General features: G+C 51.6%; 4 protein-coding genes and 2 long non-coding RNA genes across 8 annotated transcripts in view; 3 read left to right on the top strand and 3 right to left on the bottom strand.

The window, feature by feature from the left end:
• The window catches only part of FCAMR (Fc alpha and mu receptor), a 12,188-nt gene extending 10,920 nt beyond the window's left edge, over nucleotides 1-1,268 (top strand). For both annotated transcript variants that reach the window (XM_069544368.1, XM_069544369.1), the window contains exon 6: nucleotides 572-1,268. In XM_069544368.1, coding sequence (XP_069400469.1) covers nucleotides 572-756 — 185 coding nt within the window. In that variant the 3' untranslated portion in view covers nucleotides 757-1,268. The remainder of the gene's footprint in view (nucleotides 1-571) is intronic.
• The window catches only part of LOC138415811 (uncharacterized), a 13,489-nt gene extending 6,819 nt beyond the window's left edge, over nucleotides 1-6,670 (bottom strand). Inside the window, exon 1 of the long non-coding RNA XR_011247426.1 lies at nucleotides 6,563-6,670. This is a non-coding gene — a long non-coding RNA (uncharacterized lncRNA). The remainder of the gene's footprint in view (nucleotides 1-6,562) is intronic.
• A 4,559-nt stretch (nucleotides 6,671-11,229) lies between these two features.
• Nucleotides 11,230-29,310, top strand: PIGR (polymeric immunoglobulin receptor). Its single transcript, XM_069544528.1, has 11 exons — nucleotides 11,230-11,436; nucleotides 18,457-18,550; nucleotides 19,647-19,991; nucleotides 20,738-21,391; nucleotides 22,551-22,883; nucleotides 23,829-24,152; nucleotides 25,371-25,536; nucleotides 25,915-26,036; nucleotides 26,672-26,803; nucleotides 26,927-26,985; nucleotides 28,016-29,310. The coding sequence occupies exons 2-11, from the start codon at nucleotides 18,508-18,510 to the stop codon at nucleotides 28,112-28,114; spliced, it is 2,277 nt and encodes a 758-aa protein (XP_069400629.1). The 5' UTR covers nucleotides 11,230-11,436; nucleotides 18,457-18,507; the 3' UTR covers nucleotides 28,115-29,310.
• On the bottom strand, nucleotides 16,946-20,641 carry LOC138415973 (uncharacterized). Its single transcript, XR_011247468.1, has 2 exons — nucleotides 20,388-20,641; nucleotides 16,946-18,862 (listed from the first exon to the last, which is right to left on the bottom strand). It is a non-coding gene; the product is annotated as an uncharacterized lncRNA (long non-coding RNA).
• A 9,093-nt stretch (nucleotides 29,311-38,403) lies between the features above and the next one.
• FCMR (Fc mu receptor) lies at nucleotides 38,404-59,154 on the top strand. Of its 2 annotated transcripts, XM_069544525.1 has the most exons (8): nucleotides 38,404-38,623; nucleotides 45,532-45,867; nucleotides 46,623-46,754; nucleotides 47,728-47,950; nucleotides 52,129-52,265; nucleotides 52,591-52,749; nucleotides 53,533-53,591; nucleotides 57,333-59,154. In XM_069544525.1, exons 1-8 carry the CDS (start codon nucleotides 38,587-38,589, stop codon nucleotides 57,507-57,509), a joined length of 1,260 nt encoding a protein of 419 aa, XP_069400626.1. In that variant the 5' UTR covers nucleotides 38,404-38,586; the 3' UTR covers nucleotides 57,510-59,154. The 2 variants fall into 2 exon arrangements, with proteins under 2 accessions (XP_069400626.1, XP_069400628.1); XM_069544527.1 differs by lacking the exon at nucleotides 46,623-46,754 and having other exon boundaries at nucleotides 38,406-38,623.
• A 205-nt stretch (nucleotides 59,155-59,359) lies between these two features.
• On the bottom strand, nucleotides 59,360-68,031 carry IL24 (interleukin 24). The gene is made up of 6 exons (XM_069545101.1): nucleotides 68,026-68,031; nucleotides 63,123-63,293; nucleotides 61,968-62,030; nucleotides 60,969-61,127; nucleotides 60,317-60,388; nucleotides 59,360-59,443 (listed from the first exon to the last, which is right to left on the bottom strand). The coding sequence occupies exons 1-6, from the start codon at nucleotides 68,029-68,031 to the stop codon at nucleotides 59,360-59,362; spliced, it is 555 nt and encodes a 184-aa protein (XP_069401202.1).
• Nucleotides 68,032-69,486: the final 1,455 nt, after the last annotated feature.

Below are 69,486 nucleotides of genomic sequence, written 5' to 3'. Positions count from 1 at the left end.
TCTGACACCCTCAGGACTGGGGCACGTCCGGGACTGCTGGATGCAGAAATGCTAAATGCTAGTCTGGGCCATGCTAGCCAAGCTTGGCCTTGGTTCCTTTCTCTGTCAAATGGGAAAGTCATCTGTTTATTTACGTCCTGGTGATGTCCGAGAGCCTAGGGAGACGTTCTTCAGAGAATGGTGAGACTGTTGCTCAGTGTAGGCCTAGGAACCACGTGAACAATGCTGGCAGCAGACAGGAGTACAGGGCCCAGAGGTACAGCCAAACTATGCCTGCACCCTCTGCAGACCTCTTACAGCACCAGGCCCAGGTTTAAACACATCTAAAGCGACTGCTCCACGGTGGTTAGATGTGGCAAAGAAAGGGTGAGATACTCTGGGAGCAAGCAAAAGGGGCTAAGCTTCCCAGACCCAGGGCCCTGAAGGCCTGGCCCAGTCTCTGCGGATCTAAGGGTCTGATTAGAAACCGTCTGTGTCAAGAAGTCCTTGACGCTTGCAGCGGGTGAGGGTGGTTCTTGGGGAATCAGGCTCAGCGCCCAGGACCCTCACAGTGTGCTCTGTGTCTGTGCAGCTCAGAAGACAGGAAGGTCATCAGGGGTCACCTTGATTCAGATGACACAGTCCCCGGAGCTGGGCCTCCAGCCAGGCCAGCCACCCCAGGTGGGAAGGAAGAGGCTCCAGGTTGACCCTCCTCCTCTCCACACCAGCCTGAGTCTCCCAGCAAGAGACCCGGGACCCCAAGGAATGGAAGGATAAGCCACTCGGTCACTGTGGAAGCGGAACCAGGACTGAATACCGTAGCCCAGCTTCTTCTCTTCCTTCCTCCACGTGAACGAGCTGGGGCAGAGGGAGCTGGGGGAATGGGACTCCGTCTAGGGAGACAAAGGCTGGGCCAAGGAAGGTCGAGCATTTTCCACAGCCATAAGTGACACCGTGACTCAAAGAAGGCTGCAAGACAGAATCAGTTCACTACTGGTGGAGGTCAGTGGACCAGGATAAGGCATGAAATTTCCATTCCTGGAGGTCTGAAAATATGAGAGGCTTCCAATCAGAGTGCAATGTTAACAAAATTTCAACCGTCACTCCTAGCCCTCACAGGTGCCCCCTTTTCTGATGTCTGTCAGCACCCAGCCTACTGCACAGGTTTGACTCATTCCCAGTAGGTTCTAAGCTCTAGGGGCAGTGATTGCGTGTTGCCCTTCTTACTACATCCCTGAAGAACTTCAGCTCAGCAGAGCCCCCAATAAATAACTATACTGAATGGCTGACTGGAGGGGCGTGGTCTCTGTGGCCTCTGGTGACCCTGCCCATGAAGATGCTCTGAAGCGCTTTCAATGTGCGGGGGGGGGGGGGGGGGGGGGGCGGGGGGGGCGGGGGCGGCCCATAGATGACCCCACAGGTCCCTACATGGGGACCAAGAGGAAGAACACTTGTTCCCCGTTCATCCCTCCCCATTTGGCCCCATACTCAGTATGCTGTAGACCTTTTGACCCAGTCAAGATTTTCTGGGATTTTCCTAAGTTCATGAAGGAGAAGGGTATTTTTCAGTAGATTCTCATCTTCTTCATAAAGCTCCTCTTATTCAACTGCTTATAATTCCTGATGCCAAGGACTGTTGATAAAGCTGGAAAGCGGTTATGGTAAGAGGGGTGGATAAGAAGGGAGATGGCCAAGAGGAATTTTATGTGGATTCTGCTTTGCGACCATTTCATCACATGCTTATTGGGGGTTTGCTCTGGTCCCAGGTGTCACGTCTCGTCAAGTGTCACCTCTGCTCTGTCACATTGCCAGATCTGTCAGCAAGCTGTCTGAGCTTCACGTTTGGACAGAGCAGCCCTCAAGCAATGGAAGAGAAGGGACAGAAAGGCTCCAACATCAAGTCAGGAATTGTCAGGGAGATAGTCCCAGAAGGCTCAGCCCTGCCTCCTAAGCAGCCAGCAGTACCACAAATCCTACCTTGCTGCCTCTGCAAAGCTGGGGCTGAACCCAGACGCTGTCCAGAGAGCATAAATATGATACGCTCTTCATGGTTTGGGAGAGAAAGGCTCACTGTTTTGGATAAGCAGTGAAGTTGCCTGCACCTAACCAAATGGATTATAGAACTTCAGCACTAATAGATCCTCAGAGATCAACCAGTCTAAAACCCACTGCCCAGGGTGAGATACCTGAGACCCTGTGGCAGCAAAACAGCTTGCTGAAAGGCTCTCAGTTAACCCAGTTAGGAATAGCAGAATGAGGACTAGAAAAGGGAACTCGTGACCTTGACCTAGTGCTTTCCTCACTTCACCTTTGCTAAACACCAGATCAGAGCAAAACTCATCATCGAGAATCAAAGACACCACACCCCTGGCTCTAGACCATTTTCATGCACATGATCGCAGGGGCCTGCCTCAAACACCTGAAAGAGAGACAGAAGAGTCACCATCATCCCATCCAGCCGATGTGAAAACAGGCCCTTAGGGGTATAGAGTTCAGCCACAGTCCCTCAGCTCACTGCATGCAGGAATGGGAGCAAGTCCAGACTGTATAGGACCACTCCGCAGTGTTTTCCAGAGGCATCCACAAAACACTAGCTTCTGAGGACTGTTACAAGCTATTCTGAGGAAAAGGTTTGGTAGATCAAAGAAATTTGGGAAACATGGCTTAAACCAAAAGCGGGTTTTATGCAGGAGTTTTGGAAGACTTTCAGAGGTTAAAGCGTCTGCCTGTAATGCAGGAGACCTGGGTTCGATCCCTGGGTCGGGAAGATCCCCTGGAGAAGGAAATGGCAACCCACTCCAGTATTCTTGCCTAGAGAATCCCATGGACAGAGGAGCCTGGTGGGCTACAGTCCACGGGGTCGCAAAGAGTCGAACACGACTGAGTGACTTCACACTTAATACACCAAGGTGCATTGTGAATAGCCCTGGTGGGAGGGTCAGGGGACATTGTACGTGTTACCCCAGGTTTTGGACTATCGTGTTTAGCTTGAAGTGACCTCACAGGACTGGGCTCCTCAAATCACTCCTTGTTTGGGGAAGCCTGATGCACTGAATCAGGGGTCACAAACCTTTTCTATAAAGGGCCAGAGAACAAATACTTCAGACTTTGCAGGCTGTAAAACCTCTGTTGCAACTGCTCCACTCTGCCCTGGCAGCCCAGAAGTGGCCAAAAACCATCCTGAAGTGAATAACTTTTGGCTGTGTTCCGACAAAACTATTTACAGAAGCAGGCCACAGGCTGGATCTGGCTCAAGAGCGGTAATTAATTTACAGCCTTAATGCCAATCCCTGCATTAAACCGTAAAACCAACTGAGGCTCTCCACTTCCCACTCTGATATGAAGGATCTGACTCCAACCTCCTCAACAGATTCCCTTGGCCACCCTTGGCTGGCACCTTCCTCCTTCTGAGCCCCTGTAAGCCCCTGTCTGGGATGCAGTGGTTGGGCATTCTGCCTGACCACCTGCCTGGGGGTAGGGAGGGCACCTGCCGGCCAGGGTGTTGTCCAAGGGGTTGGACAGGGGTCAGGAGCAGCTTCCAGAAGTAGGAGAGGCTGCCAAACCAGAGTGTTCCAGGGAAAGCTGAGGTCCACCAGTGGGGAGAGCAAGTACAAGCTCAAAGGGATGGAGCAGAGCCAAGAGCAAAGTCTTTGGAGCTGAACAGAGATAAGATCTGAGTGAAATCTTGGCCAGGAAGGAAGCGGGGGAACCCCTAAGGCTTCAAGCACTCCTTTATGGGCTTAACGCACTCCTTTATGGGCTAACGGATACCTGGAGAGGGGCAGGGGCCTGAATTTAAAGGGCCAGAGGCAAAGGTGGCTAAGAAGGCCATGGCCACTGCTGGAAACTGTCAACACTCCGGTTTTAATCTCTTATCCCCAGCTAGCTTGATACCCACATCTCTGGGATGAGGAGCAGGGGGACTTCCGTCTCTGAAGCTGGAATCAGCCAAGTGTCCATGGGAAATATCCAAGATACAGGGAAGCACTCCCTTTCCTAAGATCAAGCATGTTCTCTGGATTAGGGAGCAACCCTCCCAGTCTCACCTTGCTGCATAACAATGCTGCTGCTGTTCACTGAGTATCTCTACCAAGCAGGCACACTCCTGGATGTTTTCACATTCTACATTCACCTGATGCAACATTTCTATAAAGTAGGCAAGATAATCCCCATTTTACAGATGAGAAGACTGAGGAGACAGAAAGAGGCCGGGAGCCACTGAACACAAGGCAGCCACAAACGAAATCCTTGGTCATGGCACTGCACCGCCATGCTTGGACTTACAGCCTGCTTATTTTGGTCACACGCTTCCCTGTTTAAGATTCTAGAGAAGTCTTTGTTTTCCTCTTTTAGGCCTGTGTGTAAAAAGTCTCATAATCATTTCCAGTAATTTGTTCTCTTCAGTCACTGAGCTGACCTATTCCTGTCCTGGCTAAGTGAAGTGGAAAAGTTCAGAGAGCTGGAACTAAGAGCGAAAACTTCACTGACCAGTCCTGAGGTCCTTACTGGCATATGCAAAAATCGAGCTCAGATCCTAACGCTTGCAGGGGTGTCCATCTGTCACAGGTAACTCAGGACAAGTGCTTGACTTGGCAGCCGACTTCTCATACTCTCCACAAGGGTTTGGGGGGTTTCTTCCTCTCCTCCAGGAGCCAGTGGGGTCTGGGAAGTACAGAATCAGCTCCCGTCAGATACAGAGAGGGAGGTATTTCCACGAAAGGACTTACACCTCGCTTCAGTCAAGTATTATTTTAGACATGTATTATGTGATTATTTTCCATTGGTGCGGATAATCCAGGGCTAAGAGCTTGACAAACGTCTAATGGAGAATGGAGAGCCCGTACTAAAGGAAGTACTCTCTGTGGGTGGTGCTGCTTGCCAAGTCCAGGGCCACCAAGCCCTCCATTTTTCTTGAAGTGACACAGCGTGACTTACAGGCACTGGGCCTACCAGACCAAACAGCTCCCCTCACTGTCATCAAGGGGCTGAGCCATCACCCCACGGCCCACCATCCAAGGGGGCAGCTGAAACCTAGATGGGCAGCAGAGAGGTGCCAGCTGCTGGAATGGACCCGATGCCACACTCCTAGTGGCCCGTAGACATCACGAGTACTGAAGCGCTGAGTCAGGGGGCCGCTGTTTGCCTCCTGGTCCTGTTTGGCTGAAACATTCCCTGATTAGCATGTCGGGTTTTCTTTTCTGCCTCTTCCAGTCTCTGACCAAGTCCCATCCTTTGCCTGTTTGTTGCCTTGATATAGACCTACCAGTTTTGCTCTGAGCATAAAGGTTCAGTTAACAAGGGCCACTTCTTTTCCTAACGTTACAGATTCCTGGTTCCCCAACCCTGAGTATCTTAGAAGGAAGAGAGCCATGATGACGTGACTGAAAGCATTTTCCAAGTTGTCCCATAATTTGACGATGTTGTACTTCAGACAAGAGCTCAGGAAGGGGGCCCTGGGGAGTTTGCTTCTTTTAATCCTGGCATGGGAAGGACAGACTGGTTAGGAAATACAACTCTCCCCGACCCGGGTAGCACAGACAGCTGAAAACCAACTACAGTATACGTCACTGGAAAGAAGCAGATTGTATACCATTGTACAGATGGGAATGTTGAGGCTCGGATGGGCACAGGCTGCAGGGGATCTCAGAGGATGTGTTTTTAATGGCTGCCGCCAGGCAAAGCTTGGGCTAAAGGCCAAACTCAGACCAGGAACAAGGAAACAGCAAGTTTTCAGGAGGACCCCGGTGGCTTATGAGAGGGGCTGGGCCCTGCCACCTGACACTCCACCTATTGACTTTGGATGTATGCTCTGAAAATCTTCCTTCTTCTGCCCCTCCCTGGCCAGGGGATGCAGGCAGTAGAGGGCAAGAGAGTGGTTTGGTAACTTCAGAAAAGACTTGCTCATTTGTTCCTGCCTCACAGAATCAGAGAATAAAAGCTCTCCGGGGTCCCGGAACTGGCCTAGGGGAAACTGAGGGAGCCTGGTGACCGAAGCCGATTTTCCACTTCCAGGATCTTTCACGTTCAGTTTCGACACGTCTAGCCTCCTCCTCGGGCTCAGGCGTGCCCACCGCCGTCTCTGCCATCACATCCCCACCAGTCACAACGACCGAGTACAGACAACCCCCGCTCCCGCCCCACTCCAGAAGGCCTAGAAGAAATGTCATTTTCACTTTCTAATTAGGAATCAATGGAGCTAGGAAAACAGTGAGGGGCTGGACATCTGGGCAGTGACAGGGAGGCAGGTTGTCAGGGAGAAGGTGACTCACTGAGTTCATGGAGATGGAAGAAAAGATCTGAGGCCCCGGTGCACACACGTGGCCAGCCAGTGGCTCTCTGCGACACATCCAGTGACCTGAACCTTGAATTTGGTAGCACCCCTCCTCCCCTCACACTCCCCTCACACCTGCCACCCAGCATGGCACTGTGACTTTTCCCTCATTGTGGCTGTTCTTGGCATGGACACGAAGCTGCCAGGTCATAGACACTCTGCTCCGAGCCCCCTAAGAAGGGCCCTGTGGAGCCCCTATGAAATCACCCACCAGCCAGGCAAACATTTATAAGGAAGCTTCCTCCTACTTACTTCCTGACGAGGAGGTTCACCAGAAAACCTCTGAACATAAGTCTGGGCTCAGAGACTCTTCCAAAATCTGACCCGAGCTAAGCCAGGCCAACTGGACTGTTCCAGTCTGGGGCTCCAGGCAGTGACCACACAGGGACCACACTGCCAAGCTGAGCAAAAGTGCAGTCATCCACGTCCCAGGCCCTCTCTCAAGCCCCAAAGGTGAAATTAAAACAGCAAGAGCCAACGCTGTGCTCCTGCCTGTGGATGACAGCTGGGCCAGGAAATACTCGATCATTATTTGCTGATGGCAAGGCAGGCAACCTGGGCATAAATAACCCCAAATGGTCCACTTCCTTAAAAAACAGGGTTTGGGGGGAGAGGGGCTTGGTATTTAGCTTTTGCAGTCACTGTCAAAATTCTCTTTTCCAGCGATTGTTACTAAAATGCTCTATAAATGCTTACCAAGAAATGCTCGATTTCAGGGCTGGCTGGCCTGGGATTAAACATTGACTGCAGACAAGAGTTAAACATTGATCAGCTAAAGAGCTGCACATGGGAGCAGAGAGCTGGCAGCAAACTGCAGTGGTAGGCACTTCCTCTCTCCGCTCTTATCCCACTTGTCCCGCAAAGCCGCATTCGTGAGGACTGTCCCCAGTGAGCGATGCTGAAAGGGCAGTGGAGATCTGGGGAAGGACCAGATAGCGTAGGCCTCCCCTTCTCTGTTGGTGGCTGGGTCAGCCCAGGGTCTGGGAGCTTCACACTGGTAGTGCCTGGGGGCCTGTGGACCTGGCCTTCTCCAGTCTTGGCGGGATCAATTCAGTGCAAATGGGAGCCCTTGGCTGCCTGGGAAAACAGACTTCAAAAGATTCATCCGGGGGAGTAAAGGCTTTGGGAAGTGGAGGAAAGTGCTCAACGTTGGGAGACCTCGGTTCTCGACCCATCCATGCCATCAGCTCGTTGCGCAAACCTGGCCAAGTCTTCCCACTTCCCTGCCCTTGGTTCCTCACGGGTCAGGGGGAAATCAGCCCATTCCTACAGCCTATGCTGTCCCCGTGCTGAACCATCAACCCCTTCTAGATGCCAGCCACTGTCCATATTATACTTAATCTCCACACCATAGTAATGGGGTAAGGATAATTAGCCCCATTTTATAAATGAGAAAACCAAGGCCCAGAGACACTAAATAACTTGTCAAGGAGCCCCCTGCTAGGGGTGACAGGACTTGGATGTGAACCCGGAGAGTTCCAGGTCTGGAGTGTGGGAGATTTCCCAAGGCTGCCTGGCTGGCGTGTGGGGCTGATGACTCTTCAGTTAGACAAGAAGCCCTTGGGGAACAGGGATGCACACCCCTGCATGTCTCAAATTTCCCTGGACCTCGAACTTGCTGTGGGGCATAGTTTTGCGGTAGACTGATGGAACAGCTGGTCACGGACACAGCAGAAGTTTGTGGTAGGCTGAACAATGGCCTTCCAAAGACAGGTCCACCTCTGATCTCTAGAATCTATAAGTGTTACCTTCTTTGAGAAAAGGGTCTTTGCAGATGTAATTCAGTTCAGGATCTTGAGATGAGATCATCCTGGATTATCTAGACAGACCCCAAAGGCTATCACAAGTGTCCTTATAAGAGAGGCAGAGAAACATGTGAGACACACAGAAGACAATGGGAGCCAAGGACACAGATCAGAGTGGTGTGGCTACAAGGCAAAGAGGGCCAAGGAATGCCAGCAGCCACCAGGAGCTGGAAGAAACAAGGGCCTGGTTCTTCCCCTGAGCCTCCGAGGGAGCCCTGAGCCCACACCCTGATCTCCGACGTTTGCCTTCCGAGAAAGAACACTTTTCAGCTGTTTTAGGACACCCTGGTTGTGGTCATTCGTTGCATCGCATTGAAGCTAATGCGATGCTCAATCAAAACACAGAGTCCTAGAGCCGGGAAAGCCTTGGAGGTCAGTTGGTCCAGTGCCCCGGTTTAACAGATGAAACACCTGCAGCCCTGAAGGGGGAAGTGGTTTGGCAAAGGTCGCTCAGTAAGTTAGAGCCGGGTACAGGCTCGCTGACCCCAGGCCAGGGCTCCCCAACTGATTCGTGCCGAGTCCCAGAGTCATGAAAGGCAAATGAGACTTTCTCATTATTATTTTCCTCTCTGATTATTATTTTAAGAGGGAGGGGGAGCTCTTAAGCAGATCAAGCGCTGTCCATCTTGGAGGTGTAACTCCTGCTTTTACCGTCATCACTCTCGAGTCGGGGGGCCACTCTCCTCCCCCAGGACTGGGAGGCCCAGCCTATGTCTCGGGGCCACTGGGGTCCCGGTGGGGAAACCGCAGCGAAAGACGGGAAGCTGGGGGACTGCAGTCACACCGCTAGCACGTGGCTGAGCCCAAAATAGGACGCAGGGTTCTGACTTCATAACTCTTCCCTGGTTCTGCTTCTCATTTGCTTCTTTCCCTAAGCTGGGTCAGTAGGCGACGTGGACTTGGGGTACGTGTGGGGGCATGGGCACTGTCAGCTGAGATGGTCTGGCGGACTCCTGGGAACACACCAGGACGTGATCCGGGAAATGTCCCGTCATCACAGACTGCAGGGCTGGGAGAGGAGCCCTGGGCCCCCCAGGTAGCCTGAGAAGCAGCTGTTTCCTGGACGTGCTTCCCTCCCTCCCCACAGGCCCGCAACTCATCAAGGTTGTGTCCTAGGGCTCAGCGGGTCCCCCTTAAGCCAGACTCCAGACAACTAGAGACAAGGTAGCCCTGCTTTGGGGAAAGCGGGTAAATGAGAATAAGAGAACAAAACCCACAAATAGCCTGACGATCGAATTCCAGAGAAGAGAGAAATAAGAAGGAAAAACCTTTGAAAGGAGCCGTGTAACCTGGCAGAACTAGAACTTTCCCCTCAGTGTCCCCAAACCTTCTCCACCTCCCCTCACACTCTCCCACTTCATATTGACCCTGGGGCTAGGGAAGGGGACGGCTGAGCGGGGAAGAAAGATGGCTCAGCTACCCCTGCGTCTCTGTGCCTGTCATCCCCCCATCACCGCGGGGCTTAGTCCAGGGCTGCCGCTGGAGAGGAGACTGACACTGATGGAGAGACCCCCAAGGGTTTGGGGATGCCAGACAACGGGGCCTGCGCCTTGCTTGTCCTGTATGGAGCCCTGGGGTTGGCATCTTACCAATGTCCACTGAAGCCCCAGTTACGTGGGGCAGGTGAGCGCAGAAAGCTACAAGGGTGTTGGGGAAAATGAGGCTCTGCAGCACGGGATCTGAAAGTACCAGGAAAATATGAGTGAGCCACGCTTGCCCTGCACACACTGGAGGTCCTACCTGCAGAAGCCCAGACGCAGAGACAAGGAGACCCAGGGTTGGCAACAGACCTTTCAAGATGGGCCGGCGTAAAGGCCACCAGCCGGCAGGAGGGGTCACACCGCAGCGGACGGGGCTATTCCCTTCTAGGGCGTGAGGCCCACTCAGAGCCAACGCAGGGGGCTCCTTCCCTCCGTCTTGACAGTCACACTCGTGCAAGCCGCCCCCTCACCAAGACTGGCTCCCCCAGGGTTCACAGAAACACCAGAGCAGAGACAGGGGGACAGAAAGGAAAGCCAACCCAGAATGAGGCTGAGTTTTAAATCAGGAAGAAAGTGAACGAGATATCACTGAATCGGACCAAATTTACCTATAAGTGACTAGGTAACTTTTTTCCAACATCAGTCAGATTATGGCTTTAAGGTCTGAAAAAAAAAGCTGCATAATAGAAAACAAGGTTTATTTTCCCACCATCCAAACCCATGACCTCAGGCTGAGCCCACTGTGACTGAGTGGGTAGCTAAAATAAGACCCAGGTTCTGCCTGCCTTGTGTTTTTTCCGGGACTCTATTTCTCCTTTCCTTCTTCCCCTTCTGGGGTCCGGCCTGCAGGACGCTATAGACAGAGCCTGGGCCGGCCCTGCACAGGTAGGACTGGGTGGGATTCCTGCAAGGGGTGGGTGTGTGAGGGGTGGGGGGAGACACGGGTGTTGGGGAGGGGGCTCCACTTGTATGACTCGGACGAAGATCGTTTGGGGAACTCCTGGGAGTCCTAACCAGGTCAGGTCAGGGAAACCACCAAAGACTAACCGAGTCAGGGAGGGAGGCTTCTACCGCCGTTCAGACGGTCAGAGCTCACTTTGCCGAGTGAGGCGCCAAGCCCGGGTCCCAACAAGACCCTGAGCTCTGTCATTCCCGGGACCCCAGGGTAGCCAGAGCCTCCAGCTCCTCTAGCATGTGAGAGGGGAAAAACATGGTCCCCCGGGTCCTGGGGGCTCTGGGACTGATGAAAGGGGCTCTGCAGGAGACGCAGAAAGAGTGGACTTAATCCAGGGAGTGAGGGACGGGTCCCCAGGTGCGTGGAGATGTGAGGCTATTCCTGCCACCTGTACCCCTTCAAATGCGTATCAACTCTGCACTAATATCTGGTGCTAGCCTCAGCCTGTAGGTTTGATATCACTCTGTCTATTTTACAGCTAAAAAAGAAATCATGAAGGGGACTTGGCTAAGATCTTGCAGCTGGAAAGCAAACAGAACAGGCTCTCCATGCTTGATACCCTGTCTCCCATCCTGCAGGTGCAGTGATGGGGGACTCCCAAGTAACAGAGTCTCCCCAAGGTCAAGGGGAAGCAAGTGGAGCCAGGCAGGAAGGCGGAAAGGAAAGGAAAGCAAGGGCTCTGTGGGAGTCACGTGCCGCTGGCCAGCCGCCATGCCCATGGGAGAGTGTCCCTTTAAGAGCCCAGGTGCGGGTCGAGCACGACACAGTTTCGGTTTTGGCAGCAGCATCCAGCGTCCCGTCGGAGGCTTCCAGAAAAGCCAGGGCTGCGGGCTGGTCAGCAAGCGGTGCTCCCGAAGCTGACGGGATAGGAGGAAGGAGCCCAAAGTAAGTGGGGCTGCTCTGGGGTCCCCGAAAGGATGCCATCTGGGAAGGGCCCTCTGCACGCACAACCCCAGTCCCCAAAGAAGGGGATGAGGGGAACGTGGCCACCGCCCGCGTGCCCAAGCGTGTCGTGGGGGAGCTGATGGGCACAAGCCCAGGTGCATCCCAGAGAGACAAAGTGAGGCCCAGGGGTGAACGCTCAGCAGGTGGGAAGAAGGGATGTCTGGTCTTGGCACATGGCACTCTGCTCAAAACTTGGTCTCTGAGTTCCCTCCTAATTCCTCCATAATTTAACTGTGACCTTAGGCAAGTCACCTAATTAATTGCTCTCTCAGCCTCTGTTTCCTAATGTGCAAAATGGGCATAAAAATGAGGCCGATCATTAATGGTTGATGTGAGATTCAAATGAAAAAAGATGTGTGAAATCGCTTTGAAAACTCTAGAGCGAAATAACAGTTGTTTTGGTGTTTTCCAATTCAGTTCAGTTATTCCAGGACTATTGAGCACCAGACCAACCCAGATAGGATAATGCCTATGCAGGTCCTGGTACAAGGCGGGTACCCTTCTCGTCCTTGAAGATTTCTCCTTTCAGCTTCCTGGTGGAGGCACACGCAGTCCATTTTTCTGGGTTTCGAAGACACCCTGAGATCCTTTCCAACTTCCACCCCACTTTGCTCTCACAGATCCCTGCCACCCCAAGGAATAGTGTGCATCACCGTTTCATCCTGTACCTGCGAAGCTGGGAAAGATGAAGTCCTTCCCAGGAAAGGGAGTTAGGCGGGCAGAGCCCCCTGCCAGGTGCAGGCAGAGCCCCCTGCCAGGCGCGGGCAGCATTCTTCACTCCTCAGGCTCCTGTTGCCTCTGCAGCCAGGAGACCTCAGACACCAGCTCTCTTATCCTGACAGTGCCCCAGGCCAGCCAGGGGACCCTCAGCACAAGCGCAGCTGCTCTGCCAGCTGCATCGCTCACCAGCCCCACTGCATGCCACTGCCCCAGGTCACCTACGCGGCCGGCGCTGTTTCGCACCCCAGCCTTCGCTGGCACTCTCCCCTTCACTAGGGGAATTACAAGCCCCTGAACATCTGGAGTTGGGGTGTGTCAATTCGTGGGTTAGTGCAGAAGGTGGCTGTCTATGCTCAGAGCCGGTTTTGAAACTCTCCATCCATCATCCCTCGCCCTGCCCTTGGGTGTGGTGATGTGGCCGACAAGGCAACGAACCAGGAGCCAGGAGAGCAGCTGGCTCTGTTGTCTCTGCCTGTCTCTTAGAGCCTCTGGACTCTATGGCTTTATTTTACAAACAGCGTAATAGCAGCAGCTTCCAGGTAGAAAACACGCTTTTCCTTGGCTTTCTCAGCTTCATCTTCTTCCCACCTGAAACAAACCCAGTGCGAGGCGGGGTAGGAGTCATAAACCTGTGTCACAGTTGAGGAAACTGAGGCTGTGAATTAATGTGAGTGGCATAAGGCCACCCAGCAGGTATAAATGACAACATTTGGATACAGTCATTTTGGTATGGTCATGGGGATATTTTGACATCACCTAAAAAAACATGATACACAACTTTTTAAAAAGTAGCACACTCGTGTGCTCAGCAGAGACCCCCGCACCTACGTCTTGCCCCCTCTCTGGGTGAGCGGGGGCTGGGGTCCCAAAGACCCTGGCATTGACACAGTGTGATGGACTGGAAAGAAGTTTTGGAGGCCTTGTGTCCGGTTATAGGAAACAAATGTAACCTGCCGTACATATGGTAAGTGCTGAATAAATAGCAGCCATTATTAATTTTCAGGAAGAAATTCTGTTGGCACCTACCCCCTGAGTTCAAACACAGTCTTTTCCCAGGAACCACCTTTCCTGCGAAAAGCAGAGAGGAGAGAACTGGACTAAGTTCTCCTCTAAGACTGGATTTCCTGCTCCTGCCCCTTCTGACTGCTTCCTCTCCACTTTAAGACCCTCTGCTGGATAGCACAGTAACCAAAACCTTGTATGCTTGATCGAGAGTGCCTGAATCTGAGCCCCATCCCAGTCACTTACCTGCTGTGTGACTTTGGGCAAGCGTCTTACTTCTCTGGATCGCCACTGTCTCATTTGTGAAATGAGTTTACCCATTGTACCCTACCTCCCAGGGTAACTGTGAGGACTAAATGAGTTAACACATGTAAAGCGCCTGAAAGTGACTCCATTGTGCCAGCTAAAGTCAGGATCCCTCACTTGTAACCTAGTCCCTGGCACACATCTGCTCTTTCCGGCGTGATAGTCCAATCTGAACAGTTCACCCCCAGTCTTCGAAGGATGCTCAGCAAACAGATGTCTGTTCTCTCACTCTGAGACAGGAAAAAGAGAAGACTGTGTTGATTTTAAAGAGGATGTGGGGAAAGAACTGTTATTTTTAAGCCAGATACCCTACTTAAGACTTTACATATGTCGCCTCATTTAATCCTTATGGTGACTCACTAGACTAGATGCAATTGTCTCCAGTTTACAGATGAACAGTGGGGCTCATTGGATTTAAATAGTCTGCCCCAAATCACGCAATCCTCAAGTGAGAGAGCCAACAGCCGACCTGAGGAGTCCCTATGCTGCGCTACTCTCTAAGTGCACAGCACTCGTGAGAGTCAAGCTCATAAGCCCCTCAGCCTCCTGTGCTAACAAGTAATTGCAGCCTCTTACAGTGGAAGAGCACTTTACACTATAGGGAGTGCCTCTATATGTATTAACCATCGTCCCCCATCCCAGGGTAGCCCCTCAACTAGACGAGTCAGGGGCGACAATACCCATTTTACAGATGGGAGAGTTGAGCCAGCACATTTTGCCCAAGTGGGAGAGCTCTTCTGGTAGCCTATGACAGAGCAGAACTCAGGACCTCTGAGTCTCTTCCACTCTCCCTCGAGCTACTGTCCCGTGAGCACCCAGAACAAAGAAGGCATTGGGCAAAGTGAGAGAAATCAGCCCTGACTTTGTCCTTCTCAGAGAGGGAATGAGGCCATAACCATTCCCAATCTGATCGGTCTTTTCTGAACAGCTGGTCTTGTTCAGAACAGCCAGGCACTCCCCGGAGAGCAAGGCCTCCTGGAGATGGGGAGATGGATCTCAGTCGGCCCTGCCTTCCAGGAGCTTGCCATCTGGTAGAGTGGGTGAGATAAACACCCACAGACCGAGCTAGGACGGGATAGAGTCAGCAACAGGGCTTCCCAGTCTCTGTTGAAAGGCCATCTGAAAATCTACAAGCCTTATTCCCAGAGCTTCGTGAAGCCTGGATTCCATGCATTGAATTTCTGCTGAAGTTTTACATGCCTACTTTTGACAGGGATGGGGCCAGAAAGTCTTGAATCTTCCTAGCTCATACCTTCTTTGGAACCTGTGGCTTCTCTCTCCATCTCCCTGCTCTCTGGAGCTTCAGTGCCTTTTCTCCAACATTGCCTGTGCTTGAGGATCCTCACATATTCCAAGGCTTACGTAAACTATATAACCTCCCTTACAACCCTGCCTGTCATTACAAGCCTGAGGCCCTCCAAACTCCATGGACTGCGCTCCCACCCCTAGCAGCGCCGTAGTTTCCAGGCTCACCCTCGTGTGCGCTCGGCCTCTGCATCCACAGGAGAAGAGAGTGATAGGTCCACACGGACTTGAGCAGCGCCTCTCCTGGCCATCAGTCCAGGCCAAGGAGAGCCCCTGCCCCAGCCAGGCTAGCTGCGCCCTGCTTCTCTGAGCCCCAAGCTCCCTGCTGCCCCAAGTTCACACTCACAGGAAGTCAGAAACTGCCAACGTGGATTCAAGCCCCCCATGGTGCCTGCTCTCTCTTCCCTCCAAAGCCCTGAGGACCGTGAGAGCCTTAACTGTCCCTCTGCTGTGAGCCAAGCCAGTGACAAGCCCAGAGCTACTGAAGGCCAAGCCAGGCCCTGGTCCAGAAGACCCTCTCCCTCTGATAGAGAAGGAAGCCTGGAATGAGACGAACAAGCATGTGACTCTCAACCACGAGAGCTAAAGATCAGCCACTCCGACTGAAGGCAAGCTAGCCAGAGTAATCTTATAAGACGGTAGACTCTGTTCTTCAGCAGGGCCTATACCTAGCCCCAACCTGCAATTGTGCAGACATATATTGTGAATATATGAGGGGCAGTACCTTGGTAAAATGAGAATGATCTAGAATATCCCAGCCTGACTACTGAAAATACAACTCCTATTTTAAGAGCCAGGAAAGGTGCCTTCACGCATGATATACTAGCCTACGTATATCTGGGAGAATAGGTCCCTCTGAGCATCCAAGGAGTGATAATAGGGTACCAATTTGATCCCATTCTGTTATAAGTCTTGGGGCCAGAATCTCTCCAACCCTTAGATTTCCTCTCTGCCCAGGAAGGTATTCTCTATCCCTCGGGTTGCTGTGATGGTGGATAAAGGTCACAAAGCAAAGAAGGTAGCAGAGCATTCTGTGCCCAGTAAATAATATGCTCTCTCTTTCCTTCCTAAAGCAAATCCTTCGAATCCAGCTCCAAGCCCCATGGAACTGGGGCCTCCCTGACACCCAAATCTCCCAGGTTTGGGAACAAATATGGTTTTAAGACTTTGAGAGGAAGGGATTTCTAATGATTTGCAAAGCCCAGGGTCTTTCAGCTGAGAGCAGAGAAACTGCGCTTTAAGTGAAGTTTTGAGCAGAGACTTCCTGCTCCTGAGGACGTGGGGGTGTGGGGAGAGGCCAGTCTAAGCGGGGACTGGACTATGCGCTTCCTACCAAGGTCAGCTTCCACAAAACTTGCCCTCTAGCTCTGCATGCCTGGTGATCTCATCCCTGGTGGAAGGTTATGCAAAGGGTAACTGGGCACATGTGAGCATCCTCCCCTACATGGACCTTCACTGCTAGCCAAGCATGTCACAAATGAGAGGCGCCTGGGGAGGAAGTCAGGACCACTGCTTTGGAAAATGTGGCCCCTGCCTGCAGCAAGCCAGGGCAAGTGGCTGTTACCAGTCCAGACTAGGAACTGTCTCCTCCAACTCAGCCTATGGGAAGACCCACTGCAGTCCAGAGAAATATCAGGAAGTTTGCTGATGTCAGGGGAGAACAGAGGTGAGAACCAGAGATCCCCTATTAGTTGGGGCTCCTTAAAGCAGATGGCACGGTGTCCTCCCACCGGCCACTGCACCCCAGCCCAGTGCAAATGGCAGGTGGTGGGACTCTGCAGTGAGCCCATCCCAAGGAGAGGAGAGAGACTTCCCAGCCCTCTGACCCCTGCTCCCACCTGGGAGTCAGTCCCACGTCCACCCGGGTAGTCCTGCAGCCAGCTTCGTCCTGAGCACATCTGAGCTGGAGCTGACGCTGGCATTTGGCAAAGGCTGCACGCCAGAGGTTAATCATTGGCCTGGTATGAAAAGTCCAGGGCAATTAACCGGAATCAAGAGAGGCTCAAGCTGCCACCCGACACCCATATTTGTCCCTACCTCCCCAAACCCGCTCCCCCAACTCTTCCGAAGAACTGGATAAACAGAATACCTTTATCTCCACGAGGAAATAAAGAGGTGCTTTGCTGGGAAATTCCCTCACAGAAAAGAAGGAACCCAGATAAACAGCTTTATTGCCTTTGGCTCAAGCTAGCGAAGGGTGTCTCTGGGAGCAGGAGCAAGGCCAAGGCAGGAAGGGGGGCCTGGGAGATGGGTGCCCGTGCTCCCTGCTGCCTCGAGCCTCCTTATCTTTATAGGTGCTCATCACTGCCCAGAACGTGTTAACACACCTTTCTCCTTTCCCCCTCTCAACGTCAAGTCTGCTCCAAAACTGAAAGCCTGGCAAGGCCCATGGGAGAGTGGGGACTCCCTCTTCACCTCCATCCTCCTCTAGGCTGCGGTCAGGGTCCAGAGGACAGCAGGGGTCAGGCCGGGCCCTGGGGCTCTCAACCTTCTCCAGCCCTGGGCTGTGTCCCCAGAAGTGACAAGGTCCACACGTGCGACACCCCCTGAGTGGCCTCACCTCGAATTTTTCATCTTTGTCCGTTAGCCTCACCAAGCAGGAGGTGGTCACGCCTACATGTTTAACCCTGATCCCATAACGGAGGCTCTGGGAAATCCTGGGCATGTCACTCAGCATCTCACGATCTTGATTTTTCTTATCCAGGAAGTGGTTGTAATTGTATCTGTCCTGTCTCATTTAAAGGGAACTTCTAGAGCTCCAGTGAAGTGGTGTAAATGACAATGTTTGAAAAGCAAAGAGCGCTCCACAGATAACAAGAATAAGCACGAAGGATAAGCACCTCACTCAGTTTGAGATGGAATACGGGCAGTGAGACAGACTCAGAGCCTGGACTCTGGGGGTCAGATAAAGCAGGGTTCAGTCTTCCCCACCACCTCCACCCCCACCCTACCGATCCCCACATTTAATCCCTGTGTGGCCTTGAGGAAAGCCCTTAACCTTTAAGCTTTCATTTCCTCCTACGTCAAGTGTAGATAAGGGTGCCCGCCTCCTAGGAGTGATAGCAAGCTTAAATGAGATACTGGAGGAGCGTTGTTTCACGGGTACGTCATGAAACGAGCTGCGCGGACCGTTGGCAGTGGCTGTGACCGCGCTGCCTCTGTGCACCTCTATTTACTCGCGTGACAGGCCATAAATTGTGCCAGCCCCCTCCACCTCCCAGGGATGCAGGGAGGGCAGCTGGAGCAGAGAGGTGGAGACACTTCTTGGTAATAACCAATGATCTGGGGAGCTGTTTCTGCGATCTTAAGGTCTTGCCCAGAACGGTGCCTACCCCCAACCCCATGCGGGTGGGGAAACAGAGGAAATGACGCGTGTGTGTCCCTATCCCAAAGGAACTAGCAACTTAGCTGAGAAGACGAAAGTCTACCTATCCCTGCTGAAGAACAAAAGGCACTGTGGGACGACGGGACTTTGAGCTGTGATGGGAAAGGTGGGGCCATTCACTCTTTGCCAGGTTTTATGTCCGTTACTGGAGACGCAGAATCGAACAGGTATTACAGGGGCCAGAAGCTCAGCTAGTCTTGGACGACAAAGGCGTTTCATCCCCTCCTGCCGCTGTCTTTCAGCAACCTCGCAGGACGGTGGCTGGCGGCAGAGACCCACGGGAGCCCCCAGCGATGTCGCGCCTGTTCCTCGCCTGCCTGCTGGCCGTCTTCCCAGGTGCGTCAGCCAGGCCCCGGCCCGCTCCATCCTAGTCCCCTGGGGCCCAGGGATAATGTCCAGGCAAGGCTGGCACCCCCTCGGGGAGCGACCGCAGATGCTGCAAGGAGGATGGGTGAGCCAGCGCCGGCGCGTCAGGGCTAGAAATGGCACGCTCTCACGTGTGGCCAAGGGTCTTCACTGGGAACAAGGAAAACGAGACCTTGACTTTAAACCCAGCCTCACTCTTGAGTTGCTTTGGGGTTTGGGAGAAATGACTTATATTTGTGCCTGTTGACATTTTTACCTGGAAAAAAAAAAGAAGAAAAGAATCTACAAAATAGTTTAGAAATATAGGGAAATAGCAGATACAAATGAGACAATGCAGCACTCCACAAGGATGGTTTTAAACATATGTATATATAATACACATATATATAGTATATGTATGCTGCTGCTAAGTCGCTTCAGTCGTGTCCGACCCTGTACAACTCCATAGACAGCAGCCCACCAGGCTCCCCCGTCCCTGGGATTCTCCAGGCAAGAACACTGGAGTGGGTTGCCATTTCCGTCTCCAATGCATAAAAGTGAAAAGTGAAAGTGAAGTCGCTCAGTCGTGTCCGACTCTTAGCGATCCCATGGACTGCAGCCCACCAGGCTCCTCTGTCCATGGGATTTTCCAGGCAAGAGTACTGGAGTGGGGTGCCATTGCCTTCTCCGATAGTATATATATAAATGTACATAAATATATACTATATAAATATATATAATTATATATTATATATATAATATGTAAATATATTATACCTATTTAAATATATATAAATATGTATATATGCAAGAAATATTATAAATATATGTATACAAGCAAGGAGATCACTAAGTTTGCCATTTGTTTTCTTAATGTGCTTATCATTAATGAATTATGATTAAAATCTTAGAATTGCTTAATAATTGTGCAATGTAGCAATTGCCTAGCTGCAGCACCTGGTAACTAACCTACAGAAGACACATGTCTCAGGAGGAAAAGTTCATGACCTCAGCATGGACTGTCTAGACCCCCTCAGGAGGCTTTCCCTCCGGCAGCCTCAGAAAGCCCCTGTCTCTGCCCCCACAGCGGTCTCCATGAAGAGTCCCATCTTCGGTCCCGAAGAGGTGACCAGTGTGGAAGGCCGCTCAGTGTCCATCACGTGCTACTACCCGGCCACCTCCGTCAACCGGCACACACGCAAGTACTGGTGCCGGCAGGGAGCCAAGGGCCGCTGCACGACCCTCATCTCCTCAGAGGGCTACGTCTCCGATGACTATGTGGGCAGAGCCAACCTCACCAACTTCCCGGAGAGTGGCACGTTCGTGGTGGACATCAGCCATCTCACCCGGAACGACTCAGGGCGCTACAAGTGTGGCCTGGGCATTAGCAGCCGTGGCCTTAACTTCGATGTGAGCCTGGAGGTCAGCCAAGGTAAGGGCTCAGGCTCCTTAGATTTCTGGGGAGAGCGAGAGGGAAGAAGGATTTCCTGAAAGGGCAGGGTGTCCTGGCATGGGGAAGGCTGTGTGTCCATCCAGAGCCTTCCATTTGCACAGTAGAAGGTGGGAATGAGACAGATGGGACCTACTTGGATATGGGGAGGGCGGATGGGCCTCTCTAGGTCTTAAGGGCCTGACACAGTTCTGGTTTTACTGAAGCTCTAGCTTAGAAGAGCGTGAGGAGAACAAGTTCTCTCCTCATATTTGTTGCAGGTGGGACCAGAGGTCCAGGAGCAGGGGGAGATTCGTAGGCATCCTTAAGCTCTGCTGTTAGAGCACCCTTCACATCAAGACCTCGGCCAGCAGACTTCTTTTTACATGTATCTCTTACCTGATCTCCAGTAGTCCCTCGGAAGTCTCTGCGTAAATTAAATGATCAGTTCTTGTCCAAAGACCATAAGATTGGGTGTAACAAATGACACGGGCCCAAGTATCGAGAGGGAACAGAGCAGGGAAAGATGAGTGCCAGCTTGGGAAGGCTTCCTGGAGGGGGCAGCAGAAAAGCTGGGCTTTGGAAGACAGATTCTGATGCTGTCTCTCCGGGAAAGAGGGCCCTCCGGGTGATAAGCGTACCCAGCCCTCATCAGAAACATTAAGGAAGTGAACCGTGTGGAAGGCAGCTCAGCATCCTATGATGCAAGAAAGAAAACCACAACTTGTTCCCCACCCTTCACCCTGCAGATCCTGCACAGGCAAGTGATGCCCACATCTACCCTGTAGACGTGGGCAGGACCGTGACCATCAACTGCCCCTTCACGAGTGCGAATTCTCAGAAGAGAAAGTCCTTGTGCAAGAAGACAGGCCAGGACTGTTTCCTAATCATCGACTCCACCGGGTATGTGAGCAGCAGCTATACCGGCAGAATACGTCTCAATATCGCGGGTACCAACACATTAATGTTCAGCGTTGTCATCAACCGAGTCCCACTCAGCGATTCTGGGATGTACGTCTGCCAGGCTGGGGACGATGCTAAAGCCGATAAGAGCAACGTTTACCTCCAGGTGCTGGAGCCCGAGCCTGAGCTGGTTTACAGAGACTTGAGGAGCTCGGTGACCTTTGACTGTTCCCTGGGCCCCGAGGTGGCAGATACAGCCAAATTTCTGTGCCAGCAGAAGAATGGGGAAGCTTGCAATGTGGTCATCAACACCTTGGGGAAGAAGGCTCAGGACTTCCAGGGCAGGATCCTGTTCCTGCCCAAGGACAACGGCGTCTTCAGTGTGCACATTGCCAGCCTGAGGAAAGAGGACGCGGGGCGCTACGTGTGCGGGGCCCAGCCTGAGGGTCAGCCCAAGGAAGGCTGGCCTGTGCAGGCCTGGGAACTCTTCGTCAATGAAGGTGAGACCTGAGAGGCAGAAAGGGGAGAGATGGGCAGTCTGCAGGTGAGAGCCCCGCTCGGCCCCTCTGGGTCTATCTGACAGCTTCTGTCCGTTGACCGTATCTGCTCACTGACGCGCCCTGGACCAGATGCTCTGGGGGCAGCACGAGAGTCCCAAGGCTGTGCACGATGGCCTCTGCCTTGTGCAATCTCTTAAATCTTCCTCTCTGTTACCAAAGGCCTTTGATGGCCGCCCCTGATCCTTAGGAATGAGGGGAGTGAAGATCCCGACTGTCTGGGTTTCAGAGAGCCGTGGGAGGCACTCTACGTGGAGTCTCCCTGACCCCGGAGCAGGATGGCAGCTCATCCATCGCATTCCGGTGGAAGAAGCCTTGGCTTGTGTTGGTCTCATAGCTTTCCCAAGTCAACGCCCCGGCTTCTAAAATCTCCCCTCCAACATCTCAGGGCTACTTGTTATTCAGCGTGATCTGGTTGAATCCCTGCCCCTTCCCACCCTGCGAGCACTCTGTAGTGAGTTACTATCTTGAGAAACTGAACCAGTACTTGAAGTTCGTGGTCACTACGCTTGAGGCTTTCCCGTAAGGGGCTCCCATTCCCTGTCCTTCTTTCTCCTTCCAGCTCAGTCCTCACCACCTCCCTCATCTTCTTCGGTCACCTGGGACTCTCCCAGAGCCTCAGCCTTAGTTTCTTGAAGATAGACCCTGCTTCTCTTGGACGTGGCCTTTGTGGCCCTCAATAATTAAATTTATCTGTGCTACATAGTATATATTTTAAATCAAACTGTTCTAAATATATTTTCTTAATTTGGAGAAAAAAACCCACCTGGCCATCTTGTGGGACGAGCTAATAATAAAAAGATAAAAACTACCCAGAGGGAGATTTTATAAGAAGCCCAAGGCGAAAGGCTGATGGTCACTCTTTAAATGGCTTCTGTTCTCTGCTCAGAATAAGGTTAGGAAGGAGTAGTGGGGGAGGTCCCTGGAGATGGGGAGAAGGCTCCTGCACCAGGCTCCGTGACATTCGGAAAGGCTCTTTCACTTTCTGAGGTTGGTAAGGGGATTGCTCTACACCTCACTCTCCACCCTGGCTGAGCCCACCGGGAGGAGGCTGCCCAGCCCATGCTGAGTTCTCCCATCCCATCTTTGTCTGTGCTTCCAGAGACGGCAATCCCCGCAAGCCCCTCCGTGGTGAAAGGTGTGAAGGGAGGCTCTGTGACCGTATCTTGCCCCTACAACCCGAAGGATGCCAACAGCGCGAAGTACTGGTGTCGCTGGGAAGAGACTCAAAACGGCCGCTGCCCACGGCTGGTGCAGAGCAAGGGGCTGGTGAAGGAGCAGTACAAGGGCAGGCTGGCGCTGCTCGCCGAGCCGGGCAACGGCACCTACACCGTCATCCTCAACCAGCTTACGGACCAGGACGCCGGCTTCTACTGGTGCGTGACCGACGGCGACACGAGCTGGACGTCCACAGTGCAGCTCAAGGTTGTCGAAGGTAAGAGTTGAACTTGGGCAAGAGGGAAGGGAGGCAGCTCCGGGACCCCTCCAGTCAACCACAGCATCACCCCCAGCCACTCTGCCTCCCGCCTCCCCTGCCTCCAAGCTGCTGGAGAGAGCCCACCCGTTCATCCCATAACCAGCACCCTTCCCCCACCTGTTCATACCAGCAACAAACACCCTTTCCTGCCCCCACGCTCTTCAAACCACCACACATAGCAACTCCTGTGATCAAGAGCATCAGCTTCTTTGACAGTCTGTATGGCATCAGCTGAAGCAGAGTTCAGTTCTTTGTACTGAGTCATTGCTGTTGTTCAGTTGCTAAGTCACGTCCAGTTCATTGTGACCCCATGGACTACTGCACACCAGGCTTCCCTGTCCATCAGCAACTCCAGGAGCTTGCTCAAACTCATGTCCATTGAGACAATGATGCCAACCAACCATCTCATCCTGTGTCGTCCCCTTCTCCTCCTGCCCTCAATCTTTCCCAACATCAGGGTCTTTTCCAATGAGTCAGCTCTTTGCATCAGGTGGCCAAAGTACTGGAGCTTCAGCTTTAGCATCAGTCCTTCCAATGAGTATTCAGAGTTGACTTCCTTTAGGATTGACTGGTTTCATCTTGCTGTCTAAAGGACTCTCAAGAGTCTTCTCCAGCACCATAGTACTGAGTCCAAGAGAACAGATAACGGCAAGGAAACACATAGAAGCCCTTGGCAAGGCCCGTGGTCTGTGATAGACTGGAATGACTCATGGTGGTCACCAATGATCTATTACATGGTCACATAATTGTAAGTGCTTTTTGTTCAGTACAGTGTATTTATTTAGCATGCAGTCCAAAAAGGAACCAGACTGTGGACAGAGCACCCCCGCCCCGGCCCCCAGTCACATGCCTGCAGCATCACCAGGGCCAACCTCTGCACCTGTTTCTCCCTCCCTGCTCCAGGAGAACCAAGCCTCAAGGCACCCAAGAACGTCACGGCTTGGCTGGGAGAGGCCTTCAAGCTCTCCTGCCACTTCCCCTGCAAGTTCTACTCCTTTGAAAAGTACTGGTGTAAGTGGAGCAACGAAGGCTGCAGCCCCCTGCCCACCCAGAACGACGGCCCCAGCCAGGCCTTCGTGAGCTGCGACCAGAACAGCCAGATCGTCTCCCTGAACCTGGACACGGTCACCAAGGAGGACGAAGGCTGGTACTGGTGTGGAGTGAAGGAGGGCCCCCGATATGGGGAGACAGCGGCTGTCTACGTGGCGGTGGAGAGCAGGGCGAAGGGTGAGTCTCCAAGGGCCAGGCCCACATGCCCCAGGGGACTCCAGAGAAAACTGCCTAAGAACATCTCCATCAAGCGTGGCCCCAGGTTTGACTGTGAGAGGCAGGGGCCAGGGGAGGCCTTATGCCCCTTTCTGGTCTCATTTGTCCTTCCAAAAAGGGCATCCCAAACAAACATACAAACTCATCAAAAATAGTCATTTGTCAATTAACCTCAGTCTCAGGACAAATCCCATAGTCACCCTTTCAGGCCACCATGAAGCCCATTCTATACGGAGAGGTCTTCTACATGTAGACATGTCCAAGTCACTGTTAACCATACTCTGCCAAAATCGGCTCCAGAGAGCCAGATAACCTTCATGCACAAGGTCTGGTAAGGAAAATTCAGGCAATCTCTTCCAGTAAGGCTGCATTTCAAACCACTTCTAAAAATATCCCATGAAATGTCTTATCCCTAATGAGGGGGTATTTTTGTGTGGAGGCATGCTGAGTGGTTAAGTCGTGTTCAACTCTGTGACCCCATGGACGGTTGCCCGCCAGGCTCCTCTGTCCACGGGATTCTCCAGGAAAGAATACAGAGTGGGTTGTCATGCCCTCCTCCAGGGGATCTTCCCAACGCAGGGATCGAACTTGGATCTCTTATGTCTTCTGCACTGGCAGGCGGGTTCTTTACTTTTAGCGCCACCTGGGAAGCAGGCACCAGAGATCAGGGATTGAACAGGTGGCAGGCAGATTCTTTACCATTGAGCCACCAGGGAAGCCCAAGGGGTATGTTTAGCGCCTCTAGAAATGAGGTTATGGCAGCTTCCAGCTGTCCGGCTCACTGAGGGACCCCTCGCCAAGCTGCCCCCGACTCTTGGCAACCCCACGGACTGTAGCCCACCAGGCTCCTCCGTCCATGGGATTTTCCAGGCAAGAACCCTGGAGTAGGTTGCCATTTCACTGTAGTCAAGAGGCCCTGGGCCAACCCTGTGAAGACTCTCCCAGTCAGCCCTTGTGCACAGCTGGATCTAAGCCCACAGCCTTACAATGGAAGCAAAGTCGGTATGAATAGGACAGAGGTTGTCTGTGACAGGCTGGAGAAGAGCGTAGCTCCCCTGCTTCTACTGTTCTCTGAGACCCTGTCCGAAAAGGCATGAGATCTCCCCACAACCCTAGGATTCCTAATGAAGCCCCGCTCCGCAGACTCCCTAAATTCAAGCCCCTCTCTGCTCTCCCCAGGGTCCCAAGACGCCAAGCAAGTGAACGCTGCCCCTGCGGGGGCGGCAATAGAGTCAAGGGCTGGGGAGATCCAGAACAAAGCCCTTCTGGACCCCAGGCTTTTTGTAGAGGAAATCGCCGTGAAGGACGCTGCTGGTGGGCCCGGAGCACCCGCAGATCCCGGCCGGTGAGGAGGGGTCTGGGGACCCCCACCTGGAGAACATTCAAGAGGCCAAGGACCTGGGGCTGGGTCACCAGGTCCCAGGAAGTGAGCCTGTCTGCCTCTTGACAGTGGGTGCACCCATGCCGCCTTGGCCTGTGGTCTCTGCCCTTCTCCTGAGGCCAGGGAGCGGTCCTCCATTCAGCTCCATCTCCCAGTCCTGGGATGCAGGGAAGACCCAGTACTCACTTTTGTCCTGTCTGGGAGGGCTTCTTAGAAGGACGGAGCTTGGGGTACTGTATCCGGAGGAGGGAGTGGATAAATCTGGTTGGCTGGAGCCAACCTGCCAGCCCCTCCTGGGACCCGCAGTGTCCCCTTCAGGGACTAAGTTAACCCTTCCCCCAGACCTGCAGGACACAGCGGGAGCTCCAAAGTGCTGGTCTCCACCCTGGTGCCCCTGGCCCTGATCCTGGCCGCAGGGGTCGTGGCGATCGGGGTGCTCCGAGCTCGGCACAGGAAGAATGTCGGTGAGTCCCAGGGCGCTGCCTGCCTGCCGCCTGCAGCCTCCAGCCCTCAGTCCTGGCCCCGCAGCCCTGAGGGGACTGCCAGGGTCCATCCCCTCTCATCCGCTCGGAGGAAGGGTCCGGGCAAAGTGAGGCAGGGAATGATCAATGCACACATGCCCGAAACTTCCATTCGGTGCTGCCGTCCAAATGCCGTCTCTGGAAGTGCATCTTCAGTCGCTAGCGGGTCTAAGCTCACAGGGAGGGGCTCCGGGAAGAGGAGGGCAGGGTCCCGGAAACCTGGGCTTCCAGGCTGCGTGTGAGGACCAGTCAGCTGGGTGGCGCTGGGCGTCCCCTTCATACCTCTGGTGTCCATACGGCTCAAGACAGAGATGAGGATAATCACCTAAAAGGGCTGGTGAGAGGGCAAAACAAGATCCTGTGCCCTGGAAGGTCCCAGAGTGATGAGCAGAGGCCAGGGGCTGCTGGGTCTAGGTTGTCTGTGGACAGGGCCTGGCAGGGAGGCTTGGGTCATTTTCATTCTGGGTCCTCATCAGAGACAGCCGTCAGAGACCCTGTCCCGCTCCAGCCCTCCTGCAGGGATCCCTCGGGGACCTTCCGCCCCCAGCCCTGCACCAACCCCCCTCTCTCCCCAACAGACCGGATTTCAATCAGGAGCTACCGGACAGATATCAGCATGTCGGACTTTGAGAACTCCAGAGATTTTGAAGGACGCGACAACATGGGAGCCTCTCCAGAGGCCCAAGAGACGTCTCTCGGAGGGAAGGACGGTACGCCCCTCCCTGGAGGACTGCCCAGGCCCCGGGGGACAAGCATGAGCCCCAGCTCTGCCTCTGGAGTGGGAATGGGGGGCCAGGGAGGGCTGATCCCCCCCTCTCCTGCTCTTCACACAGAGTTTGCCACTGCTACCGAGGACACCGTGGAGAGCAAAGAACCCAAGAAGGCAAAGAGGGTGAGGGCAAGGAGGGAGAAGAGGGCATCGCGTGAGGGTGATAAGGAAAGGCAGTAAGGCCTGCAGTTAGACACCGGGAGAAGTCGTCTCCAATGGGGGCTGGTGCCAGGACAGGGAAGGGGTGCATCTGCCTGGCTCCAGGGTTGATGTGGCTGAAATCCAGGCAGGAGGTGAGCTGCACTGATGAGCTATCAACAGGAGGAGGGAGGGAGGTGGTGCAGGGGCGTGGGGAGGGGACTGGGGGGGTTGGTGAGGACAGTGACTGCATTAAAGATTCTGCCCATGGAGGGGCAGGCCAAATGGCACTCCCTGGGGATCAGGGAGGCGCTCTTCCCGGGCCGTGGGACTCACAGACTTAGCTCAGCACCCTCGCTGGAGGATTTTTGGGGACTGGCGTTTTTGCTGGGCCTGGAAGACTTTTGCTCACAGGGGGCCCCTTCCCACCCCAACTAAGATCCATGTCAGTTGAAATCCTACCTACCCTCAGGTCGCAGGTTACCCTCTCCTTGTGTTTCCCTGATCCCGAGGCACTAATGCTTACTATCACTGATGCTTATTATCACATCCACACCCCCTGGCCATAGTAAAGACCCCAGCATCTGGAACAGTGAGGGGAACATGTCAGTCCGGGAGACAGCGGTCCCCTCCAGGCTGGTGGTGTGCCTCTGAGCTGGTAGAGGAAGAAGCTGTGAACCTCTGTGGCTAATGCCAGCCTGGGTCACCTTGGCCACGGCTGTGGGCAGGGCTTCCGGGGACGGGCTCGGGGCCACAGAGATGGTTCTGCTCCACGTGTTGGAAGGAGGTAGTGAGACCGAGGGCGGTATTTTTAGAAGCTGCAGCTTTCCGTTTCTCATGATCAGTCCCTCTAGGTGAGCATGGCGGCTGGGATGAAGCAGGTGGGTGGACACAGGCTTGAGCTGCTTATGACAAGATCGTGAATATAGGACCCTTAGCACGTCCCCTCCCCTCAACCCCCACTGTCCCAGAGCCGCGGCCTCCAACACTGACTCCTCTCCTGTCACCCCCCCAGTCGTCCAAGGAGGAAGCTGACGAGGCCTTCACCACCTTCCTCCTCCAGGCCAAAAACCTGGCCTCCACCACAACCCAGGACGGCCCAACAGAAGCCTAGATGGAGCCCTGGGCGCCCCTTCCCTCCGCACGTGGCAATCACGCTCCGAATCACGCTGATCCTCAGGGCCCTCAGCTCGGGGGGCTCCGCTGCCTGCACCCACACCCCGCCTAGGCATCTCCTACCTGTCCTCAGAGGGTGTGCTGGCCCCTTCTTGGTGGCATCCAAGCCTGGCTTACTTGTTCCTATTGGGGGTGAGGTGATACAAGGAGTTCCCACCTGCAGCTTATTCGAACGAGAAAACTAAAGGTGTGGAGGAGAATTAAGATCGCAGAGGGGCCTCTCAGAAAGAAAAGGGACCGGATGGGTGGGGAGACAACCGCAGAAGGGGGGCCGTTCAGCACTCCCCTGTCCCCTCATTTGGGGACGTCAGTGGAACTCTCCCTTCCACCCCATCTCTGCACCTCTCCATCCCCACTCCATCTTCTCTTCTTCTTTCCCTCATTAAAAATGTGCATTTCGTTACTCACTAGATTCCAGGTGCTCTGCTAGGCACTGGGAGAGACAGGCCGCAATCCCAGCCAGCAGCCTTCTGGAAACATCACGGGGCCCCTGGAGGCCACAGCTTCTCTTCATGGGCACACTCACTGACATCTCATCAGGTTTCCTCACCTCTGCCTCCACTGGGAGAAATCATAAAAGGCCTGCAGCCCTGAGGCCTTAGGGATTATGCAACACGGGCAACCACACAAGCCACCATCAACACATTCTTACCATTTTACAGGTGAGAAAGCTGAGGTCCTAAGAGGTGAAGAGGGTTGCTCACAGGCAGCAAGTGAGATGTACTAATGTCAAAGCTAGATTTGACACCAGCTGTCTCTAAGGAGGGCCTCTGCTCTCCAGATGAGACAGAATGCCATAGGAAGGAGAAGAAAAATGCAAACAAGACTGGCCTTTCACAGGCCCCACTTCAGGGAAGATACCCTTCCCTGTCTGTCACTCACAGAGACCTAATAGGATAAGTGAATGGTCAAACACTCAAAATCCCCGAATTTGAAGAGTTCTGAGTGGAAAGGGAGAAAAAAGGGGGAATTTGATGGTGCCAGGGATGGGCTGATCGCCAAAGAACTAAGGTTTAAGTTTTTTTTTTTTTTCCCTTCTAAGCTCTGCACTTCAACTAGCGTCTATGAGCTGGCACTTGCTAACAAATCAAAAATGTAAATTAATTAATAATTAAAGACCATGATTTCCTTCAAGGAGGCTCAGACTGCATTTGTCCCCATACCGTCTGTTCCCCAGGCAACCCTTTCAGAGAAGTTTGCTCTTTTAGGTGCCCCAGGACGCAAGTCTAAACCAGCTTTCCCCTACCTCCAGCGCTGGGCTGAGAGAGGCTAGCAAGTGGCCTGCAAGCGGGACCAAGGTTATCTTCAACAAAAGGATAGTTTGGGGTCTATACCAGTGGTCAAGACCCCAAAGCTCTGTGTTATAGAAGATAATTAAGACTGAAAGCTGGTGTTACCAGCAGTCCTCTTAGACATTAAAAAATATCTTGGTGTGGCATCCGTGGAACACTTGACCTTAAATCTCATACCTCCCTGGGTTTTCCGCTAAGATCAAGAGGCTGTTAATCAAAACTCAGGTAACCAAATGAATAAACTCCCTCCACAGACCATCACCTAGAGGCCAGCCAGATGATATGTGTTGGGCTTTAGAACAGTTGACCCAAAGTCTCTTGGGGGGCAAAGATTAGATAAAGGATCCCCTTGTTGCCTAAGGACATTCCAAGGTTTTGGTGCTAAACCTTGTCGTATCCTGCAAGCACTCACATCACCACTAGACTCTTTCTTAGGGTGTCTGTGTGTGGAAAGTTTTCTGTGGGAGAGAGTTCCTCCTGACCTTCTACCCCACCTGATGTGGGGCAGAACCTGGTCCTGAACATAACGTTTTCCATGCTATGTGCTTCCCCAGTCAGATCTCAGCATTTCGGGAGGATTAAAACTGCACGATGTGTCATAAGCTATCACACAGCTATCCTGTTTTACCCTCAGGAAGCTGATCTCTGACCCACCAGAGAGTCATGTCTGGGGCAGAGAACTAAGATACAACTTCTGTGTTAATGTGATAACCTGCACACCAGTGCTGAGCTCAGGCAGCCTATCCCGGTCCCTAAAATCAAAAGCCAAGAAACGTCCCTAAAGCTGCAATCTTCTCTTGTTCTAAACTGGCACTGCCAATAGGCAACAACAACTTTAGTACTGTGTCCTGCCCCCAACCCACCTGCTCCTTCTATGAAGACGGAAGCTGGTCTATGGCCTCAACGGGACCGCTAATAAGTTACCAAAAATCACCAGATTGCAGGGGAGGTTGGATGGGATATTAATTTCCTAGGGCTACTCTAGGAAGTGCCATGAACTGGGTGGCTAAAAACAACTGTAATTTATTTCTTCACCGTTCAGGAGTCTAGAAGTCTGACATCTAGGTGTCAGTGGGGTTAGTTCCTTCTGAGGGCTCTGAAGGAGAATCTGCTCATGTCTCTCTCCTGGTTTCTGGTGGTTGCCAGCAATCCTTGGCTTGTAGCGGCATCTCTCCACTCTCTCCCTCCATCATCACCTGGCCTTCTCCCTGTGTGTTCCTCTGCCTTCACATACCTTCTTACAAGGACATCAGTTATTGGACTGAGAGCCCACTGGAATCTGGCTTGACCTCATTCTAGTGAATTACATCTGTAAAATTCCTGTTTTTAAATATTTAAGGTCATATTCTGAGTTTCCAGATGGACATGAATTTTGGAGGCACACTAGACAGCCCAATACAGGGGAAAAACAATCAACTGTGGGACTGATGATGATAAACCATAAAACCACAGTGTCCAGCAACCACTCAGAGAACTACTTCAGTATTTCTGATGGCAAGAGAATCTTCCTCAGGTTCTTGAATCATCTTGAATTTTTTCTTTTAAAAACTCAATTATATAATAATGATTATGCATTACAAAGTCCTAATAGTGGTTGCTGCTGTTGCTAAGTTGCTTCAGTCGTGTCCGACTCTGTGCACCCCATAGACGGCAGCCCACCAGGCTCCCCCGTCCCTGGGACTCTCCAGGCAAGAACACTGGAGTGGGTTGCCATTTCCTTCTCCAATGCATGAAAGTGAAAAGTGAAAGTGAAGTCGCTCAGTCGTGTCTGACTCTTAGCGACCCCATGGACTGCAGCCCACCAGGCTCCTCCGTCCACAGGGATTCTCCAGGCGAGAGGACTGGAGTGTGTTGCCATGCCCTCCTCCAGGGAATCTTCTCAACCCAGGGATCGAACCCAGGTTTCCCTCATTGCAGGCAGATTCTTTACCTACTAAGCCACCAGGGAGGCCAGAAAAGACTGGCGTGGGTAGCCTATCCCTTCTCCAGGGGATCTTCCTAACCCAGGAATAGAACCGGGGTCTCCTGCATTGCCGTTTCATTCTTTACCAGCTGAGCTACCAGGGAAGCCCAAAACTATATATATATATATATATGTATGTATGTATGTATATGTGTGTGTGTGTGTATAGCTAGTATTTATTAATATTAGCACTATATATATACATATACATATATATATAGCTTTACAACTTAGCTATAGATAGTGGCTATATAATTTAATAGATAGATAGGTAGATAAAATTTGTCCAAGTCTTTCCCAAAACTCAGAACAGGGCATCTCTCCTAAGACAGCAGAGAGGACCTGCATGATGCAGTCTGTGAAGCTGGTCCCCAAGGCAGAGAAACAGGTAGAGTTCCCCTGTCCCCACACTTCTGTGAAATAATTCTGCTATGGAGCCTGTACAGTAAAATAATGAATCATCTCAGAAAGACTACATATCTAAGTACACTGGCATACTGAGAGAGAAGACGTAAGACTGAGACCAACGACCCCCATCTAGCCAGGAAGCTGAAGCCAGAAGGGAAGGAAGATAGGCTGTAAAGTTTAAGGAGTTCTCTAAGCTTATAACCCTCTCCTAAGGCAGATAAAGAAACAGGCAGCAATCCACCCTTCAGTTCAGTTCAGTCGCTCAGTCTTGTCCAACTCTCTGCGACCCCATGAATCCACCCTTACTAGAGCCAAAAGTCTTTGTTTAAATGTGTGAAGCTGCTGCTGCTGCTGCGGCTAAGTCACTTCAGTCGTGTCCGACTCTGTGCGACCCCATAGACGGCAGCACACCAGGCTCCACCATCCCTGGGATTCTCCAGGCAAGAACACTGGAGTGGGTTGCCATTTTCTTCTCCAATGCATGAAAGTGAAGTCACTCAGTCGTGTCCGACTCTTCGTGGCCCCATGGACTGCAGCCTACCAGGCTCCTCTGTCCATGGGATTTTCCAAGCAAGATTACTAGAGAGGGTTGCCATTGCCTTCTCCCATGTGTGAAGCTAAATACCCTAAAATCTTTTTTGCTGACTCCAGTACCTTTGCCCAGAAAATCCCATGGATGGAGGAGCCCCGGTAGGCTACAGTCCATGGGGTCACACAGAGTCAGATAAGACTGAAGCGACTTAGCAGCCACAGCACATTAAAATTCATCCAAACTATCCACATATGTGGGTTCTAACCTGAGAGCACCAATGGGAAAATGACCATATTCAGGAAAGAGAGTTTACCAAAACTCTACCATTTCTTGTAGTAGAATGTCATGGGTCCGTTTACTGTAAAGTTAACCTTCCCAAAAGCCCATTGCTGTGGAGCAGGCAAGCCTGCGGTCCAACTTAGAAAGAGGTAACCGCAGGACGCCCAAGGTGCCTCTACCTTGGCGGGCTGCCTAGTGAGTCCAGAGAGCAGAGGATTCTCGGGTCTGTCTTGGGGGAAAGCAGTACTGGGTCATGGCAAGGGACACCTGAGGATTTGGGCTCTAGGTCTGGGAATGTCAGGATATGGCTCTTATGAGTCTGGCCTGTGGAAGGTCAAAGCTCAGTTCAGTTCAGTTCAGTTCAGTTGCTCAGTCGTGTCCGACTCTTCAAGACCCCATGGACTGCAGCATGCCAGGCCTCCCTGTCCATCACCAACTCCCAGAGTCCACTCAAACTCATGTCCATTGAGTTGGTGATGCCATCTCATCACCATCTCATCCTCTGGCGTCCCCTTCTCCTCCCACCTTCAACCTTTCCCAGCTTCAGGGTCTTTTCAAATGAGTCAGTTCATTGTATCAGTTTCAAAGCTGGGTGATGCCATAAGCAAGCAGCGCCTATCAGGAGAGCCTCCCCTTGGATGACAAGGACTAGTCCCCTCACTGCTCCTACTATATTCCAGCCCCAGGAGGTGCCTGCCTCCTGCAGCCCTCACAGAGAGCTTATGAGAAATGCTCTTCCCACCCTCTTTGTAACAGAGGGGGGGATAATAAAACCTCAGCTATCATGGAGAGCAAATGAATTTACCCAAGGACCCAGCACAGTTCCTGACCCAGCTCATATGACATATTCTCTCCACCTGCCAGTCACCAGACCGAATTTTTTCCATCTGCTTCATCCCTTCTGGCCAAGCCTTGGCCCCAGAGGACATGAAGCCACAGAGCTCCCCGCCTCCCAGGGCACTGTAGCTCCCCAGGGGTTCTCCGGGGAGAGGCAGCCCCATCGATCCGAAAGAAGAGGTAACGTGTAGGCGGGCAAAGAAAGAGGGAGAGGGGGGATGACGGGTACCTTCTCCCACTTGGCGGTTCAGCCAGGGATCAGCCTTCCCCAGGCCCCAGCCCCCAAGACCCTGGGGCAGCATCTCAGGGCGCAGACTGGACGGCCAGGTCTGCGAGCTTTGATCTCTCAGGTTCCAAACACTCACCTCCTCCCTAGCTGTCCTCAGATCCCTAAGACTTGCTCTTAACAACCCAGTGTAACGTTGTTTGGGCCACACATGAGGTGACACTCTTATCTCACATCCCCACGCTGCCTGGCAGGCCCAGCCACAGGCCAGCTGACCTGTCATCTTCATGGACACCCACACTCACACGCAGGGCACACTCACACTCACACACGACCACACACTCACAACCACATGCTACTCACTTTCACACTCACAACCACACATACACACACACACCCCACACACAGCCATATACTACACACTCACACTCATGACCACACACTCACAACCACACACTACTCACTTTCACACTCACAACCACATATACACACACACACACCACACACAGCCATATACTGCACACTCACACTCACGACCACACACTCACAACCACACACCACACACAATCACAAACCACTCACAACCACACACTCACAGCCATACACTACTCACTTTCACACTCACAACCACACACACACACCACACACAACCACGCACTCACACACTCACAACCATACACTCACAACCACACACCACACACAATCACATACCACACACAACCACACTCACACTCACAGCCACAATCACACACCACACACAATCACAAACCACACACAACCACACACACACACACCACACACAGCCATATACTACACACTCACACTCACAGCCAGGCACCCACACACGACCACACACTCACAACCACAAGCTACTCACTTTCACACTCACAACCACACACACACACAGCCATATACTACACACTCACACTCACAGCCAGGCACGCATGCACTCACACACTCATGACCACACACTCACAACCACACACTACTCACTTTCACACTCACAACCACACATACACACACCACACACAGCCATATACTGCACACTCACACTCACGACCACACACTCACAACCACACACCACACACAATCACAAACCACTCACAACCACACACTACTCACTTTCACACTCACAACCACACACACACACACACCACACAACCATGCACTCACACACGACCACACTCACAACCACACGCTACTCACTTTCACACTCACAATCACACACACAGCCATATACTACACACTCACACTCACAGCCAGTCACCCATGCACTCACACACTCACAACCACACGCTACTCACTTTCACACTCACAACCACACATACACACACACACACACACCACACAGCCATATACTACACACTCACACTCACGACCACACACTCACAACCACATACCACACATAATCACAAACCACTCACAACCACACACTCACAACCATACACTACTCACTTTCACACTCACAACCACACACACACACTCACACCACACACAGCCATATACTGCACACTCACTCACAACCATACGTTCACAACCACACACCACACACAACCACACACCACACACAATCACATACCACACACAACCACACACACACACACCACACACAACCACACACTCACACACACACCACACACAGCCATATACTGTGAGCCATACACTCACACTCACGACCACACACTCACCACACACTACTCACTTTCATACTCACAACCACACACACACACCACACACAACCACACACTCACACACTCACGACCACACACTCACAACCACATGCTACTCACTTTCACACTCACAACCACACACACACACCACACACAGCCATATACTGCACACTCACACTCACAACCATGCACTCACAACCACACACCACACACAATCACATACCACACACAACCACACACTTACAGCCACAACCACACACCACACACAATCACAAACCACACACAACCACACACATTCACAACCACAAACTCACGACCACATGCTACTCACTTTCACACTCACAACCACACACATACACACACCACACAAAGCCATATACTACACACTCACACTCACAACCATACACTCACAACCACAGATGCATACACACATACCACACACAACTATATACTACACAGTCACACTCACAACCATACACCACACACAACCACATACCATACACAACCACACACTCACACATTCACAGTCACATACTCACAACCATATACCATACACAATCACATACCACACACAACCACACACTCACACATTCACAACCCCACACTGCTCACTTTCACACTCACAACCACACATACACACAACCACACACTCACACACAGCCACAACCACACACCACAAACAATCACAAACCACACACAACCACATACCACACATGCAAACACTCAGAGCCACTCACTCACAACCACACATCACACACAATCACATACCACACACAACCACACACACACATTCACAACCACAAACTTACAACCACACACTACTCACTTTCACACTCACAACCACACATACATACACACATACCACACACAACCATATACTACACAGTCACACTCACAACCATACACCAAACATAATCACATACCACACACAACTACATACCACATACAACCACACACAACTACATGCCACACACTCACACAACCATACACCACACATAATTGCATATCCCACACAACCACATACCACCCACTCACACATTCACAACCACACACCACACATAATCACATACCACATACAACACAACACACACTCACAACTACACACCACACATTCACAACCACACATCACACACACACATGCACACACTAGCATCACACGTAAACACTCCCGTATCACTCTTTGCTGCCACCCAGGCACATATCCCCGTCTCACACCGCTCATGCGCATGCGTCACCCGCCTCAGGGCCACGCCCACAGTCTCCCACACGCACTTCATTCATTCACTTATTCTCTCCCTCCAAGCTGTCCCAGGCCTCGAGCCCAGCACAGGGCCGAGCCGAGCTGTGCAGCAGCCACGTGGTTGGGAGGAGGCCTCCAAGGAGGGAGGCTGACAGGACGGCCTGGACAATCTCCCGCTCTAACCCGAGCCTCGCGGCTGCCCTCCACAGTTTGGTCAAGGGTGGTTGGAGGAAATCACACGAGCAGCTGCCCGGGGATGCAGGGGCACAGAACCCTGCCGCCCACACTTCCTTTGCACCTGTTGCGAGTCTCACACTCCACTTCCACTGCGGACGCTGTTGTTTGTGTTCTGATGAGCCTGTGACAGACCTGAGGTGTGGGGGCCGGGGGGGTCTGGAGGAACCTCCCAGAAAGGCTTGGGGACAATCTGAGTCCCCTGGGGGCCCAGGAGGTCGCCACACCTGGAGGTGGGGACCCTGGGAACTGAGCTACGGACAGCCTCCAGGGATGAAGCCAAGGAACCCTCTGACCAGAGCCCTTCCAGGTCTCGCATGAGGGGCTCTAAAGACACCCGCACGGCCATGGCTTCTGCAGGGCCTCAGGGACTCCGGGGAAGAGGGGAAGCTGGGCACCACCCCCACTTCATCCACAACAGGACCGGGGCCCAGGCTAGGAAGCCCCAAGCCAGGACCTTCTGACTGGAGCTTCTGACAGCCCAGGCTTCTGACTGGAGCCCGAAGTTCCTCCCAGAATGCCTCGCAGCTGACAGCCTGAGCACCTGGACCCCTGGGCGCAACCTCGGTGCATCCGGGTCCTGAGGGACTGCTCTGCCAGGCAGCTCTGACACTAGGCGGGCTCGCTGCGTGACCTGTCTGCAGGAGAGCAAGCCAGGGGTCATCCAGCCCCACCTTCACTTTCTAGATAAAGAAATGGAGGCTCAAAGGAAGGCAGTGAGTTGCTCAAAATCCACATTTAATATTCCTCTATAGTAGGTCTCCCAAAAGAAAGAAAGAAAAGTGTAAGAAAGCGAAGTTGCTCATTCTTGTCTGACTCTTTGTGACCCTGTGGACTGTAGCCTACCAGGCTCCTCCATCCATGGATTTTTCCAGGCAAGAGTACTGGAGTGGGTTGTCATTTCCTTCTCCAGGGGATCTTCCCGACCCAGGGATCGAACCCAGGTCTCCCACATTGCAGGCTTTACCTTCTGAGCCACCAGGTCTCCTAAAGTGAAGTGAAGTCACTCAGTCATGTCCGACTCTCTGTGACCCCATGGACTATAGCCTACCAAGCTCCTCAGTCCATGGAATTTTCCAGGCAAGAATACTGGAGTGGGTTGCCATTTCCTTCTCCAGGGGATCTTCCCAACCCAGGGATCAAACCCAGGTCTCCTGCACTGCAGGGAGACGCTTTACCGTCTGAGCCATCGGGGGGACAGGTCTCCCAAAGCATTTATCAAATGTGTTCAAGGGCTACAACCAGCACCTTCTGACTTCAGACCCAGGCTTCTGTCCCTACAGCTGTCCTCAGAGGGAGAAAATTGGCAAGAAGTCTCTTTCATGCTGAAGACAGGCATAAAGCAAATAACTCTGGCTCACATAAACCCCACAAAGCATAGGAGGACCCTCCAAGGCATAGAAATATGAGACCTGTTTGTTTCTAGCAGTCTTTATTAATAGAAGCTGCCTCGAGGCACTTTGAACCCTGGGGACCCATTCTCACCCAACATAGCATGTTTTCTCAGTTCCTGACTTCCTCTGCGGTTTGCTGGTATCTTCTTTTTCCGTCTAAAACTGGTAAGCAAACAAGATAGGTTGTCATTTCCTCATTTCCAAGCCCCACTCCTCGTGGGGGCCCAGAAATCTCTTTTGAGCATCAGACGGCACAGGGCGGCACCTGGGTGAGCAGCGGGCTTCTGTCCCCCTCTTCGGGGGCCCTTGGATGGGACCTTGCTCTGGAAGGAGCCATGGACCTGTGGCTTTGGGCGCTTTACTTCCTTCCAGGTAAGTGCTCTGGAGAAACACCTTGGACGCCGTTCGAGGACTGAATTGGTCATGTGTAGGGGAGTAGCTGGGTATCTCTGGCTCGGAAGCGTCTAGATGAATTTAGTTGTAAACCAGTACCTGGGGCAGGATAAGGGTGGGTTAATGGGGAGAGGTGGGTAAAAAGCTATTTTGGCATTTTGCAGCTTGCCTCCTTGCCCGCTAAGGTGTTGACTCTCAAGGCGGAAGGTGTCCCCTCTCCCAGGTGTCAGCCTGTTAATCTGGCCGTTAAAAGCCTCCAGCATTCTCTCTTCTCACCTCTCCTTTCTTTCTTTGGTTCTCTTCTCTCCTGAATTTTCAAAGTTCCCATCAAAGACTCCCTGGCCCATTTGGTAGGTCTGCTTCCCCGGGTAGCCCAAACGGTAAAGAATCTGCCTGCAATACGGGAGATCCAAGTTCCATCCCTGGGTCAGGAAGATCCCCTGGAGAAGGAAATGGCAGCTCACTCCAGTGTTCTCACCTGGAGAATCCCGTGGACAGAGAAGCCTGATGGGCTGCAGTCCATGGGGTCACAAAGAGTCGGACACGACTGAGTGGCTAACAAACACTTTCAATTCATTTCCAGAGTTTCATACCTTGATTTACAGCCATCTCTCGGGCACCCCCACTTGCACACCTCATCAAGATCAAAAATACAACCGGCCTGACACCAAACCTCGTATTTCTCACTGGTCATCACCTAAATCAGCTCCTCTGTCTTCACTATCTGTGATATCAGCTGCAAAATGCCAAAATAGCTTTTTACGCGCCTCTCCCCATTAACCCCCAACCAGACTTTGACCCAACTGATGGCCAATTCATGTAGTTTCTAGGTTCACACTTACCAGGATAGGAAGAAATGGCAGCCTCTGCTAGAGACAGAACAGAGGAGTGAAAAGGAACACAGGAGCAGCTTTTAACTACCTCCCTATTTTCCGCAAGCTGACAGCCTGTGGCTCCACATCCACCTCACTTCTTCTTGCCTCTGAGCTCAACATCATCCTTCCCAAAAACCTTCCATGCCTCCTACTACCAACTGAACCAAACTCCTGAAATACCAACTCCTTCCTTGGCCTCCGCTTTTACACGCTGAGCTTATCATTCTCCCCAGGACTTTCCTAACCTCCAGCCAGCACACGTGTCCTGGACTTCCCTGAACGTGTGCTGGACTTCCCTGCCACCACGGCCTTGCTCCTGCTGTTCCTTCTGCCAGGAACACCCTTCCCCTCACCTCCACCACTGATGCAGCCCTTCGAGCCCATCTCAACCTCCACCTCCTTCTCTACACTTTCCAGAGCCCCTCCTTTGGAACCTCAATATTTGATTGATGGGTGGTAATTTTCTTGGGGGTCAGAGTAGTTGTCTATTCATACTTGCTTTCTTTGTGATGGCTGGAGTTTTGAAGAAAGGCAAATGTTTGAGTCAAATGTTGGAAGTCTCTGAAAGCCCAAAGGAATGAAGTTTTAATGAAATAGACTCTGTGACAGGTAGTAGGACATGGGTGAGCACAGTGGATGGTTAACCAAACTTAGGCCTGAGAGGGAAGAGGGTTTGGGTGGATGTGGGAGATGTCTGGAAGTGAAGGGCACCCGAATTGCAGTGCAGCAGTCTATCCAGAGAAATATGACTCTTCTAGCCAGAAGGGCCCTTACTCTGGGCTTTGTCCTTCTCCACTGGTGCCAGTCCCCATGGGGTGAGGAGTTCAAGACCCGAAAGGACATGCTTACCCCAAGCCCACATCCACACCGCCTCTGCTAGACCTCAAATTCCCTGTCCAAATGACTCTTAATCCACCGTTGACGACTCTGCAACACTACCCTGGGTCTTCTATCCTAGACTTATGTCTTGGCCTGTAAAATGGCTACAGGTGGATGTTTGGGAAGGAGATGGGGTTTATACATGCAAGCTGGGTCATTCACCAAGTATATTCTAGGACTGTTGTGGAGTGGGCAGGAGCTAGGGATGAGAACTGAAGGGAGAGGGGCCAGAAGCTGGAGGCAGAAAACTTGAGGCCATTTTCCCCTGCACAGCATGTGTGAGAATGGACATCCAAGGAGGGCATAAATTTGTCAAGATGTTGGAGAGTCCCAGGGACAGAGGAGCCTGGCGGGCAACAGTCCATGGGGTTGCAAACAGTCAGACACGATTGAACAACTTAACAACAACAACAGTTTACTAGCTTGGTGATTAACTTTAAACTATTCAGACTATGATATTTAGGCCTTATTTGTATTCCTGCCCCAGGTCCTGCAAATTTAGGGGTGGCCCTAGTCCCAGAACCCATCACATGAGGCACAAACTACAGGCCACATCACTTGGGGCCCCAGGTGGAGGTCCACAGTAAAGCAACACAGTAGGATAGGATGTAGGCTTTCAAGCTGTTTTTACCTTGACCTGTAATAGTAAGAATGCACACACTTGATGCTGTGACATAGTACACAAACACACACCTAAAACTTACCTTAATTCTTTAATATGAGAATGACTCTGGGGCTTCAGCACTTGGATGGATGTTGACGATTTTTTCGGAGATAGGAAGAGCTTGTACAGGAACAGGTTTTGGAGGAGGAATCAAGAGGGTGGGTTTTTTTTCCCCCTTTTACCATTGTAAGTGTGAAATATATCTTAGACGTTTGAGTGAAGTCCAAGTGGAGGGATCCAAAAGGCAAGTCTGGAGCTCAGAGGTACAGACAAGGCTGGAGATCCACGCAGTGATGAGATCTAGACAGAGTTGGCACTAAAAGGCATGGGAGCCCATGGGCTCTTGCAGGGAGACCCAGGGGGACAGAGAGGAGAACAAGCCCAGTGCCAGGCCCTGGGGTGGCCCAAAACTGGTAGAGAAGGAGCCGTACATAAGGAAGGAGGCAAAGAAGTAAGTGAGGAGGAGAAGGAAGTGAACAGATAAGGAGAAGTAAGGAGATGGCAAAGAACAGCCATTGAGAGAGTGACGTCAGGGAAGCTAAGAAAGCATTTCCAGGCAGGAAGGCTCTATCCCACCAAACCCTGCCAAGAGGATGAGAAAAAAAAACCAGAAGGCAAACAAGTGACCGATGTGGCAATAAGGAAAGTTTTGGTGACCTTGATTGGAGCAGTATCAATGGAATATTGGAGACAAAATTCTGACAGACGTAGGTGGAAAAGGAATTAGGAGACGTGGGATTGGATCCAGTGGTTTTGAGAAGGAGAACGGGAGACGGGTGGTTGCAGCTGGCGGGGAGGGGGATGTCTACAAGGGGTCTTCCACTGCGGGCATCATCAGGGCATGTGTGTGAGCCGTGTTAATGCTGGAAGAGAGGAACCACCGAGGCAGGCAGAGAGAGGGGGTGATTGCAGGAGAGAGGTTCTGTAGGAGGTGATGGGATGGACTCAGGATCCAGGGCAAAGGACTGGCTTTTGAGAGAAGACAGATACTCCATTCACAGCAACAGGACCAAGGCAGACAGCAGGCCTGGACACACACAAGTCAGAGTGTGCAGAAGTGGGAAGCCACTTGGGATGTTTCTCATCTTTTTTATTTTTTTAAGAGCCCTGCTCCATCTGATAAACATAAAGCTCTCAGGTCAGCTTCCTTCTTCCAGAGATCCTGCTGTGACTGGAGTCGATAGGGTCCTCATCACTTCTCCTGCCTAGAAAATCACCACCCTGCAGAATCCAGGCTATTCCCAGAGCACAGCCACAGCCAAGGCTTTGGGGCCTAAACCTTATTTTGTATTAAAAAACAAGATTTTTTTCCATGTTCCAAACATATGCTGTGCTGTACTTAATCGCTCAGACATGTCTGACTCTTTGCGACCCCATGGACTGTAGCCTGCCAGGCTCCTCTGTCCGTGGGGATTCTCCAGGCAAGAATACTGGAGTGGGTTGAGTGGGTTGCCATGCCCTCCTCCAGGGGATTTTCCCAAACCAGGGATGGAACTCAGGTCTTCCCCATTGCAGGTGGATTCATTACCAGCTGAGCCTCCAGGGAAGCCCAAGAATACTGGAGTGGGTAGCCTATCGCTTCTCCAGGGGATCTTCCCAACCCAGGAATTGAACCAGCGTCTCCTGCATTGCAGTTGGATTCTTTGCCAGCTGAGCTACCCGGGAAGCCCATTTCAAATGTATATTTATATCCAATTACATGTTGAGGGTGACTTTTTATACCACATAAATCCCTCTCCCCTACCATCACCACTGAAAATCAAATCACCAATTCAGAGATGAAGGACACATCACAGCTTCTCTAAAACATCAGTATTAAACAGGATGGTTCCTTTGTATCTACTTCTACTCCCCCCTTTCTTCCCTGGAATCATTTGGAAATGTAACCATAAGGCTTAAAATTGCAAAACTTCAAGGGCACCTGGGTTGCTTACCTAAAAATGCAGATTCATCAGCAGATATACTCACCCGTTCAAAGCAGATACAATCACCTTGCTGAAGGGCAGGACCAGGTCATCTGCATCCTAGCAAGTTCCCCCACAGGAGTCTTATATACACTGTGCCTAAGTTCTAAACTTGGAGGTTGTATCTATCTTTTTTTTCCTATTTTGGAAGTTTGCTTGTGGTTAGAAGCTATTATGAACTCCAAGGAGAGTAGAATCTGGTCATTTTCACCTTGCCCATTAATGCTTCCCTGGGACCAGAGCTCAGCGTACCCAGCAGCTTTCCTTGTGCTTCATCCATCCAAAGTTTGCACACTAAGGATGTCCCAGTCAGTGCTGGTGGCTGTTACAAAGTGTCATAGATCGTGTGGCTTCCATAATAGATATTTATTTCTCACAGTTCAGGAAACTAGAAGCCCTAGATCAGGGTGTTGGTTTCTGCAAGGGCCCTCTTCCTGGTTTGCAGAAGGCTACTATCTCCATCTGTGTTCATGCGGTCTCCTGTGTAAATAGAGAGAATACAGACACTGATCTCATTTTGAGGGCTGCAGCCTCATAACCTCATCTAACCCTACCTACCTCCAAAGGCCCCACTCTATAATACAGGAGCTTCAACACACGAGTTTTGGGCAGTACAAATGTACAGTCTGTAACACAGGATCTGCGCAAGCCAGAGGGTGACCAGCAGTACCCCACTGAATAGAGAGAGGCCACTGGAGGTGTCTGCATGCGTCGTGACCCCTCTCTGCTCTATCTTGCCTCTGCCCATTGTACAGCGCCTCACCCCTGAGAAAGCAGCTCGCATGCTCTTTTCTGGCTGAGCTGATCTGAAAACATTTGCATGCTCACTCTCAGGTGCCAGGCTTTGCAAACAGGTGTGTGTGGTCCCTCTGGACCTACGGGGCATTCCGCCAGCCCCTTGGTTGGGTCTTTGCCTTTTGAACGGGTCGCCCTTCTGTTGGCATGTTCCAGTCACGGGGCTGCCTCCCTCATCTCAGTTTCCATGGTGTTTAAAGCAGAGGTGGGTGATTCGCATGAGGGCTTTCACATCCGCTTACACATGTCTGGCAGTGCCCTCTGCTTCTCCCTGCTGTGCTAACCAGCTGCACATCCAGATACTAACGAACTCCTGCGAACACTCCCCTGCTAGCCCTTCTCTAGCCTCCTCCACCCTGTCCCATGCTCTCACGGTTGTTTCCTCCTCTCTCCGGATATCCCCATCCTTCCCTCCCCCCAGAATGTCCTCCTCAGTGCATCTAAAAGCCTGCAGCCCCACTTCTTCCCCTGACTCCTCGGAGCGATTCTAAATGTGTGCTCTGCAGATGAATTTTGGGAAGCTTGTGAACACCCTTCCCCTCCTCATGAACATGCTGTGTCCCCTCTCCTCTCTTAGGCTTTATGGGGCCAATTCTCACTGTCTAGAAAGGTTTCTCCTCCACCCCAGTCCCCCCGGCCTCACCCCAACACACATACTCCATCCTCTGCATCATCTTCCCAGAAACATACGGACCCTTGTTGGACCCACTTAGTTGAAAATCATACCCTCTTCTCCAGCTTAGCCCCGCCTTCTCTCCACCTTGCATAAGCTTATTGATGCCAGCGACTCAGGAGCTACACCTTTCACTCCTCCCTGCTCCACACCAGCCCCAAGGCACAAACAAGATGTGCACACACTCAAACACACTCCTGTTTCCCTCTGTATTCCCTCCTTCGGTGAGGATGACCGTCATTTTCTTAGCCCTCCATACCCAATCCTTGAGGCCACAGCTTACATAGCCCTTCTCCCAGAAAGCCTTTCTCAAATTCCCCTCTGTGGCAGCGTGGATCAGGCACTCCACTTGCTGCTTCCAAGGAGCCCTGTGTATCCACACCATGGGATTTATTACACTTTGCTGTAGTGGCCATTGATTTGTATCACTAAATAAGTGACTCATTCTATGAGGGAGGAATGGCAGCTAGCTTGTCACATGAACGTGATTCAATAGATACCTGTTAATGATTGAATTAAAAAAAAAACTGGAGGTGAAAGAGTTATTTTGGTGGGATGGATCCAAGTGAAACAAAACTAGACAGGAAAACCTGTTGCCGTAAATTTCACCACGCCTCCCGGCAGCACACTGAAATCACTAAGGGGCCACATGCTGGTTGTGGGGGGCGGTTCACCGTGGCATCCCCCCTGGAGTGGGGTGGATGTTTTGACTAGATTCTCAGGAGGTTGGTGTCTGGGTCCATAGAGGTTCAGGTGTGATGATAAGGCGGAGGGCTACATGAAGGCTTGGGCTAGGGAGAGACTGAGCCTTGGGACGGACATAGAGCTGGACCAAGGAGCTTAACAGGGTTGAGGATGGAAAGAGGCTGTGGGTGCAGCTAGAGCTAGACATGAGGGAGGTACAGGGCTGCTCATGGGGATGGAGCTGGATGCAGGGATGAGTATGAGGCTGCACTGGGGCCCAGGTTGGAAACAGGGCTGTGTTGGGGACATGGCTGGTGATGGGGCTTCCTCTCACTAACTCTCTCTCCCTGCAGTAGTCGGAGCCCCAAAGGTCCTTCCAGAAGTAAAGATGGAGGGAATGCTGGGAGGATCCATTACCATTGAGTGCCCACTTCCTGAAACGTACGTGAGGATATATCTGTGCCGGACCATTGACGAGTCTGGAAGATGCACCACCGTGGTGTCCAGCAGCAAATTTGTCAGGGAGGAATTCAAGCACCGAGTCACGCTGGAGCAGTATCCGGACAGGAATCTGTTCCTGGTGGAGATGACAGCGCTGACCAAGAATGACAGTGGGGTCTATGCCTGTGGGGTGGGCCTGAACACAGACCGAGGCAAGACCCAGCAGATTACCCTGACTGTTCACAGCGGTAGGTGCCCCACTCGATGGAGGCTCAGGACCCCCAGGAACCGTTGCCCCTTGGGAAGGCGGGGACAAGCATGGGGCCGCAGCGGCCCCCACACCCTAACACTGCTGCCATACCAGCTAGTCCAGTGGAAACTGGGATCCATGGCGCTGTAACCTCATAGAGTCATTGAACTTCATGATCCACCAAATTTTCTATCCAAGCCATGAGAAAGGACAGGATCGGTGCGCCCCCGGGTGGTACCGTGCCCACCTTTCCCGGGTCACAAGCCAAGTGGGGGGTGGGCTTGAAATTGAGGAGAGGCTCTGAGACTGGAGGAAACTGGAAGCAAAAGGAGATAAGCAGCCCCATAACTGCCCCGTCAGAAATATCAGGGATAAATATAAAGGAAAGACAATCATTTTTCAAGCCACAGTTGATGGCCAAATTTGTTGCTTTATACGATCCTTTCCTTATTGCTCCAGATCCCCTCCTTTCTCCCTTCTTTCTCCACTGACTTCCTCAGACATACACAGTCCTCATTCCCAATGGACTCTGATCTTGCAGAGAATGCCCACTGCGTTAGGGAGAAAGAGGATTTTTTCCCCAGGGAAGACCCCAGCCCAGTTACTTTTCTGCTCCTCTCATGGGCACCATGTCCTCATCCCTTTATTGCCATCTACCCTGGCTGAGTCAGCCTCGACTCACACCAGCAGTCCCTCCCCGGGCCTCAGGCTGTTGCTGGAGAACCACCAATGGACTTCTCTTGCCTTTGGTAGTTTACGAGCCATCCTGGGAAGAAGAGCCGATGCCTGAGCCTCCCGCATGGTTTAATAGATTTCTACAAATGCACATGCCTCCTTGGTTCCAGATGCCTCCACATGCCAGTTCTTTAGAATTCATGTCCAAAGGTCAGTTCCCCGAAGCTAGGGCCGGGGAAGTGGGGGAAATTCTATGTTGTTGTGAAAGCGGATGAGGGGATATGTGTTCAGTTCATGCAGTGGTTGGGAGAGCAGAGCTGAGTCTCACGTGTGTATTTCCCTGTCTTGGAAGAGGGAACCTCCTTGAGATGTGCATTCCAAGGCTTTCAAGCCCATCCCTCAGCCACTTGGCACTAGTTGCAGTACTTACACATCACCACCAGGTGGGGCCGCGCACAATGAAGTTTATGCTCCATTCACAAAATCTAGCCCTTCTATGAATGACTAGGAAACCAAGACTGGGCAGACAGTTCCCAGCCAGAAGTCCTCTTGTCTTCTGCTCCCCATGTGGTTATCTTCCATTTGATGGCATACAGTAATTTAACAGCTCTATTTTGCGACAATAAGATTAATAATAATTATACTAATGATACTTTAACACTTCTATCACTTTTCTGTCTTGAATGCATTTTGACATACAATGTTTCCATCATATCCTCGCATGTTCCCTGAGAGGCAGACACATTAATTGAATATGGTTACACTAGAGGACTCTGCTGGCCCTTGAGAGGGGGATAATGCCACTGAGCTCATTATATACCCAAGGTTGTGACTGACAGGTGTGGAATGGGGGAGAATAGACAAACACATAGATATAATACAAGTCAGGGCGGGAACTGAACTACAGTCGAGGTTTTCTCCATGGTTAAGAGGAGGGAAAGCTCTTCTGCCTGGGAAGTCAGGGAAGACTTCCTGTAGGAAATGGAGTTTGAAGCAAATATAGACAGAAGGGACTAGGTGTAGACGGCCTGTTCAGAAGGCATTTCAGGCAATGTGGATTGCAAGAACACAGGCAGTCTACCTAAAAGGAAGAAATGTATTCAGGAAAGAAATGGTTGACCCAAGGCTACAGGAGACTAGAGTGTGGATATGGAAGGTCACTTTGTCCTGCTCTGTCCTGCAGTAACCACACCAGCTCAAAGGACCGAGTCTCCTCAAGCACACCAGGCTTCCCCCAACCCCTCAGTCACCCACCGCCCCCGAGTTTCCAGGGCATCTTCGGTAGCAACTGCTGAGCCCACCATCTTCCTGCCATCCATCACAACCTCAAAAACCTCAGCTCAGAAGGGGCTTCTCAGGCTCCAGACGGCCAGCTATAACCAGCAAACCAGGCTTCACAGACAGAGGTAAGATGCCTTCACCATCCAGGATGGGCTAAAGCTGGTCAAAGGAGACTAGAGTTAGGAGATCCACCGAAATCTCCCTAAAATGTCTACCAACAGAGACACTTCTTGGCTTTGTCTCTAGAAGTCACTGTGAAATATAGCATAGATATATTTATTATAGCTATACTAATGTTATAGCTATAACATTAACTCATCAGTCCTATTAACAAGTACATACATGAGTGCTCCAGGAGGAGATCTTGTAGAGACGAGACAAAGATCTTTCAGTCATTCAACACTTATGCAAATCTGTTTTGACGCTGCTGCTGCTGCTAAGTCACTTCAGTCGTGTCCGACTCTGTGTAACCCCATAGACGGAAGCCCACCAGGCTCCCCCGTCCCTGGGATTCTCCAGGCAAGAATACTGGAGTGGGTTGCCATTTCCTTCTCCAATACATGAAAGTGAAAAGTGAAAGTGAAGTTGCTCAGTCATGTCCGACCCTCAGCGACCCCATGGACCGCAGCCCACCAGGCTCCTCCGTCCATGGGATTTTCCAGGCAAGAGTACTGGAGTGGGGTGCCATTGCCTTCCAGAGTTATATTATTACAATCATTAATCATATATCAAACTATACATTTGATCCACTGCTTCAAGTCTAGTCACCATTTCCGTTGAAGGCTCAGTCATATACTTGGTAATACAACAAATAATAATCTTGTGAAACAAGCAAAATACAAATGGTATAGTTAATAACATAGTGGAATTAAAAGTAAATATTTTATCCATGAGCCTCCCACACCAGTTTCTTTTTTTTTTTTTAAGATTGTCAAGACTAAGGAATGGGTCACTGAGAGCAGAAATCTGATTTTTCATGTGGTTCAAATGTGTTACATTAAAGGATTTATCAGGTTCAAAAATACAGCATTCAGTTTGAATTAGAGCACAGATATCTCCCTGAGATGCTGTAAGGTGTCAAGGGTCTTGCAGTTGTGTGGCACTGCCTTTCTCATCATAGAGATCTCAGAATTCAACAGGCTAGTAGCCCGGTTACTATCATTTAAAGCTTATAAAAGTTGTCAAGACTTAGATATGGTCAATTACATCCTCCAACCCCATTGAAGGCACACACACACACACACACACACACACACACACTGCTAAATGGTCATACTAATAGAATACAGATCTTTGACCCATTGGGATCATACCAATGGTAGACTGGTTGGGGTTACTTGTAATTTGTTAACATGTATGACCTTAAATTCATGGGAATACCAGGCTACACCTTCGTATCATCCCTGTAGATGTCAAGGCCATAAATTAGTGCCACAAATCTACTGAGTTCCATACCAATCACTTTCTCTAAAGGTTATAACAGGCATAGTTCATAAAGCACCCAGCCTTGTCTCATAATTACCAGGTGATCATTTTTGGTATGATTTAACCATTCCCAACATAGAGGAGACTTTAAACTTAAATGACCATCAGTCAGTTCAGTTCAGTCACTCAGTCATGTCCGACTCTTTGCGACCCCATGAATCGCAGCACGCCAGGCCTCCCTGTCCATCACCAACTCCCGGAGTTCACTCAAACTCACGTCCATCGAGTCAGTGATGCCATCCAGCCATCTCATCCTCGGTAGTCCCCTTCTCCTCCTGCCCCCAATCCCTCCCAGCATCAGAGTCTTTTCCAATGAGACAACTCTTCGCATGAGGTGGCCAAAGGACTGGAGTTTCAGCTTTAGCATCATTCCTTCCAAAGAAATCCCAGGGTTGATCTCCTTCAGAATGGACTGGTTGGATCTCCTTGCAGTCCAAGGGACTCTCAAGAGCCTTCTCCAACACCACAGTTCTAAAGCATCAATTCTTCGGCACTCAGCCTTCTTCACAGTCCGACTCTCACATCCATACATGACCACTAGGAAAACCATAGCCTTGACTAGACGGACTTTAGTCGGCAAAGTAATGTCTCTGCTTTTGAATATGCTATCTAGGTTGGTCATAACTTTTCTTCCAAGGCGTAAGCGTCTCTTAATTTCATGGCTGCAGTCACCATCTGCAGTGATTTTGGAGCCCCCCCAAAATAAAGTCTGACACTGTTTCCACTGTTTCCCCATCTATTTCCCATGAAGTGATGGGACCGGATGCCATGATCTTCGCTTTCTGAATGTTGAGCTTTAAGCCAACTTTTTCACTCTCCTCTTTCACTTTCATCAAGAGGCTTTTTAGCTCCTCTTCACTTTCTGCCATAAGGGTGGTGTCATCTGCATATCTGAGGTTATTGATATTTCTCCCGGCAATCTTGATTCCAGCTTGTGCTTCTTCCAGTCCAGCGTTTCTCATGATGTACTCTGCGTGTAAGTTAGCCTGGTGTTAGCCATGTAGATCCTCCCCATAATTGTAGGAGTTTTTCTTTTAATAGATGAGAAGTTATTTTTTTATTGAGACTTAGCTCATCACTCCGATTGAGTTTAAATGACCCTAAGAGAAAACTTAAATCTATGGCCAGCCTCAGAGCAGGTATTTTTAATTGGCCAGGTGAGAGGATCCCATGTAGAATTATTATGAATAGACAGAACAGGACTGAACACTCATCTAAAACAAATTTCCTAAGGGGTATCCAATAAGAGCCCTAAAGAACAGAAATCCACCAAGGTAACCCAGAAGTAATAGGCACTGGTAATTGTCCACAACCCAACAATTGGATTGAGTTTTAAACTAGCATAGAATCATGCTATCATAGATGGCTCTGAGAGACTGCTCCTGTTTTGACAGGGAAGAACTAAATGAATATAAAATTAGCTACTAAACCATAAATAATTTAAAAATTACTTTTGCATGTTTCCTTTTACTTTTTCAACGTGGCTACTAGGAAATTTTAAGTTACGTATCCGGCTCTGACTACGTTTCTGTTGGCCAGCTCTCAACTAATGGATGGGGTGCAGCCCAGCAAAGTGCTGCTATTGACCACTAGGAGGCAGCATTAGAACAGATTCCAAAGGAAACCAGTAATACCTGCGAATTATTTTTTTGCCAAAGCAAATAGAAGGGGCTTCCCAGGTGGTTCAGTGGTAAAGAACTGGCCAGCCAATGTAGGAGACAGGAGATGCAGGTTCTATTCCTGAGTCAGGAAGATCCCCTGGAGGAGAAAACGGGAACCTACTCCAGTATTCTTGCCTGGAAAATCCCATGGACAGAGGTGCCTGGTAGGCTACAGTCCGTAGGGCTGCAAAGAGTCAGACTCAACTGAGCAGTTAGGCACACACACAAGCAAAGGCAAACGTGAGCAAAGAAAGGCATTTCTGACACCATTTGGGTCTTACAATTAGGAAATTGAGCCCACGAGAGCAAAGTGGTTACAAACAGAACCAGGACTTCTGATTCCTAGTCTATTAAACCATAACAGCCTACTAGTGGAGAAGAATTCAATTAACTCAACCAACATGTTTTTAAATCCCCACTACATGCCAGGCATTGTGCTATGTCCTGAAGATGTAGAAAAGTTTAAAAATGTGTGATATCTAGGTGTTATTTTACTAATACTAGTCTTGACTGTGAAAAGTGTTGTAACTGGTGTGAACTGAGGAAGTGCTGACAGAGAAAAAGTTGATTCTAGTTCACCACGACTGGCGAAGAAAATGAGGACTTATGTAATGGATAAGGAAAGTAAGATTTCAACATGTAGAGAAAATGGAGGGAAGACCTTCTAGGCAAAGGGAGCACCATCTTCTCTTCCATAGTTATCAGAAACTAACTCATCTAAAATCTGCAGTCATCTTGTGAAGAAACTGAGGTGGAGAGAGCTGAAAGTGGAACTGACCTTTGTTGATTGCTGCTTGGGTCAGCTATATTAAGGTCTTTATAGCCCCTCTTTTATTTCATCTTTAAACTGTTCCGTGAAACAGGTTTTACTGTAACCATTTAATGGGAAATGAGGCTCAGAGAAGTTAGGAAACTGATTCAAGATCACACAGCCAGGAAAAAGCTAAACTTGAAATTTAATCCAGGTTTCCTGACTCCATAGACAGGCCCTTTTGTGACAGGGGTGGGGTTGGGGGAGGGGGGGGGGTGGGGTGAGAATTCTGTTATCCAAGGGACAAACCTGTGAACCGCCTTCAAAAGCTGGCCCTTGGGGTGCTGCCTTAAGTCCCCCTCCGTTCCTGACCTCTCCTTCCTCTTCCCGCTCCTCCCCTGCTCAGAGGCTCCAACCAGGACCCGGGTGCTGCGTCTGGGATGGAAGACCAAGGTGTCTTCGTCCTGATCCCCACCATCCTGGGTCTCATACTGTTGGCGCTTCTGGGGCTGCTGGCGAAAAGGATCGTTCGAAGACGGAAAGGTGAGTGGGTCGGGCCCAGTGACAGCGCGCCCAGAGCACCCAACTCCCTCTGATCCCCCAGGGACACTCAGGACCTTTGGATGAGCAGACTGAGTTTGGGGGAACTTGGGATGGGGTTCGGCTGTCTGGACATGGGGACGGTGAGGAGCGCGGCCCGAACTTGAAGTGGAGGGTTCCGAGCCACTTCCGAGCGAGCGGAGCACCCTCAGGTCCGACGCTCCCAAACAGCGGGGAGGGGGCCGTCTTCAGTCTTCTGTAAGACTGGGCGAGTGCGGGCCTCTGACACCCTCCTTCCTTTTTCTGTCCCTGCGGCTTGGTTGATAAGCTCTCTCCAGGCGGGTCCGCCGACTGGCCGTGAGGATGCCCACGGTGGACGCCTCCCAGCGGGCCCGGTCTCAGCGGCCGCGCGTGTCCCGGCGGCCACGCACGCCGAGCAATATCTACAGCGCCTGCCCGCGGCGGCCCCGCGGCGTGGACGCGGCTGGTGAGCCTGCGGGCAGGAGGGAGGAGGGCAGGGCTGGGCGTGCGGGCAGGCAGGGGGGGAGAAGGTGGGCTTGTGCGGGCGCGAGGCGGGTCTAGGGGGGGGCGGGCGAGGGGGGTTGGGGCGGGGTGGAGCTGGAGGAGTCGGGAGGGCTGTGGGGGACGAGGCGGGGTGGGGGGCGGGACTGGAGGGGTGGGGGTCCTGGGGGACGAGGCGGAGGCGGGGGCGGGACTGGCGCGCGAGCTGGAGCCAAAGAAACTGCGGCTTCATTTTCTAGATAAAGAAATGGAGGTTCAAAGAAAGGCAGTGAATTGCTTATTTGAGTGAATTTGTCCTTTGCTTTATGCTTTATGTCAAAAAGACCTTCTCGGTTTCCTAGTCATTGATAGAAGAGCTAGATTTTGTGAATGGAGCATAAACTTCATTATGCGCGGCAGCGGGGTGGGGTGGGGGTGGCAGCGGGGTGGGGTGGGGGTGGCAGCGGGGTGGGGTGGGGGGTGGCAGCGGGGTGGGGTGGGGGGTGGCAGCGGGGGGGGGTGGGAGCGGGGTGGGGTGGGGGGCAGTTGGAGCGGGGTGGGGTGGGGGAGGAGGGGGCCGGGCCGGGGCCGGCGCGCGAGCTGGAGCCGCAGAAACCGCGAGGCGCAGAGCGCGAGCCGGGAGACCCGCGCCTCCACGACTGCGGCGGACCGCCGGGCAGGGCCCACCGCCCGGGGGCTTCCCGCAGAGCTGGGGGGCGGGGCTGGGCCCTGGGCCCCGCCCTCATGCCGCCCTCCCCGTCTCCTTCAGGTGGAGGGTCGGCACCGCCCCCAGGCCCCGGAGCTCCCGCAGCCTCCGCCCCGCCGCAGGTAAGCCCCGCCCGCCGCGGGTAAGCCCCGCCCCGCCTCTGATTGGCAGCTGCGGCTCGAAAGAGCGGCCCCAGACCTGGGCGTGGCCCCGCGCGCAGTATGCGGAGCTTCGGCTTCGTGGGAGGGCGCGGGCTTTCCCAGCCTCTGCGGGTCCCTGCTTCGGGAAGTGAGTATCCATTTCCTCCTTGGACGGTGCCCGTAGACGGCTACCCAACAATTGTGGTAGACTTAGTTACCTGGCTTCTGGCCAAGCATTTCTCACGGGATAAATGAGAGCTTAAGTAGAGGATGCTAGATGTCGACTGTACAAATACGAGAAGGGCTTTCCTGTGTAAGAGATTCAGTTTCCAGTAGGTCTTAAGAGGGTAGAAGTTACCCGTTTCATCTGAGGAAGTACTTTCTAGTAAGCCCTCTGAGAGGAGGTTGTTTACTGGAGGCAGTTAAGCCTGGCCTAGGGAGTTGGTGACACGACTGAGTGACCTCACTTTCACTTTTCACTTTCATGCATTGGAGAAGGAAATGGCAGCCCACTCCAGTATTCTTGCCTGGGGAATCCCAGGGATGGGGGATCCTGGTGGGTTGCCGTCTCTGGGGTCGCACAGAGTCGGACACGACTGAAGCGACTTAGCAGCAGCAGCAGCAGGGAGTTGGTGATGGACAGGGAGGCCTGGCGTGCTGCGATTCATGGGGTCGCAAAAAGTCAGACACGACTGAGCGACTGAACTGAACTGAACTGAGGGAGAAGGAAATGGCACCCAACTCCAGTACTCCTGCCTGGAGAATCCCAGGGACGGGGGAGCCTGGTGGGCTGCCGTCTATGGGGTCACACAGAGTCGGACACGACTGAAGCGACTTAGCAGCAGCAGCAGGGAGAAGACAATGGCACCTCACTCCAGTACTCTTGCCTGGAAAATCCCATGGACGGAGGAGCCTGGTAGGCTGCAGTCCATGGGGTCGCTGAGGGTTGGACATGACTGAGCGACTTCACTTTTGCTTTTCACTTTCACGCATTGGAGATGGAAATGGCAACCCACTCCAGTGTTCTTGCCTAGAGAATCCCAGGGACGGGGGAGCCTGGTGGGCTGCCGTCTATGGGGTCGCATAGAGTCGGACATGAATGAAGTGACTTAGCAGCTGCAGCAGAGACACAGATGGACTTCCCTGGTGGCTCAGCTGGTAAAGAATCTGCCTTCAATGTGGAAGACCTGGGTTCAGTCCCTCAGCTGGGAAGATCCCCTGGAGAAGGGAAAGGCTACCCACTCCAGTATTCTGGCCTAGAGAATTCCATAGACTGTACAGATAAGATTCAACACTTTGAGTGAGAAAGACTCCTCTTGAAATCTAGATGTGGAGTAGGGAAGTCATTTTCTCTCTCTCTCTCTCTCTCTCTCTCTCTCTCTCTCTCTCTCTCTCTCTCTCTCTCTCGTCTTTCTATTGATGGCCACTGGCGGGTGTATGAAAAAATGTTAAACTATTCATCCTTCGTTGTCTTCCCCAATTAAGAAGAGAACATTTTATTCTCTAAAGCATCCACAGTAGCAGAAACATTATTGCTTCCAGAACCAGGAAAACTAAGTGTGGCAAATGTCCCTGATTTAATTAGGGTGTAGGCTAAGCTGCTGCAGCAAACGCTAAACCCCAGGGCTCACAAGATGGAAGCCTGTTTTCCTCAAAAGTGAAGACAGGGAGCCAGGAGGAGGTGGCCTGAGCCATGGGGTCATCCGGGGCCTCAGAGGCCTTCTGACTGTTGCTCCACCATCCCCTGGAGTCTTGCCTCATCCGTGTTGATGCTCAATCACTAGCACCATGTATGCATCCCAGCACATGAGAGGGAGAAAGAGAATGTTGCTTTTTTAAGACCAGGAGCCTGAAGTTTCACACTGGGCACAGTTTAATCACATGGTCACACCTGTGTTCAAGGAACGCTGAAAACTATCCCTGTGCGCCTTGCTTAAAAGAGGGAGAGTGATGCCTGGGAACAGGCAACAGCTCTGTCCCCATCAGGCCCAGCTTCTGGAGCTTGCCCTTGCTGAGCCCTGCTGGAGGAGTTCTCAGTAGCGTAGGTAGGCCCAGCAGTGCCCATCAACTCTACCCTTTGTTGTTCAGTCGCTAAGTCATATCTGACTCTTTGTGACCCTATGGACTGCAGCATGTCAGTCTTCCCTGTCCTTCACTATCTCCCGGAGTTTGCTCAAACTCATATCCATTTGAGCCCTTTTCTCTGAAACTGTTCTGTGACCACACATGGCCTCATGTGGGCCTGTCAGTTCAGTTCAGTTCAGTCACTCAGTCGTGCCTGACTCTTGCGACCCCATGAATCGCAGCACACCAGGCCTCCCTGTCCATCACCAACTCCCGGAGTTCACTCAAACTCACATCCATTGAGTCAGTGATGCCATCCAGCCATCTCATCCTCTGTCGCCCCCTTCTCCTCCTGCCCCCAATCCCTCCCAGCATCAGAGTCTTTTCCAATGAGTCAACTCTTCGCATGAGGTGGCCAAAGTACTGGAGTTTCAGCTTTAGCATCAGTCCTTCCAAAGAAATCCCAGGGCTGATCTTCAGAATGGACTGGTTGGATCTCCTTGCAGTCCAAGGGACTCTCAGGAGTCTTCTCCAACACCACAGTTCAAAAGCATCAATTCTTCAGCGCTCAGCTTTCTTCACAGTCCAACTTTCACATCCATACATGACCACTGGAAAAACCATAGTCTTGACTAGACGGACCTTTGTTGGCAAAGTAATGTCTCTGCTTTTGAATATGCTCTCTAGGTGCCTGTACCTTGCTTAAATTTTACCCTTCCTCCCTGCTTGAAAGTCACACTCCTGCTATCAGGGATAAAAAAATCTTGATGAAACAAATTCACAACAAAGTGCCTATGATAAATGACTTGAGTATTTTAAGCCTTCACAGGGAGCGACTTTTTTAAAATGGCTAAGCCAGATCAGTCGCAAATGGCGAACCACAACAGGCAGTGGGAGATGCATTTTTGAAGCAAAAGCTGCTGCCCAATTCCTCTCTGGTGAAGTACAGAAAGGAACAGGTCCTTTCAGTGAGCGCTTACTCAGTGCCTGCTCTGTTCAGGGGGCTGAATTTCTAGTTCTCAGTAGTTGTGTCAAAAATATGTGACTCTCCCTGCTGCAGCCTTCCTGGGTGGATGTCACAATAGTTATGCCATGCTGGGGTCATGGCATAGCCCTGCCCTCCGAGAACTGATCCATCCCAAAGGCAGATGATCCTGAAGTTTCTTTCCGGGGAAGTGGAGCTCTACACAGCCTGCTACCTTCCTCCCCTTCAACCGCCCACTCCTTCCTGGAATGTACTGTCCCATCACGTCACAGCCTCTCCAGGAAATGAAAGGCCTATGGAGGTGCAGAGGATGATTCATCCTCCTTCTGAATAATTCCCTGAGAAGATGCATATTTATCCCACAAATCACATCATCTAATCCAGAGGGGAAACTCCTCTGGTGGATGGTTCTCCTCCAGACCCATGCTTAGTCACATGATTTTTGTCTGAGCCCCATTTAAAACACTTCCTGCCGTATTAGATCAAAGTGTTTTCTAGTTATGTAGAGCATGAGGCACCACCCTGAAAATCCCCAGGGCTGAGCCACCTGATGGAGCTCAACCACCTCTGCGTTTTGCCTTCTGGAGGACAGCAACCCCCACCCCACCATTGCCCACTGTGGATACTATAGTCACCCTACCCAAACCCAGGGATGCTTCTTTGGTTGTTTCTAGGTACCTGAAATTCCCTGGCTCCCTGTCCCATCTCTGAAGATCGACTGTGAATATGTAAGCTTCTGCCACCCAACTGCTGCCCAGGTGGAGGACACTGATTCCAATGACTACGTCAATGTTGCCTGCCTGACTCACCTCTCCAGCTGTGCCCCTGGGCCCAGACCTTGGTGTCAATGAGTCTTGTCTGTCTGCTGGTTCCCAACACCCACTCCATCTGTTTCAGAAGCCTCGTTACCTCCCCACCTCAAGTCTCGTCCCTGCCTGTTTGCCCCGAGCACTGATCGGTCTCCCCTCCTCCAGCTCTCCTTACACACTTTTGAGCCCCCGGTGGTTTTCACGTGGCCTCTGGGAATGCAGAGCATTTGCCCTGTTGCCACCTGCCTCCTCTCCAAACCATGTGACAGGCTGTGGTCTTGCAGAGTCTTTTTGATCACAGGGTCCTTACTCCCCTGGCTCTAGACCACATGGCCTTGGGCTGGAGTGGAGGCATAGCTGTTGCTTTGAAAGCTTGAGTTCCCCACCAGCAGAAGGTACCTGGACTGCCCTGTGAAGACACGCTTCAGCCCTGAGCTAGGAAGGGACCTTGGTATGAAATACCCCTGGCAACCTCTTTGCCCCAGTCTTAGGGCTAGCACTTACTAGTTATCTTCTGTGTGTCTGGAGTCCTATGGTGATGGCAGTTTATTTGGATGTGATGAAGGGTTGTAAATTTTCAGAACCATCCTTGTTAGTGACTCACGTGGATAACCTCTTTAGGTCTTCCTCCCTTGATCCACGTAAGTACCCCGACTCCAGCATTTTCTCTCTTTGAGAAATAGACTAGCTTTTGTTATCTATTTATCCTTCTTCTATAGCCTAGTACTATCTTAGCCGTGGTCTATTTGACCTATCCAAAGCCATTACAACTGTCTGCTTTCAGAAATACAGTCTGTTCCAGTCCGAGTGGCTTATGGCCAGGTGGGAAAGGACAGTGATCTGGGATTCCTGGAGGGCCCATTGTTCTGCAAGAGCACTGACATCATGGAAGAAGAGATAGCCCACATCCTACATGTATTCGACCTCCTAAGTGTTCTGAAGGAGGGCAGAGTTAGGCAGGCATTGTATCTTTGGATTGAAATCAATGACAAAGTTCAGCAAGAGCTGGAGACGAGAGAATGCCCAGTCTTGCTTTTAAGAAGAAGGCCTTTCCCAGACACACAACTCAGCCTCACAGCGCACTGGCCCAGTGCTAGAAAGCAGAGGCTACCGAGGTGCCTGCCTTATGAGCAGGGAGTGCCCTCGCAGGTGGGACTGCGTCCAGGCATGAGGACAGCAGCTGCAATGTCAGCTTGACTCCGGCCCCCCAGGCGGGCGACAAAGGGAGATGAGCGGGATCCGAAAGCGCACCCGAGGGGTGGGGCTGGCGGCAGCAGGCGGGAAGGGCGGACCGAGAGGCAGCGCTAAGGGGGCATCTGCTTTGTGCTGGGCACCGTTTCTGCTCTGTCTTTCCTCATTTACATGTCCAACCAGCGCTCTCACCTCACCCAGTGCTCTATTCCTGCAGATGTCGTGACCACGTGATTTCCATGCCCTTAGGCTCAATTCCATATCCCAGCATCCCTCATTGTTCCTCAGCAATTCAAAGACAGGTTTTAAAAAATCCAATTTATTAAGCATTTCCTGAACATTCCCATCCACTAACCCCACAGAGTCGCGAGGATTGTGGGGGAAAACAGAGAAACGGGGGCACCGTCCTTGGTGCTCTCATAGAGGTTTCAGTCTGACAAATAAATATATGGCATCAGTTAAAACACTGATGGGAATTAAATAGAGTTATAATAAATACAGGAATCTGCTTTGTAGATTACTCACAGCATCCAAGGGAACCTTCCATGACTGTTGTTGCGATCACTTAAAGAATGAACTCGTAAGCTTGGGCCAAGAACAGGACCCATGGTCAAGGGTGTGAAGTGCCCAGAGGACATCACGGGAAGGGACCCTCGTCTGACATGATGCAGAGAAGAAGGAGGGTATCCTGGTCTAGGCCATCAGAGCTGGTTGAATTTCTCCATCCATCTCAAGAGAATGTCCATTTCTCCAAAGGCTTTGGTCACAGCTGCTTCTCTGTCCAACTAAAGGGAAAGGAAAGTTGAAGCCCTGCCATGGTAGCCACAGGAGCAGGCTTCCTTCTGACCCCTGAACCGGGTATGACTGTAATCGCGGGCTGTGACCCCTTTAGCATGGCCTCTGACAAAGTCCCCACCCATCACTTCTCTATGTGTGCTGTCTGCTTGGGAGGCAAGGACAGATGGGTTGGTGAGTGGCTGCAGATAAGGGGCAAGGGAAAAGCATCGTGAGTCCCTGACCATAAGCATCAGAATCCCTGTGCAGGGTGGATTCCATCCACCTGAGACCACTGTGCAGATGAGGAAACTGAGACCTGGGTGGTCCCTTTCCTAGTATGTTATTGCTCTTCACCAGTTGTTTATAAACTGGTATATCTGTTCCTCAAAAAATGATCAAAATTGGATTGTCTTGGGGAGGGAGCTGGGGATGAAACTGAAATTTTCTTTGTTTTCTTAATTTAGGAAGAGACAACATAATTCCCATAATTCTTTTTCACAAACTCGACCCTTTGACCATCTTGGAAAATACTGCAGATGTGTGTTGGGTTGGGGATTCTCCCTTCTTTCTCCCTCACTTTTGACTCACCAATTGCCCACCTCAGATCCCCATAAAGCTCTCATTTTGGAATGTCCTTGGTAGTGAAATCATCTTGTAGGGAAATAGAATAGCTTTTTAACTTGAAAACTGGCAGAAAAATTGGCCATGTCATTTGCAGTGTTAAAGTATATGGTAACTAATGCAGCTCTAGTATGGCTGTGCTCCTGCTAAGTCACGTGGCTTAGGGGCAAGCTGGATGGAATCCCCTACATTGAATTCTCCATCAGGCACCCTCGTGCAACAGTTCAGACGGGCAACTCTCAGTTCCCGGCCTTGATTACCTGTTTAAATGCTCGGTAGAACAGCAAAAATCGCCTGCGTGCACTCTCACAGGTAGAAAACATCTTTTCCTGCTGGATAACAGAAAAAGAAAATTGTGCCAAGTGTCAGGTAGGAGCAGAGGTGCTTTCTCCCACTCTTTCCTAGTAATGCCAGAGGGACTCCTAAGGCCTAAGAGGGCAGCTCCAAATCTCACATCCCCAAGGCAGCCAATGCTGACCTCCCACTGTGCAGCAGAGACTGCCTCCTTTCATACTCACAGTAGTCTTGCCAGGTAGGGGTGATTATCAGCACTTTGTAGATAAGAAAACCAAAGCCCAAAGCGATTGACCACTTTTGGGGTTTTATTTTTGTTTTGTTTTGTTTTGGTCTCCCAATTTCTCTCTCAAAGGCATTTCAAATAAATATGATTGATTATTTGAAAAAAAAAAAAAGAGAGAGAGAGAGATTGACCACTTTGCAAATGGACACCCAGTCTGTTAGACACAGACCTGGCCTTAACCCAGCACTGCCCATGTCCAGAGCCTGTGCCTTGTTCCATGACACCTGCCGCTCCGCATCACGGAATGAAAGCCAGGGCCAGATAAGGGAAGAGGAGTCTTCTGAAAACACAGCATCTCCTGTGGACCTCCGTCCCAGCTTTGTTCTACTCACACTGGCTTGCAGTTTTGACACGATGACAAAGAAGTTGTTGGCCAGAGTAGAGAATGACTTCAGGATCCCGAATTCAACAGCCTTGTCATGGTAGTTTTTGAAGACGGTGTTCACGTAGAACCTCAGCAGGGCGTGGAGGAGGTGGCAGCTCTCAGTCTCCTGGTGGGTGGCAGGGTCACTGCCAAGCCCAGGCCTCTGCCCACTCTGACCCCAATGAACCACATACGTGGCGCACAAGGCAGGATAAGCACAGTGGAGGCAGGGCTCCTCCAGGAGATGGGGCTCTGAAGCGCTGGATTTTAAAGGCCCTTCGGACATCTTTGTTTGACCAGAGGACCCAGAGGCCTAGAAAGGAAGGGCTCATCCGGGGTCCCACAGCCAGTCAGTGGCAGGCCCAAGCCTGGCGCCCAAGACTTCCGCCTCCCATGTGGTTAGATTTCTTTCTTCTCCAGCCCATGGCCTCTCTAATAGCTCTGGGCAGTGATGGGCCTTGAAAAGCACCACCTCTTGGTTAGCTGAGCTTTGGCAGGGAAAAGGTTTAGAAGGAGAAATGAAGAGAGAGACAACTAGTGTCTGTGAATGTAGGAATTGCACCCTGGGCCCCCGAGGCGCCACAGAGGGGAGCTCGGCATCCCTCAGGGGTCAGAGCTTGGTGGTTTGTGCTCACTTCCTAGACGGGTGAGAAGAAAGTGGGGGCATGGAAGAGGCCCAAGCAGAAGGCTCTGGGCCAATGAGAGCAGAAGAGAAATCCAGATTGATGGAGACTGGCTAAATGGAAACAGATGTTTACAAGCCTCAATCCCTGCCCTCTCCTCAGGGCCTATATTCGCATACCCTGGATGTTCCTCCTCTGGCTCACCACTCAGCCCTGACCTGTGCAGGCTCAGCCCAGGACAGAAGTGAAGTCTTCTATAAGCCTCCCCTGGAGCACCCCACAGCCTCACCCGCAGGAGACCAGCCACCCAGAGGAGACAGCACCCTTCCCCCGCCTCTGATTACCGAGACGTTCTGCAGAACCTCTTTCCGCAGCAGCCGGACACTCGTGATGTTATCCTGAGCTTGCTTGGGGAACAGAAAGGACAGATGTCTCCAAGTTGGAGGTCAGCATAGAAGCCAACCTTGCAAATACATGCTGCTTGCCCAGACCCTTCAGTCTATCTAATCTGTGCAACCTCAGAGGCCACAGGGGGACCCAGGGAGGGCCATGCTGAGCTGGTCCCTGGGGGGGAGGTACAAGGCTCCAGCTCCAGAAAATCATGAATCCTGGCCTCCCAGGGGCAGATGGAATCCTAGATGTTCTTAAGAGCTTTGATGAAGGACTTGTTTGATTCCTTTGGTCACTTGAAGCATGAAGAAATATGCCCATTTTGTTTAAGAACCGCTAGGAGCAAAATGTTACCTCCATCTTCCATGGAGAGTCGGGGAGGCTGTACCTCGAGGCTTCCCCTGCAGCCCGCCACTTCTTGGGTTTCCAGCCAAAGAATCCTTGAGAGAAGGAGCTTTAAAGCTCCTTTGTCCTACCTCCTCATTGTGCAAATAAGGAAACTGATAGGGTAGGAGTCGGGGGAGGCTGCTGTATGGATTGCTTTCAAGGTCAAGATCACACAGAGGTGTCCTGTCCCAGTCCAGCACTCTCCTCTCTCCCCAGACGGCCTTGTCAAGCTCCTTCATTCTGCTTGCATCTGGATTGTCCTTTAAGGAGTACGTGTCACAGGATGCATTAACCGTTCTTTCCCAACTCAGAATTAAACATTCTTTCAATCTTGAATCAAGGCCTCAGCAGGTGGGAACAAACTAGGAGGAGCTAGCAAAGCAGCAGGTGAAAACTCTGGTGAGTCTCAAAGGATTCCCCATGACTTCCCATGGGTGAAGGCTTATGTAACCCTGGGACAGAGATGAAGCTCAAATGAATCAGGCTTCCTTCTTTATTCCTCGTGGGCTGTGTTTCTTTTCCTATGGACTGGCCACATCTTTCTGAGCCTCAGTTTTCTCAAGTGCAGAAGGAAATGTGGACCCACGATATCTCTGACTTCACTAAGCTCCTAGGTAGGAACAAGATTAGCAAGCTGCAAAGGGCTCCATAATCGTCAAATATTTTCCTCTGCCCAGAATCACCTCCCTCCACGGCTGGGTCCAGAACAACACTTCACTCACCACGATGTCCTTCATGGCCCAGAAGGCCTGCCACAGTTTCTGGAGAACTATGCCGTCTACCTGGCAGGGCCCAAACTGGAACTCTTGGCCCCAGACCCACAGCCCCGGGCTCCAGAGAAGCAGCATCAGACTCAGGCAGGGAAGAGCAGCCACGTACATGGCAGAGCCCATCTGTAGCAAGAAGGTCCAGGAGGATCCTGCTGGGGGAAGGGAGCACCCCTGTGAGGGAGCATCCTGCTGGGGGAAGGGGAGCACCCCTGTGACAGAGCACCCTGCTGGGGGAAGGGAGCACCCCTGTGACGGAGCATCCTGCTGGGGGAAGGGAGCACCCCTGTGACTGTGACGGAGCATCCTGGTGGAGGAAGGGGGCACCCCTGTGACAGAGCATCCTGCTGGGGGGAGGGGGCACCCCTGTGACGGAGCATCCTGCTGGGGGAAGGGGGCACCCCTGTGACGGAGCATCCTGCTGGGGGAAGGGGGCACCCCTGTGAGGGAGCATCCTGCTGAGGTAAGGAGGCGCCCCTGTGAGGGAGCATCCTGCTGAGGTAAAGAGGCACCCCTGTGAGCGAGGCCCTCGGCCCCAGACGTGGTCCCCTGGAGTGAGGCTCCTTGGCTCTGCCGCAGCCAGCCTCAGGGACACGCAGAAACCTGAAACCAGGGTGCACTCGTGGTGTTAGAACCGTTCAAACGTGTGGCCTTGCCGGGGTGCCCTGGCTGGGGCAACAGTCTTTCGGCCCCAAGGGCCTTTCTGCCCCTCAGTCTTACACCCACTGGTCTGGCTATCCCTGCTACCTCCTTCCTCACCACGCCCCTCTGTGTCACACACACACACACACACACACACTCACTCAAGCCCTGCCCCACCTTCTCTGCTCCATTACAGTCCTCTCTAGCCAACATCCCACCAGTCAGAATTTGACCAAGAAAAGTGAAGAAACGGGGAGCTATAATGTGCCAAAGAACACGTACGTACAAGGATCCCAAACTCGGCAGAACACGTTCGCCTGTCTGAGTTCTGCCCTCAAGTCACCGGACACATGTGGGAAGGTCTTTCTTCCCTCCCCCCGGAGAAGGCCGCCTCTGGCTCTCATCACTGACCAGAGGAGCTGCAGGTTTAATCCTGGCCCACAGGGATGGGTGAGCTGGTAGGCACACTCACTCTGCCACCTCAGCTGACCGACTCACTCTTGACACTAGGAAGTAACTTTTCAGGTGACTGAGCAAGAGGAGGAATCAGGTTTCCACATGAATCACCTCTAAAGCCTCCCACTGCATGACTGTGTGAAGAGCCTGCAAGCTAGAGGCAGGGAACCCCCTTGTCTGTCTGTCATAACTGTATGCAAAGATTGCTTCTCCATGACTCCTTGGCCCTTTGCTTCTCTTCCTTTCTTCTTTCCTCAGAGCTCGGTCCCTCCCTTTCTTACTCCAGGCCCTGATCTCACACCTGAGGACGCTCAGTCTTCCACCCCTCAGCTGGGCAGGAAGCCCCGAAAAGGTCTGTCTCCCCAGTGCCTGCCAACTTGCGAGCCAGAGGAGCGGGCCTGGGGCCAGCACACGTTGTCCTGTCATGCAGCTCTGAGCTCCAGCCTCTCCCTCAGAGTCTTCCTGGTCCCTTCTTTCCAAAGCCACAGGCTCTTCAGTCTCTTGCAAATTCACCTGTGGGCTTCATAATCCTCCTAGCCTTCCTCTCCTCCAGCCTAAACTTTTCTGATGTTAAACCCAAGAGAGCAGCTCCTCCTCATGGCGTATCTCACCCTTTACATAAACGCTGACAAAGTTGGCCTCTATGTCCCCCAGCCCCTATGCTCAGTCGGGCAGCAGTCAGTCTAAAGCTTCAAAGCCAAGTACTCAGGAATCTCCCATCACTCACCTCGGGCCCTGGAAGTGATGCTTGAGGGCTTGCTGGTTGGTGGTGGCTGGTTCCTGTCGTAGAGGAAGAAGGTTGGGCAGGCGTCCACACACACACACCATGCACCAAGCAGGGGTGTAACGGTGGATGGAAGGCTCTTGTTCCAGCTGCGGAAGTTGTTTCCAAAGTAAAGGTGTGCGGGCAAGCCAGGCTTTGTGGAGCTTCATATACACGGGGGCCGTGGGGGAGGGGCGGGGGAGGCAGAGGGAGGTGGAGAAAGGGAAACTGGTCATGCTTTCCCAGATAATGACGCTACTGCTAGTCAACCTTCACTCTAGATGGTGGGGCCGTGGGGGAAGCAGCCCCTGGGTGCAGTGAGCGCTGGGTCTGAGTTCCAGCTCTGCCATTGGCAGCATGACGGGGGCAGGTCATCTAGCTACCTCGAACCTCAGTTTCTACATCCATAAAGTAAAAACAAGCAAGCAAACAAACAAAAGCTCTATCCCATCACCACGGGAGCATCAGTGCCATCAAGAGACCTGGCCGTCTGTGCTCCTAGCAGTACGCTCAGCCTTCAGGTGTAGGGTGTAGGTAAGGGGCAGACTGGAGCAGTGTTTCCAATGCATGTTCCCCAGAATCTGGTCCTGAGGGATGCTTATCTGCAAGACTCTCTGTGCACTAAGGATTTCACCATCAGTAAATTAGAGAAGGCTGGCACATGCTTGATCCCTCTTAGAAACCTATAGTGCCCTGTAGGAGCCGGAAGCCTGGTGTGGGCTTAACACTCCTTAACCCAATCTTTCCCACAAGTATTAGACCATGACTCTGGGAAACACTGGACTCTGAATGAGGAACTGGCCAACTACTGGCAGAGAATAAGCTGAGAATGGCTCAGTCTGGTGACTGAAGATAGTTCTTTTATTTTTTAATGATTGAAAAAAATTCAAAGAACAGCATTTTGGGACACATGAATGTGAGTGAATTTAAATTTTAATGTCCACAAATAAATCTTTACTGGGACGCAGTCACGCCCATTTGTTCACATGTGGTTTGCTGCTTCTGTGTTACGGGGATAAGTAGCTGTGACTGAGGCCATGTGGCCCACAAAGTCACAAATATTTACTACTAATATCTGACCCTTTGCAGAGAGGGCTTGCTGAGCCCTGTTCTTAATTACCTTCTTGTGTGAACATTCTAAGAGTTTCTTTAAACCTGGATCCAGTCAAAGTCATGGGAATAGAAATGTGATGTGAGGGGCAGGATGACTTTCTCCAGTTTTCCTTGGAGAAAAAGAACAGGGGACACTAGGAGGAGCTGCTGCTGCTGCTGCTGTTTAATCACTAAATTGTGTCCAATTCTTTGCAGCCCCATGGACTGCAGCCCTCCAGGCTCCTTTCTCCATGGGATTCTCCAGGCAAGAATACTGGAGTGGGTAGCCATTTCCTTCTCCAAGGGATCTTCCCCACCCAGGGATCAAACCCATGTCTTCTGCTTGGCAGGTGGATTCTTTACCACTGAACAGCCCTTTCCAGTCTCTCCAGCTGGCGGACCCTTAATCTCTCATCTCTCTATCACAGACACAGTGCTGTTTGTTTTCTTTAACAAGTCAAATACGTGCTGCAATCCCCAGCCAGCAGGCTGGCCAGCTGCCACTGCTGTATTAAGGACCGTGCTTGAGGCCTTTGCTCCCAGAAGGCTAGAGTCTTGTCCTCTAGGCCTAGGCAGGGGCCCACATCACAACCCCCTTTTCCTTTCAGGATCTATGTCACTACTAGTAATCTCTAACTACCATGAGAAGAAGATGCCAAGAGGCTTTGATGAGACAGAGAAGACAAACTAAGAATATCGGGACAATAGATGAGGGGGAGAGCAAACAGGACTGGAGAGTCTAGACAGCTAAAGCTGGAAGCTGAGAGGAAAAGTGAGCCCCAGGGCATCTGCAATCCTAGACAACTGTCTACGGATACACAGGAGAGCAGGAGGGATGAGGTGTTAGCAGGGCAGGCCAGGACAGAGGCATGAGGTCATGGAGACAGCGAGGCAGGCTCCCGAATAGCCACCTGGGGTCATGAGCAGCTCTTTCTGTCTAAGGAAGGAGTAACGTAGCACAGGGATTCCAGGCAAACACGTGCCTGAGTCTCTGACTTGGCTGAGCTTATCCCTGGGAGGGCATGATTCCCTGGGAAGGGAGGGCATGGAGAGAACTCAAGGACCTTGGCTCCAGGTCAACTGAGATCGCTGGTTATGAGTTCACGCCATGTCTGCAGGCAGACCTGGGTCCAAACCATGATGAGCCCAGGAGCCCTCTGAGTTTCAGCTTCCTCACCTGTAAAACCGAATCCCCACAGGCCCCAATAACAGTGACACAAAGCCTTGCTGCCCAAAGTGTGGTCTGTGCTCCAGCAGAACAGCAATATCTAGGAGTTCCTTAGAAATGCAAGATCTCGGACCCTTCCCCCAAAACTACTGAACCACAAAGTGCGCTTTAAAAACTCCCAAGACGATTCTTAAGTACATTAAAATTTGACAAGTGTTTACATAAAACACAGAAGTATCTGGTATCTTCCACATGGTAAATGCTTAACAAACAGGAGCTGCAAGTGAAGCAGAAGCAATTAGAGCAGTTGTTCTCCACGGGGCAATTTTGACCCAGGGGGATAGTTAACAATGTCTCGAGACATTGTAGGTTGTCGTAACGGGGAATGGGGTTGGGAAGTGGGATGCCGCTGACGGGTGGTGGCATGGGCCAAGGGATGCTGCCAGACATCCTACAGTGTATGGGGCAGCCCCTCCCCACAAAGAACCAGGTTACAGCCCCTCTAAGTGCCCACAGTGCTGAGGCCCAGAAATCCTGGACTAAGGGAGAGCAGTGTCTGCAGGGGAAAGAGCTGCCATAGACCTAGAGAAGGGTCAGAAGCGTACCCTTCGGGGGAGAAGGGCTGTGGTGAGAGAAGCATTGGACTGTTGAGATGGTCAGGAGAGGGGAAGGAAAATAAGAAGGCAACTCGGCAGATGGCCCGAGGGCAGAGGGCGAGGCCTGGCGCACTGGCTCACCGCCATCCCGCCTCCCCCCCCGCCCCCCAACCCCCCGCTCCCAGGGAAGCTCCAAGTCTCAGACTTGGAGAAACTGGAGAAAGTGGGGCTGGTCTCTTAGTGCAGAGCTGTGTGTTTTTATCCCATGCTAGGCGAGACGAAGACAGAAGCTCTCCTAATATCTCTCATCTCCTTACTCTCTGGGAACTTGGAAAATTTCCTTCATGATAATACTGGGTGGGAGAAAACGTCCTCTGTGGATAAACTTTGATTTACAAGGCCACTCTCCCCACTAGATACCCTTTATTAGACTGAAGGTGTTTATTCTGTGGCCCTCAGGCCACTCCCGTCACACACGCATGTCTGCTTGTCGGGTATGTCATAGCATGTCTGCAGTCGGAATTCTCCACTTAACTCTACTCCCACCCCGCAGCCCCTACAGATTCTCGCTCAGACGGTAAATCACATCTGCCTACAAAGCGGGAGACCTGGGTTCGATCGGGAAATGGCAACCCACTCCAGTATTCTCGCCTGGAAAATCCCATGGACAGAGGAACCTGGTAGGCTATAGTCCATGGGGTCGCAAAGAGTTGGACACGACTGAGCGATATTTACTTTATTTACTTTACTATAGAGAGAGGAAAGAGCTGAACCAGGTGGAGAAGGGTCCCCAGGTGAGGCAGTAAAGATCTCACTCTAAACCTGAATATTCCCCCTTTGTGACTGACAGAAATGCCCTGCAGGAAAGAAGTGATGAGAATATGAAGTAGGGTTTCCTGAGCACCAGAGATAAGGGAAAATTACATCACCATTTTTCTTCCAGTGAACTGATTTAATCTTCACTCTAGAATAGATTGGTATCTCGCTGTTTGGCTGGGAACACGTGCACTGACAGATGCGAGATTTCTGGGCTTTTGTCAGTTCGCCCTGCTTCAGCTGCTCTCATTCTAGGAGTGGAGATGAGAGGTCGGTGTCCACCGGCTGGCCCCCCTAGACTGGCAGTTTGCCATTCTATCTTGTCCTCTATCACTGATATAATTAATAATTTATTATTACAGGCATTTCAAAGCATAGGCGTGAGAACAGACACAAATCAGTCTTACAGCTCTACAGCATGCTCAGATGTACAAAATACTAAGTGAAATCTCTCATTTGCTACTCACTATAACAAAAATGTTAGAAGGAGGACAAATGTTGTTAACTCTCCTCTACAGCATGCTCAGATGTACAAAATACTAAGTGAAATCTCTCATTTGCTATTCACTATAACAAAAATGTTAGAAGGAGGACAGATGTTGTTAACTCTCCTCTACAGATTAGAAAACTGAGATTCAGAAAGATCAAATGATTTTCCCTACGTCGCATAAATAAATGACCGAATCATAACCAGAGTGCAGGTCTCCTGGCTCTCAGTCAGTATTCTTTCGTCTGTTCCACCCTTCATCAGCTTCTCAGTCTTGCATGTATTCACACACTTACTGA

Source organism: Ovis canadensis, chromosome 12 (assembly GCF_042477335.2).
Source record: "Ovis canadensis isolate MfBH-ARS-UI-01 breed Bighorn chromosome 12, ARS-UI_OviCan_v2, whole genome shotgun sequence".
Lineage (NCBI taxonomy): Eukaryota > Metazoa > Chordata > Mammalia > Artiodactyla > Bovidae > Ovis > Ovis canadensis.
This window is presented reverse-complemented; position numbering and strand designations above follow the sequence as displayed.

Bases quoted from the DNA above. Each gene is read 5' to 3' on its own strand.
- IL24 (XM_069545101.1), bottom strand. The intron at 60,389-60,968 runs GTGAGTAGAACA...TCTGTTATCCAG, and splicing joins TGTCAAAACTGCAAGCCAGT to CAGGAAAAGATGTTTTCTAC. The intron at 59,444-60,316 runs GTAATCAAGGCC...CTTTCCCTTTAG, and splicing joins TCTACCGAGCATTTAAACAG to TTGGACAGAGAAGCAGCTGT.
- FCMR (XM_069544525.1), top strand. From the start codon at position 38,587: ATGGACCTGTGGCTTTGGGCGCTTTACTTCCTTCCAG. The intron at 45,868-46,622 runs GTAGGTGCCCCA...TGCCTTTGGTAG, and splicing joins TACCCTGACTGTTCACAGCG to TTTACGAGCCATCCTGGGAA. The intron at 52,266-52,590 runs GTGAGTGGGTCG...TTGGTTGATAAG, and splicing joins GATCGTTCGAAGACGGAAAG to CTCTCTCCAGGCGGGTCCGC.
- PIGR (XM_069544528.1), top strand. From the start codon at position 18,508: ATGTCGCGCCTGTTCCTCGCCTGCCTGCTGGCCGTCTTCCCAG. The intron at 26,037-26,671 runs GTGAGTCCCAGG...TCTCCCCAACAG, and splicing joins TCGGCACAGGAAGAATGTCG to ACCGGATTTCAATCAGGAGC. The intron at 26,986-28,015 runs GTGAGGGCAAGG...TCACCCCCCCAG, and splicing joins AACCCAAGAAGGCAAAGAGG to TCGTCCAAGGAGGAAGCTGA.